The sequence below is a fragment of the Pongo pygmaeus genome, chromosome 5 (assembly GCF_028885625.2).
Source record: "Pongo pygmaeus isolate AG05252 chromosome 5, NHGRI_mPonPyg2-v2.0_pri, whole genome shotgun sequence".
Lineage (NCBI taxonomy): Eukaryota > Metazoa > Chordata > Mammalia > Primates > Hominidae > Pongo > Pongo pygmaeus.
The window spans coordinates 79,512,304-79,573,753 of record NC_072378.2 but is presented as its reverse complement, the minus strand read 5'-3'; the positions used below and the strand labels follow the sequence as shown (position 1 = coordinate 79,573,753).

Sequence of the window (61,450 nt, the reverse complement as noted above, 5' to 3'; positions counted from 1 at the left end):
GGCAGGACATAGCTGAACAAAAGGCAGCAGACACTTCTGCAGACTTAAACGTCCCCGTCTGACAGCTCTGAAGAGAGCAGTGGTTCTCCCAGCATGGCGACTGAGCTCTGAGAACTGACAGACTGCCTCCTCAAGAGGGTCCCTGACCCCCGTGTAGCTAACTGGGAGACACCTCTCAGCAGGGGCTGACAGACACCTCATACAGGTGGGTGCCCCTCTGGGCCGAAGCTTCCAGAGGAAGGACCAGGCAGCAATATTTGCTGTTCTGCAGCCTCTGCTGGTGAAACTCAGGCAAACAGGGTCTGGAGTCCAGCAAACTCCAACAGACCTACAGTTGAGGGACCTGACTGTTAGAAGGAAAACTAACAAACAGAAAGGAATAGCATCAACATCAATAAAAAGGACATCCACACCAAAACCCCATCAGTAGGTCACCAACATTAAAGACCAAAGGTAGATAAAACCACCTTTTTTTAATGGGGATAAACCAGAGCAGAAAAGCTGAAAATTCTAAAAAACAGAGTGCCTCTTCTCCCTCAAAGGATTGAAGCTCCTTGCCAGCAACAGAACAAAGCTTGATGGAGAATGACTCTGACGAGTTGACAGAAAGTAGGCTTCAGAAGGTCAGTAATAACAAACTTCTCCAAACTAAAGGAGCATGTTCTAACCCAATGCAAGGAAGCTAAAAACCTTGAAAAAAGGTTAGATAAATGGCTAACTAGAATAAACAGTGTAGAGAAGACCTTAAATGACCTGATGGAGCTGAAAACCATGGCATGAGAACTTCATGACACATGCACAAGCTTCAATAGCTGATTCAATCAAGTGGAAGAAAGGATATCAGCGATTGAAAATCAAATTAATGAAATAAAGCAAGAAGACAAGTTTAGAGAAAATAGAGTGAAAAGAAATGAACAAAGCCTCCAAGAAATATGGGACTATGTGAAAAGACCAAATCTACATTTGATTGGTGTACCTGAAAGTGACAGGGAGAATGGAACCAAGTTGGAAAACACTCTGCAGGATATTATCCAGGAGAACTTCCCCAACCTAGCAAGGCCAGGCCAACATTCAAATTCAGGAAATACAGAGAACACCACAAAGATACTCCTCAAGAAGAGCAACCCCAAGACACATAATTGTAAGATTCACCAAGGTTGAAATGAAGGAAAAAATGTTAAGGGGAGCCAGAGAGAAAGGTCAGGTTACCCACAAAGGGAAGCCCATCAGACTAACAGCAGATCTCTCGGCAGAAACCTTACAAGCCAGAAGAGAGTGGGGGCCAATATTCAGCATTCTTGAAGAAAAGAATTTTCAACCCAGAATTTCACATCCAGCCAAACTAAGCTTCATAAGTGAAGGAGAAATAAAATCCTTTACAGACAAACATGCTGAGAGATTCTGTCACCACCAGGCCTGCCTTACAAGAGCTCCTGAAGCAAGCACTAAACATGGAAAGAAACAACCAGTACCAGCCATGGCAAAAACATGCCAGATTGTAAAGACCATTGATGCTATGAAGAAACTGCATCAATTAATGGGCAAAATAACCAGCTAACATCATAATGACAGGATCAAATTCACACATAACAATATTAACCTTAAATGTAAATGGGCTAAATGCCCCAGTTAAAAGACACAGACTGGCAAATTGGATAGAGTCATCAATGTGCTGTATTCAGGAGACCCATCTTACATGCAGAGACACACAGAGGCTCAAAATAAAGAGATGGAGGAAGATCTACCAAGCAAATGGAAAACAAAAAAAGGCAGGGGTTGCAATCCTAGTGTCTGATAAAACAGACTTTAAACCAACAAAGATCAAAAGAGACAAAGAAGGCCATTACATAATGGTAAAGGGATCAATTCAACAAGAAGAGCTAACTATCCTAAATATATATGCACCCAATACAGGAGCACCTAGATTCATAAAGCAAGTCCTTAGAAACCTACAAAGAGACTTAAGACTCCCACACAATAATAATGGGAGACTTTAACACCCCACTGTCAACATTACACATATCCACAAGAGAGAAAGTTAACAAGGATATCCAGGAATTGAACTCAGCTCTGCACCAAGCGTACCTAATAGACATCGACAGAACTCTCCACCCCAAACCAACAGAATATACATTCTTCTCAGCACCACATCACACTTACTCCAAAACTGACCACATAGTTGGAAGTAAAGCACTCCTGAGCAAACGTAAAAGAACAGAAATCATAACAAACTGTCTCTCACACCACAGTGCAATCAAACTAGAACTCAGGATTAAGAAACTCACTCAAAACCGCTCAACTACATGGAAACTGAACAACCTGCTCCTCAATGACTAGTAGGTACGTAACGAAATGAAGGTAGAAATAAACCAATGAGATAAAAGATACAACATACCAGAATCTCTGGAACACATTGAAAGCAGTGTGTACAGTGAAATTTATAGCACTAAATGCCCATAAGAGAAAGCACGAAAGAACTAAAATCAACACCTTAACAACATAATTAAAAGAATTAGAGAAGCAAGAGCAAACAAATTCAAAAGCTAGCAGAAGGCAAGAAATAACTAAGATCAGAGCAGAAATGAAGATAGAGACACAAAAAACCCTTCAAAGGCTGGGCTCGGTGGCTCATGCCTGTAATCCCAGAACTTTGGGAGGCTGAGGTAGGCTGATCACAAGGTCAGGAGATCAAGACCATCCTGGCTAATACGTGAAACCCCACCTCTATTAAAATACAAAAATAAGCCGGGCGTGGTGGCGGGCGCCTGTAGTCCCAGCTACTCGGCAGGCTGAGGCAGGAGAATGGCGTAAACCCGGGAGGCAGAGCTTGCAGTAAGCCGAGATGGCACCACTGCACTGCAGTCTGGACAACAGAGTGAGACTCCGTCTCTAAAAAAAAATTAAAAAAAATAAAAACAAAAAAACCCTTCAAAAAATCAATGAATCCAGGAGCTGGTTTTTTGAAAAGATCAACAAAATTGATAGACTGCTAGCAAGACTAATAAAGAAGAAAAGAGAGAAGAATCAAATAGACGCAATAAAAAATGACAAAGGGGATATCACCACCGATCCCACAGAAATACAAACTACCATCAGAGAATACTATAAACACCTCTATGCAAATAAACTAGAAAATCTAGAAGAAATGGATAAATTCCTCAACACATACACTCTCCCAAGACTAAACCAGGAAGAAGTTGAATCTCTGAATAGATCAATAACAGGCTCTGAAATTGAAGCAATAATTAATAGCTTACCAACAAAAAAAGTCTAGGACCAGATGGATTCAAAGCCGAATTCTAACAGAGGTACAAGGAGGAGCTGGTACCATTCATTCTGAAACTACTCCAATCAATAGAAAAAGAGGGAATCCTCTCTAACTCATTTTATGAGGCTAACATCATCCTGATACAAAAGCCTGGCAGAGACACAACAAAGAAAGAGAATTTTAGACCAATATCCCTGATGAACGCTAATGCAAAAATCCTCAATATAATTACTGGCAATCTAAATCCAGCAGCACCTCAAAAAGCTTATCCACCACGATCAAGTCAGCTTCATCTCTGGTATGCAAGGCTGGTTCAACATATGCAAATCAATAAACATAATCCATCACATAAACAGAACCAATGACAAAAACCACATGATTATCTCAATAGATGCAGAAAAGGCCTTTGACAAAATTCAACAGCCCTGCATGCTAAAAACTCTCAATAAACTAGGTATTGATGGAACGTATCTCAAAATAATAAGAGCTATTCATTCATGTCAAACCCACAGCCAATATCATACTGAATGGACAAAAACTGGAAGCATTCCCTTTGAAAACTGGCACAAGACAGGGATGCCCTCTTTCATTCAACATAGTGTTGGAAGTTCTGGCCAGGGCAATCAGGCAGGAGAAAGAAATAGAGGGTATTCAATTAGCAAATGAGGAAGTCAAATTGTCCCTGTTTGCAGATGACATGATTGTATATCTAGAAAACCCCATCGTCTCGGCGCAAAATCTCCTTAAGCTGATAAGCAACTTCAGCAAAGTCTGAAGATACAAAATCAATGTGGAAAAACCACAAGCATTCCTATACAACATTAACAGACAGAGAGCCAAATCATGAGTGAACTCCCATTCACAATTGCTTCAAAGAGAATAAAATACCTAGGAATCCAACTTACAAGGGACGTGAAGGACCTCTTCAAGAGAACTACAAACCACTGCTCAACAAAATAAAAAAGGATATAAACAAATGGAAGAACATTCCATGCTCACGGATAGGAGGAATCAATATCATGAAAACAGCCATACTGCCCAAGGTAATTTATAGATTCAATGCCATCCCCATCGCTATCAATGACTTCCTTCACAGAATTGGAAAAAACTACTTTAAAGTTCATATGGAACCAAAAAAGAGCCCACATTCCCAAGACAATCCTAAGCAAAAAGAACAAAACTGGAGGCATCACGCTACCTGACTTCAAATTACACTACAAGGCTACAGTAACCAAAACAGCATGGTACTGGTACCAAAACAGACATATGGACTAATGGAACAGAACAGAGCCCTAAGAAATAACACCACACATCTACATCCATCTGATCTTTAACAAACCTGACAAAAACAAGAAATGGGGAAAGGATTCCCTATTTAATAAATGGTGCTGGGGAAACTGGCTAGCCATATGTAGAAAGCTGAAACTGGATCCCTTCCTTACACCTTATACAAAGATTAATTCAAGATGGATTTAAGACTTAAATGTCAGACTTAAAACCATAAAAACCCTAGAAGAAAACTTAGGCAATACCATTCAGGACATAGGCATGGGCAAGGACTTCGTGACTAAAACACTAAAAGCAATGGCAACAAAAGCCAAAATAGAAAAATGGGATCTAATTAAACTAAAGAGCTTCTGCACAGCAAAAGAAACTACCATCAGAGTAAACGGGCAATCTACAGAATGGGAGAAAATTTTTGCAATCTACCCATCTGACAAAGGGCTAATATCCAGAATCTACAAAGAACTCAAACAAATTTACGAGAAAAAAACAAACAGCCCCATCAAAAAATGGGCAAAGGGTATGAACAGACACTTCTCAAAAGAAGACATTTATGCAGCCAACAGACACATGAAAAAATGTTCATCATCACTGGCCATCAGAGAAATGCAAATCAAAACCACAATGAGATACCATCTCACACCAGTTAGAATGGAGATCATTAAAAAGTCAGAAAACAACAGATACTGGAGAGGATGTGGAGAAATAGGAACGCTTTTACACTGTTGGTAGGAGTGTAAATTAGTTCAACCACTGTGGAAGACCATCTGGCGATTCCTCAAGGATCTAGAACTAGAAATACCATTTGATCCAGCAATCCCATTACTGGGTATATACCCAAAAGATTATAAATCATGCTACTATAAAGACACATACACATGTATGTTTACTGTGGCACTATTCACAATAGCAAAGACTTGGAACCAACCCAAATGTCCATCAGTGATAGACTGCATTAAGAAAATGTGGCACATATACACCATGGAGTATTATGCAGCCATAAAAAGGGTGAGTTCATGTCCTTTGCAGAGACATGGATGAAGCTGGAAACCATCATTTTGAGCAAACTATCACAAGGACAGAAAACCAAACACCACATTTTCTCACTCATAGGTAAGAACTGAACAATGAGATCACTTGGACACAGGGTGGGGATCATCACACAGTGGGGCGTGTCGGGGATTGGGGGGCTGGGGGAGGGATAGCATTAGGAGAAATACCTGATGTAAATGACGAGTTGATGGATGTGCAAACCAACATGGCACTTGTATACCTACGTATCAAACCTGCACGTTGTGCACATGTACCATAGAACTTAAAGTATAATATTAAAAAATAATAATAAAAATGAAAAAAAACAAAAACAAAACCCTTACCTGCCAGCCATCAGGGAGGTCAGGACTTAAGTGTGTGCCATCGGGGCCCCCCTGCTTGGTGCCTGCAAATAAACACCCTCCTTCTCCTACTAGGAAAAAAAAAAAAGTTAATTTTAGAACATGTGCATAACTTTTGTGCCACATAACTTAAAAATTTTGACAAAATGGAGAAGTTTCTATAAAACAGCAAAAACATCTCAAAATGAAATCAAAAGCTTGGTTTTTATATAGCTATTGAAGAAATTGAATCCATAATATCAGTAAAAATATTTCCAAAAGAAAAAAAAAAAAGCCTAAATAGTTCTACAGGTAAATCTTACCAACCTTGCAAAGAAGAGATGATTCTCATTTTACAAAACTCTCCTACAGAATACTTTTTGTAGAAATATTACTCAAATCATTCTATAAAACTAGTCTGAAAATCAGTATGTAAAAGAAAAATTACAGGCCAGTGTCATTCACAGAGACGCAAAAATTCCGAATATATTAGAAAAATGAATCCAGGAGTTTAGCAATTGCAAAAATATACTTACAAATTCTTCCTGTCCATGTAGGCACACTCCTTTACAATATGACTGTCACTTCTCCCATTAAGAGGTGAAGTCTGTCTGTCCAAGCTTTGAATCTGATATTGACTATCTGACTTGCTTTGGCCAATGAGACATTAGCAAATAAAAGGTTAGTAGATGTTTGGAATGTACTTGCACATTATGCTTGCCCTATCTTTATGCTACAAACCCTTCTGCCACCATAGGAACAACGAGTCAGGGTTAACCTCCTGGAGAGAAGGCTGTGGTAGACATGGAGATTTGTTGCCCAATTTCCCTTCAAAGAAGGTCTGGTTGTCCAGCTGTAGGAAATGTGGTCAGCAGTCTTCAGCTGTCAGTTCCTCAGGGTCCACCTCAGCAGCAGAGATCACACCCTTGTGAATGAGGTGTGTGTATAAAGACTGGCCATTTCAGCCTGACAATGGACATCGCACATGGGCAATGTTCACTCCAGAGCTCCCTACAAAATGTGCCAAGTCTTCGTGAAGCCTGCATCACAGTTCAACTTCTCCCTCTGCAACAATCCTTTCTCCTTTTCTTTAACAGGTATTGGTTCCTAATAAATATCTTGCACCTCAAATTCCATCCTAGAATCTGCTTCCAGAGAACCCTGTCTATACCAAGACCCTGATGATCCCAGTCATCTCAGTTATTCCTGCTGAAGTTCCACTCATGAGTGAGGCCATCCTGGATCAGCAGTCCAGCTGCACCAGCTCCAACATAAAAAACAACCAACTCAGATAATCCTGAAAAATAACAAATACCTGTTGTTTTAAAATACTAAGTTTTGAAGTGGTTCTTTACATAGTAAGAGCAAGCTGGTACATCAGCATATTAAAAAGATAATACAAAAGTTGGACTTACTCCAGAATTCACAAGAGTTGACATTAGAACAATCTATGCCATTCACTACCTTAACAATTTAAAAGAGGGAAGAATATATTATCCCAATAGATGAATTAAACTACGTGATAAAAATAATAACCTTCTATTACTTAGAAAAAACCTTTCAGTAAAATAGAAAGACACTTTCTTAACATGAATAAGGGTGTATTCCAAAAACCTCAAGCAAGAATCAATTGAATAGTGAAACACTAAAATCATCTCCTTTAAAATCAACAACTAGCACTATCACTATTTTCATTCAATATTAAAATATATTAGTGCATTCAAAAAAAGAAAGAAGAAAAAGGAACATGATTTAGTAATAAACAAGTAGAACCCCCCCTATGTCTGATGTGATGATCCTACATGTGATGACTATTTATATAGAAAACCCTGGAACCTTTAGGTTAATTAGGAAAATAAAAATCTTAGCAAGGTGGCTGGCTGTAAGTTCAATACACAAAAACCAATTACACTCCCTGATGACGTTAATTGCAAAAGTTAAATTATATTAAAAAACCAATTATGGTGCTATAAAAGAACAGAAAATTAAGAAAGGTAATTTTTAAAAGATACTATTTACAACAGCAACAGAGCTTTTGTAATAAAGCCAACAAAAGATGTGAAAGACCTGTATGAAAAAAAGTATAAAGTTTATTGAAAGATAAGAGAAGACCTAAATAAATTGAGAACTATATCATGTTCATTGATAGGCTCATATCATAAAATGGCAATTATCTCTAAATGACCTAAATGTTCTATGAAACTATAAATACAATCTCAGTATGATTTTTAAAATTATTTTATTTATTGTATTTTTTGTATTTGCCTCCTAGAGGCAGGAGCTCACTCTGTCACCCAGGCTGGAGTGCTGTGGCATAATCATAGCTCATTGCAGCCTCAAACTCCTTGACTCAACTGATCCTCCTGCCTCAGACTCCCAAGAAGGTAGGACTACAGATATGCTGCCCCACCACACCCAGCTAGTTATTTTCATTTTTTGCAAATAATGGATCTGATTATGTAGCCCATGTTGGTCTCAAACTCCTGGCCTCAAGGAATCTCCCTGCCTCAGCCTCTCAAATTGTTGGGATTACCAGCATGAGCCACCACCATGCCTGGCCTCAAGATGATTATTTTGTGTATGGAATTTAATGAACTGATAAAATTGATATGAATGCTCAAGGGGCCAAAAATAGCCGATACTCTCCTAAAAGTATATTCAACACATTAACTGATTCTGACTATAGGTAATTGTAATACAAAGAACACTTATAAAGAAATAAAAAAAGGTAATCCAAAAATAAATATGACATGAAACATATGAATACCAGAGAGTAAGGACCTGGCTTTTCAGTGATAGAAAGAAAGAAAAAAAAAAAAAAAAAGAATGGTCAATAAACATATGGCAAAATGCCCACCCTCATTACTAAACAAAAAATTAGACACTGCAAAAATACTATTTCATACCTATGAGATAGCAAAAACCTTTAAATTCTGACAATATTAAGTATAAAAGATGTTGTATGTAGACCAATGAGTTCTTAATACTGACAGTGGGAATATAAATTGGCATGAATTTTAGTTTTTCAAATTAGTGGGAAATTATGGAATCCAAACATTAATGAAGATGAGAACCCAGAGAGGTAAGCACAACTGAGCATTTGTCTTTAGAAGAAACATCTGTGAAACTGAGGTATAGGTTTGGCAACCTGGTAGAGTATGACAAACGACTCAAAATCCAGGAACTTCCTAAGGAGGAAAGACACACCTGACATTTGCTTTAAGCTGGAACCAGAAGGGCTGACCTCCCTGGACAAATGTTCTCTAGAAATAAACCAAGTGGATTTTAACCTGATTTTGTATCACCTGGTTCTGAGAACCTCAAGCTTTGAACTTGGAATATTCTAGCCCTAGGTAAGCCTCTGGGATCTGGTAGAAGCAAGCAAAAATCTTCTCTGCATTTGGAAATCCATCTTTGGAAGACTCCATTATAGGAAACCTCATATGCTTGCTTTTTTTCCCCCAAGTACCATGACTAGTACAAAGACAAAGATAATATTCCACACACAAAATAATCATAACATGATTATTTTGTGTGTGGAATTTAATGAACTGATAAAATTGATATGAAAACTCAAAGGGCAAAAAATAGCCAATGCTTTCCTAAAAATGTATTTTCAAAACATTAACTGATTCTGACTATAGGTTACTAATTTTAAAACAAACAAGACATTTTCATCAAGAACCCATTGAAGCAATAGACAAAATGATGCTTTTCCCCATAAGAGAATTTCTAACTCTAAACATGACAAGTATTAAAAAAAAATTGTTTATATGCACATTAAATTTCAAGATAATTTTTAAAAGAAAAAAATAAACAGTATTCTCAATGAACATATGTTGACAAATGCCTGACTTCCAGGTTGAATTTTTACCATGTTTTCTCTATGAGTGTGGTTTGCAGAATTCCTGTTTAAGCTTACTACTTACCTATTACACTACATTAACTTAAAACCAATAACCCTGAAAACTAATAACCACAGTTACAAATTTGGGAATGAAGAGAATGAGAAGAAATGCCACAAGTGGGAGAAAATATGTGCAAAAGACATCTGATAAAGGACTGTTATTCAAAATATACAAAACTCTTAAACCTTAATAAGAAAATGAACCAATTTAAAAATGGGCAAAAGAAGATATACAGATGCAAATGAGCATATAAAAATGAGATGCTCGACATCATGTCATTAGGGAAATGCAAATTAAAATGAGATACCCCTACCAACCCATTAGAATGCCCCATATCCAAAACACAGATATCAAATGCTGGAAAGGATATGGAGCCACAGGAACTCTGAAACGTTGCTGGTGAAAATGCAAAACACTACAACCACTTTGGAAGACAGTTTGGTGCTTTCTTACACAACTAAACACTCTTACATAGAATTTAGCAGTCAAATTCCTTGGTCCCAAAGGAGTATTTAGCCAAAAGAGCTAAAAAATTAGGTCCAGACAAAAACTTGCACATAGCAACTTTATTCACAATTCCCCAAATTTGGAAGCAACCACGGTATCTTTCAGCAGATAAAGAGATAAACTATGGAACATCCAGACAATAGAATATTAACTAGTGATAAAAAGAAATAGGCTAGCAAGCCATAAAAAGACATGTTACTAAGTGAAAGAAGCCAATCTGAAGAGGCTATAGACTGTATGATTCCACTTACATGACAGTCACATTCTGGAAAAGTAAAACTACAGAGATAGTAAAAAGATCAGTGGTTCCCAGGCATTAGGGTAGAGGGAAGGATGAAGGGACAAAGAACAGAGGACTTTCAAGACAATGAAACTATTCTGTATCATGTTACAATGGTAGATAAATGTCATTATATATTTGTCAAAACCTAAAGAAAATACAATACCAAGAGTGAACCCCAATATAAACTATGGACTTTGGGTGATAATATGTTAAGGTAGGTTTACAGACTGTGATAAATGTACCACTGTGGTGTGGAATGTTGATATGGTGGATGCTGATAGCAAGGGAAGTTATACATGTGTGGGCGTGGGGTGGGGAGAGGATACATGGGAACTCTGTACATTCTGGTCAATTTTGCTGTGAACTTAAAACTGCTATAAAAAATAAAATCTCTTAAAATCTTTAAAAATTGAGAAAAGGATGCTATGTGAGGATACTTTAAGCTATCAGATTCAGTCAAGAGACTCTGGGGCCACATTTACAATTATCCGTTACCTAGCAAGTCATAGAGTGAGGGCATGCCCTATACAGCTTACAACACAGAATCCAGCATGATATTCTAAATATCAAAAACAACAGACGTCATGAAGAATATCTGAAAGAGCCAAGTTCAGTCCTAAAATTATAGACTGTTATCGGTGCCAGAAATAATTAGGAAGTCTATTTTGGAATTCAAACCCTTCAGGATTTGTTTTTCAAAGTTCATTTACTAAGGTCTAGTCTCACATCTTCCCTAATCTACTTTTAACTAATTAAGAATTCTGCTGTCATGCCAACAATACATTTGCTTAAAGAAAACCACCTTACAACTTTGAAATGTTAGTGTCATTTTATGCCACAAAACTTTATTTACAAAGTTTTTTAGAATATATTTGCTATCCACCCACTATTCCAAGAGTGAAATGATGTCAAGTAGATTACACAAGAGCATAAAACAGAGAAAACGAGTCTACAATATATACAGTGCCACAAGTGGTTGCTATTTTTACAGTTTTCTTTTAAAGATAATCTACTGAATTTTTTTTGTTGATAACACTTCAGAGTGATGTTGTCTTCAAATGTAGATTTCCACAGGGATTCAAGAGTATAACAGTCCAATATATTTTATAGGTGGTATTTGACATTATGAGTAACTGCAAATCATTTTTTTTCCCTTTTTTTTTCAAAAGTCTTGGATGATGAATTATGACTTTCACCACCACTATAGTGTTCATATAAAGTCTGAAATTAAAAAACACAAATCTGTTTTGTAATTTTTTAGTTCAATGTACTGTCACATTAGTAGATGTATTTTGATGTATTCTAAATATAATACATTTATTTCTCTCTTGTTCTTACAGTTGGGAAATTATTTTATAAACTATTAGAGATAATAAAGAATTTTAAACACCAAGCTTGGCCTTAAGCATTACCTATCATGAGATATAACTCAATCTTTCTATGAAAGAAATACAACAGAGCTACTAATAAACATACATATGAGCCTTCAAGGCCTTCTTTATCTCTTTACTTTTTCTTAAATAAAGCCAGTCTTAGGTAAATTCCTATACAAAATATATTTATTAGGAAACTTTATATTCTCAGATGATAATAAGCTAATAAATAGAAGACATTACAAATTATATAAATATAATAATTAGATATATATTAAAATCCATGTATTTGAAAATGATTTAAGACTCAGCTAACATCTAACTTATGAAGATGGCAGACATCTTTGCCCTCAAGGAACATACAACTTCAGTTATAAAAATAATCCACCTCAACTACAGCTATAAGAGGCTTTGAACAATATATTAGTATAAATTTAAAACATGGAGATACAAAATACAGAGCAATTACAAAACAAATTTGGTCCACTTTTAATTACTAAATCCATTGATTTAGCCATTAGCATTTGAGAAAATTTAAGAAAACAAGTACCTCATATCATATAAATGCAAATATAGTGAATGTACAGTAAATTCCTTCAGAAATGTATTCAAGTTCTTGGCAACTTAGATGGACTTTATATATATCCAGAGAGCTACGAGTATTGATAGTTTAGGTTCCCATAATTTTATGATAATGTTGTAACTGAAATATATAATTAGTAACTGCTTGTTGGCTAAACAAGTTGGTCAATAAGCATTCACAGGGTTCTAGAAACAACTAGGTGTTTGAAAAATCATGGTATAGATATAAATGGACATTGGGAAGCTAAAAAGCTTGAGACTTATGCTTTGAGAATTGTGTTGACTGCTGTGTACAGCTTCAAAAAAGCCATTACATGTAATGTCTCTAAGGAAAAAACTGGCTAAAAGGAATGAATTCAAAAGCTGTGTTAATAATGGTGCTGAATTAAAAGACACATTATATTCCTATATTAAATGTATTCCAGTTGAGACCTGACAGCAATCTTTTGAATGCACCTTATGTGATGATCTACTTTGAACTGTACTGTATGCAGAAGAAGAATATAAATCAAGTAAATCCATATTTGTCAAAATGCACATGTTAAGTATCTCAATGTAGAAACATGTTTCATAACTGATCTGATGACTGGACCAACTTTTCTTCAGACTACCTGTTTCCTTAAATGTCGAATTCACTATATAAAACAGTAAAAACTAATGTAAAGAATAGACATACTTACTTTAGCAGCTTTCAAAATGGAGTTAGGAGAATTCAGACCAACAAGTTGGCCCAGAACATATTTCATTTCTTCAGTGGTTCCCTTGGCCATTTGGTTACCTATAAAATAAATCAATAATACACTAGCACCAATAAGAAAAATATAAGTCCATTGTAAATACACATTTTGTTTAAAAGCACAAGTGATATTCTTGTAATTTATCACTGATTATAACCCGTTATCTGGAATAAGTAAAAATAAATACCAGAAGCAAAGAAAAAAAAGTTTATTTACTTAACTATTTATAATAATGGAACTTCCTTAAGGAAAAAGGCAGGCTGACAAACGGTAGCCAATTTAGATTCTGTCTTTGTTATATTAATAAGTAACAGACTGTTTATACTACCAATCTAGCAATAAACAAATTTTTAAAGAAGTAGTACCTGGATGAGTTTGAATTTGAACATATGGATGAGCCAGGAGCTCAGGAATGGATATCCTCTGTTTTGGGTCCCTTTTTAAACAACACTATTAAAACAAAGATATTTTAAAAGAAAAACAAAGCAGGTTTTCATATATGATACTGATAAAGTATTTTTCCAGATTACATTATATTATAAAAGTTGCTTTTTAGATATCCCACTCAAGTATGACGACAAGATTATTTCTCCCAAGGCACTTCTGCAAAATCCCCAAGTATTTACAAGCTTTAAAACATCTTCAAAGTAAAAAAACTAATTCAGTTAGCAATTCTTTTGAATAGAACAGTTATATCTAAGCCAGTTACATAATTCCAATTATTTCAACTATTTCTTTTAAGTAAATAATTAGTTACATGAAATTAATATTACCTTTAACACATCTTGAAGATCTTTCTCTGGAATATCGGGAAATTCAATTTCATGATTAGGATCAATTATGGCATGCAATTTAGAAATCTGATTAATTATCTGCTGAAATGGTGTTTTCCCGTAAGTCATATAGTACAAAATACATCCTAAGGACCAAACATCACTTTTGGGGCTTATCTAAGAAAAAAACAAACAAACACACAAAAAAGTTGCCGTTATTTTCATATAAAATGAAAAAACATATATATTAAATATACATATTTAAAATCATAATTAAATCTCAATGAATGTGTACTACATTATGTTAACATGACAAAACATCGTTTTCTAGTTTTCATTTCAGTTGGTTATTCCATCAGAAGATATGAGCTTTACTTTAAATCTTTCTATAACCTCATAGTTAAAATATTGCAATTAAGACAAAATATTAAATTCTTCCCAACTTGTAAAAATATAAAACTAAAAAATGTAAGTTTTAAGTTTACTTGTTTTCCCAGAATTACTGGATTATAATAAATTTTTATATAAGTACAAAGTATGTATACAGTTTCAAAGGTTGCTTAAATTATGCAACCCTTCAGACAAGACCATTGGAAATAATAAATAAGCAATACAACTTTAAACCCAAGTGCATATACTATAGAACTATGCTGAGCTTGTGTCCAAAATCCTCAAGTATTTACAAGCTCTAAAACATCTTCAAAGTAAAAAACTAATTCAGTTAGCAATTCTTTTAAATAGAATAGTTATATCTAAGCCAATTACACAATTCCAATCATTTCAGCTATTTCAAGTAAATAATTAGTTATATGAAATTAATATTACCTTTAACATATCTTGAAGATGTGTTACTAACCGGTAATGCTATGTGTCTGTTTCCTCACCTCTGATATAGAAATTATAAAACTACATTGTCATGGGCATTAAATGATAAACCATAAATATGGTTAATCATAGAGAAAAGTTTCTGGTTATCATAAGTACTCAAGTTGTAAAGCAAATGAAGATAGAATTGATAAATGAAGTCAGGAACTGCTTATTTAAGAAGAACAAAACCACAGAAAGTCTAATAAAAACACAAGAAATTTAAGTTTTAGAAGAGTGGAGGCTAAACAAATATAAAAAGAATTTTATGAAAACATGGGGCAAAATTGTATGCCAGTTATTTGAAAAACACTTAAAAACCAGATTTTCTAAGGAGGAAAATATAATTTAGTAAATAAAAACACATTTATCAAGCAATGATTCTGAGCTGGATAAATGTACTAAATACTTTATTTATTCTTTCCCATTTAATCCTCAATTTATTTTACAATAGGCACTGTCTATAGGCACAATTTAGAGACAGGGAAACTACGCAAGTCACTTGGCCAAAGACAGTTGTCAATGAAGAGGCAGATCTATGGCTTGAATGAATCCAGGTCCCTGGGACAATGTGTGCTTGCACCCACTTGGTTACACTGATGTAGAGAAAGAAGGGTTAGCCTGGGAGCCCAAGGCATCACAGTAGGCAAAAGGAGCCCCGGACAAAGGGCACCCATGAGGCTAACACAAACTCATCGAGGTAGTGAGATAAAGTCAGTGGAAAAGTAGCCAGTGACGGGCCAGAAAACAATTACATTCTCCAGCTGTACTTGGAAATGTAGAATTCACAAACTAATAAGTGGTGAAAAATAATAAGAATTGGAAACGAAAAAAACCAGCAATGTCTCTGTAATGGCCTAAAAAGTTTTAGAACTTAAAGAAATTGTTATCTGGTAAGTTTATTCAGAAAATAGTGCATTCCCTACTGTTGCCAGATAATTGTGATGTAAATAATCTTTTCAGTACCTTTGATTTAGATTTCCCATTCTCTCTGGAGGAAGACATATCTTTGATTGCTTCTGGTGGCATATAATTAACTGTGCCAACCTATATGCCAAGTCAGAGAAAACACAAATCAATGAAAATATTTCATTCTGCTTTAGATTCTTAAAAATACAAATGCCAGATCCTTGGAAACCTGGGTAATTATAAATTTCAATGATATCCTTGCAAATTTCAAATAACTGCTGACAACGTTAAGATATATATATCAAATTTCTTCACAACTGCAGCAAAATGAGTTGTGTTCATAATCAGCAAAGTGACTCCTTTCAGAATGCTGTGCTTTTTCTATGAGTATACTGGGCAACTAGTAAAGTCTGCCCTAAAAACTCTCCAGGCTAAAATCCTATTAATGGCCATAAACTTTGAGGCCATTGAGGGACTTACCATTCGTTTCTTGTTGTAACACACTCAACTTTAAAAAAATATATTTTTTAAATAAGCCAACCAATATATAAACAAAAATACCATCTAGCTTTGTCTCACAGTAGTCCTCTGAGTTTCTACAGTAGGATATGCCAACCTTACAGTGAACTCATTTTCTTCTAAAATAAAAGGTTTGCTTTAAACACAGAATATATCTACTTTAGGGCCTTGACATGGAAGATACTGTCAAGCTGATTTACAACTCATTGATCTGCCATACTTTTGATACAAAGAGACATGACTGTCAAAAAGGGCATGTTGTCCATCATTCCTCCTAACAAAGTCTATTTTACTCCTGGGATTAAGGTGGACTCACATCAAAAATCTGTAAACATGGAACATATCATCTTGGCTCCAAGCAAGAATATCTTTTAGATATACTTTGGTGCCATTGCTTTAGTTTTTATAGAACAACTTCATTAAGTTTGCTGTTGCAATATCTATTATAAAAATGTTGCTTATAATACTTATGGCATTTACAATATGAAGGCCCACTTAAGAATTTTTTTTCCGATTTCAGTGACAGGAAAAGGTCTGCTTCTCTAGAAGAATAAAAATAATCTTACCTCATAGACAATGAAAAACATATAACTGCAACTCCCTCTTTGCTACAAGGAAACTCTGAGCCAAATTTTCAGGTCAATTTTTGATCATGACCAAGTGATTTCCAAGGAAGGTATTACTGTTTCTCTACTTCAGTTATAGGAAAACCATTCACAATTGCTGGAGATATTACTATTTGATCTTGACTTTCTATTCTAAATTATAATGATCATGGTTTATATTTTTAAATCTATTCTTATTAAAAGACTTCAAATCCCTTGAAGAATGAGGTGATTAAAAATATAACACCCATTTGCAATATAATACTTCACAGGTAAAAGAATTGAACTCTACTGTGAGAGAACCAACATTAAAGTCTTACCTGAGAATCTTTAACAATACTTGTTGTATCTGGTTGCATTTGGTTTGCAATCCCAAAATCAATTAGCTTTAGCATTCCATCAACTATCAGAAAGTTAGCTGGTTTAAGATCACTGTGAACAATGCCTTTAAAATAAAAATCCACTGTAATATTAAACAATGCAAAACATTCTAAGGACCAAGTCTACAGGTCAAGCTGTATTTATTCCTTCAATTAGTGAATCCAATTCAATAATTTTTTTTTATATATTCTGCAAACATTTACATAGCACTTGTTATGTGCCAGGCACTGTTCTAAGTTCATTGTTTATACAGTACTGCATTATTTAATCTTCACAACAATGCTGAAGTATTATCATCATCCCCACTATAAGGCAAGGAAGCTAAGGCAATGAGAGTTTAAGTAACTTGTACAAGGTCACACAGCCTAAGTGACAGTTAGAGTTGAAGCCAGACAGTCTGGCTTCAGAATCTATCCTCTTAACCACTGTGATTCACTGCCCACTAGAGAGCATCATAAATTATACTGCCAGACAGTAAGACCCTAATGCTCCTGACATCTCCACCCCTATAGCCCTGATCTTGATCACTGGTGAATTATCTTTTAACTTATATATAGAGAGAGATATAAGGAGGAGATAAATTACAATTAACTAGGATAACAGTTATTAAGAACAAAAAAGTATATAGGATAAGGTAAAGGCAAAGAAAAACCCTAAAAAGAACCAAGGACAAGTAAAAACCAACCCAGAAGGTAGGCCTAACAGTAAAAAACAAACAAACAAAAAAACCAACTTCTCACACAGGGCATACAATACAAAATGATTAGGAGAATGAGTAAAGTAAACATCTCATATTTTTAGGATGCCTGAACCCCAAAGTCTTAGATCTGCTATAATCCAAGTATTTGGAGATAAGGATGACAGACTACGTTAATACTGAGAAAAATACATTTTGTATTACAGATGTGGGAACTTGAGTTCATGTCCTATATCCTTTGGGTTAACAGTGTTTTAAGAAATGGTTTTATTCCTTTATCTTTAAATAAACTTCTAATTATTTAGTTCATCTCGTTAAAGATACCAATAACCAATGCCTTAAAATTATAGGTATATTTCTCTAAGATGACACTATTAACAAATATTTTAACCTTACAAATATAAAAAAACTGTTAAATACCATGTTGATGGATTGTGTGAACCGCCTCTAACATATTTTTCCAGTAACTCTTGCGTTCCCATGGATCAATGGATTTTTTCTTTTTAAGCCAACTATTAAGATCAATATTTCCACACTCCATTACCATGTAGATGTACTGGTCCGTGATTTCACTGCAATTAAAGAAATAAAAGCAACAAAACAATAAATGGCTAGGTTATATTAAAGTTTACTAAATATTTACCTGAAGAATTATGGCAAAAAGTTTTCTTTTTAAATTTAAAAAGAATTCTTACTAATCATAAAGTCGGATGATCTTATCACTGTGTTGCTGTAGTTTATTCAAATAAGCTATTTCGTTCCGGTAACTATCAAGAGTTTGGTTATCTGCTTCTTCTAAGTTCACATATTTTATAGCATATATCTGTTTCTTTTCATTCAACACCTGAAATACCTACAGAGTAGAACAAAGAGAAGCTTAGAATATACTATTTATACACTATCACACAATGATTCTAAATTTATTAGAATTTTAGGTTGAGAAAATTCTAAAGGAAATACTGACATGAACAATTAAGTTTCTGGGCCTATTTTGAGTGTAGAAGGAAGAAAAATAATTCTGATAGCAGAGTAACAGTCCATTCCCAACGACCTATGATGATGGGCATTCAATAATTTAAAGGTATAAATCTAAAGTTTCTATATCAACAAGTAAGAAAAGTTTAAACTTCATATATATAACAATCTGTTGGATGCCCTAAACAGGGAAACTGCATAAAGAAAAAGACATTCCAAAATGTTAAGGACAATCCTGGTGCAGTAGTTGGCTCCTTTAATCCCAACTACTCAGAAGGCTGAGGTGGGACAATTGCTTGAGCCCAGGAGTTTGAGTCCAGCCTCGGCAAAATAGTAAGACACTGTCTCAAGGAAAAATAAAAAAGTTAAGGATGACTAACGGCTATGATACAGAGTCAATTCAATTCACAGATGTTGTTTTCTCTATTATGCCTAGATTTAGCAATTTTTGCATGAATGAGTTTATTATTGCCCCCACTGTCTCTGTTCTGGCAAAACTCTTGCAATCTGGTTTAGGTAAGCCTTATTTCAATTTCATAGAGATAGTGTCAGAGTTATGATTTGTTAGTTTTATGGGAAGTTACCAGTGTCTTCACCATTCTCATTACCCCATGACTGTTCTAGATACTCTCAATAGCCTCCTTAAAAGTTGGTCACTGCCTAAACTCTGAAACAGGCAAAGCATAAATGGTATTAGTTTCATAAAGCATGTTACTTTCTTTGAGGCGTTTGATTTTTTTCAACTCTATCATAATTAACTTAAATGATAATTTAATTGAATTCAGAAAATATGGGCCAGCCATTGCTTTATCACTTGGCCCTTGACTTAAGTAAGCTTACACCTTCATTATACTTCAAGGAAAAAAATGTTAAAATGCCATTAAGACTACTCCACATTCTCTGAAAACACACAACTAAATAAATACCTCTATTAAGTCTCAATACCTTGATACTACTAAAATATAGCCAAATAACAAATAAATAATAAATATTAACCAAGTAATTTCTATGAAAGCAATTAAATTAGGTAATTCAAATAGATTGATAAAAGGAAATGTACAATGAAACCAATATTTATTGAAGAGTTGATACACATGGTAATGCACATACCTTATTTTTACTAAGTTAATAAGACGGCCTTATGCAAATCTAATTATTGTTAGTGGGATTAGGAAATTACAGTAAAACTTAAAATGAGTCCAACAATGTTTGTTTAATGTGTCATCCTTAACAACTTATAATAGCAAAAGAGCTGAGGACAGACAGTTTACTCAATTCAACTAATAAATTCAACCCCTATCTGTTCTAGGTACTGTTCTGGATGCAGGGGCTAATATCACTGAGCAAATCAGAAAAACATCCCTATCTTCATGGAGCTCACATTCAAGTGCAGGGGGAAACAAACAACAAACCAAATAAGTAAATTACAGAACATGTTAGAAGGTAAGATACAGAGAGAAACAAACCGGGGGGGAATGGAGAACACTGGTGATTGAAAGGTGGGAGTTGAAGTTTTACAGTGTGGGCAAGGAAGGCCTAACTCAGAAGACACATGAGGATATCTAAAGGAAAATAGGATGTCATGTTAAAATAAGCCAGGAGGAATTGAAATAAGCTAAATACAGAAAGACAAATACCTCATGTTCTCACTTGTATGTGAAATCTAAAAATTAAACTCATAGAGCAGAGCTCATACCACCTTTGACAATGGTGGTTACCAAAGGCTGGAGGTTGAGGGAAATGGGGAGATGTTGGTGAAGGGATACAAAGCCTCAAATAGGAGAAACAAGTTTGATTTTTTTTAGATGATTAGCATAGCATGCTGAAAATAATAATTGGATATTATACATTTCAATATTGCAGAGAGTCAATTGCTAATGTTCTCATTACACACAAAAAATTGAGGCAATAGATGTTAATTAGCTTAATCATTTCATATTGTATTAAAAAAGCTAATACCACCTTGTACCCCATAAAAATATACAACTATAATTTGTCAATATACAATTTAAAAAAATAGACCAGGAGGGCAAGGACTGAGTAAATGAATTCCTTTAGGAGGCTATTAAAGTAATTTAGGTGAAAATACAAAAGTTGCCTTAACCAAAATAATAATGCTGGAGATGTGAGAAATAGATTCTGGAGATACTCTGAAGTAAAACTAACAAGATTTGCTGATTGGCTAGATGTGTGTATGAGAGTAATAGGCACCAATTTTTTGGTCAATCAATTGGAAGAACAAAGCTGCCATTTACTCAAATGGGAAAAGCTATGGAGCAAGAGTTGTGTTTGGACATATTGTTTTAAATGCCTAGTAGACACTAAGAAGCAACGTTGAATATACAAGTCTGGAATTCAAAGGAGAGGTATGAGCTGGAAATACAAGTTTGGGAATTGTCAGCATATACATGGTATTTGAAACCACAAGACTGAAAGAGAACACCAACGAATGAGTTTAAGAAAAAGATGAAAGAGGGTTGAGGACTAAGCCCAGAGCACTGCTTCACTGAGATTAGGAACATGAGGAAGACAATGGGTATGGACAGTTTGAGAAGAGAAAAACACAAACCAAGTGTGGAAAAAAGGTTCACTGAGAAAAAAAAAATCAGTTGTCCCAAATGCTAAGTAATCCAAAATCTAAGCTAAGAATTAGATTTGGCAAAAAAATGGAGGTCATTAGTGGTCTTTATTACAGTTATTCTGGTGAGTGATGAAGGCAAAAATCTAATGGAAGTAGATTTAATTGAATGACAATTAAAGTTGGTAAATTTAGATAATGTTTAAGATGCCTTCTATCCAGAGATGTAAAACAATATAAATTTAGAACTCAGGTAAATTTAGAAAATAATCTAATTCCAGAAATTCATTTGTTACTGAATTCTGTTTCTGAAATGAATAACTCAAAAGAAAACAAAATCCATTAGTAAAAATCCTTGCTGAATGATTCTAAACATATTAGCAATTTACATCACATTCTGACTCAGAAATTTCTGATTCTTTTGTGATAATACATAGTGGTCATTCGCTACCCCATGTCAATGTTTTTTCTATTAAAGAAGAAGTTTAGAAGCACAGGACATTGAAAGGAAAGGCAGGAGACTGGGAATAAGAGATCTAAAGAGGATATGTCATGTGTGAGGGGCAGTGGGAAGAGAAAGGCAGGTGTTAAGATGGCTTTTTGGCTCAAGGGCAACATTGCCCCTAGAAGTTAAGGAAAAGCAGCCCTCACAGGTAAAAAGACAAAAAAATAGAAAGTTTAAAATATTTTTATTTATTTCTTAAATATTTTAAGATACTTACCTTGCTTGAACCTCCACTTCCTATCTGCTTTAATATGGAATAAATTCTTCCTTTAACCGAAATGCATTCATTTGCTGAAGAGGATGCTAAAACCTAAATAAACAAAATATATAAATAAAAGTTAATCAATATGCCTAAGAAACTAGCTTACATTTGGTACAGTCAACTGCTCCCCATTTTGAAATTATCTTAAATCTTAATTAGAAATGTTACCATATCTTTAAAAGGACTTGCTCTACTTAATCAAAGAAAAAAAACCTTAGAAAATAATGTAGACAAACTTTCAAGGTCTCCCCCTTTAACTGGTTTTGACTTAAAAAGAAAATTTAAGGAGAAAAAAACCACTTAATATGCAATCTGCAAACTTATAAGCTTAAAAATATATATAAAAATAAAATATAAAATTATATTTTTCATTTTTCTTTTCTATTCTTTTTCCTTATACCTCTTTACTTACATATGTACATATACACACACATAATTATATCTTCATTCTTTTTTTTTTTTTTTTTTTTGACACAGGGTCTCACTCTGCCTCCCAGACTGGACTGCAGTGGCATGATCTCGGCTCACCGCACCCTCTGCCTCCCAGGCTCAAGCGATTCTTCTCCTCAGCCTCCCGAGTAGCTGGGATTACAGGCATGCCACTACCATCCGGCTATATCTGTATTCTTCTTTCTCATTTAGCGTTATATTATAAAGGAAGCAATGTGCTAAGGTGCTAAGAGCTCCAAAGTCAATGAGACAAACGCAAATTTCAGCAATGTCCCTGATATGGTTTGGATCTGTCAAATTTCATGTGAAATTGTAATTCCCAATGTTAGAGGCAGGGCCTGGTGAGAGGTGACTGAATCATGGGGGTAGATTTCCCCTTCAGTGCTTCTCTGAGAGTTCTCAAGAGATCTGGTCATTTAAAAGTATGTGGCATCTGCCCCCAACTCTCTCTCTCCCTCCCGCTCCAGCCATGTGACATTTGCTCGCTTTCACCTTCTGCCATGATTGAAAGTTTCCTGAGGCCTCCCCAGAAGCCAAGCAGATTGCAAGCATCATGCCTACTGTACAGCCTGTGGAACCATTAGCCAATTCAACCTCTTTTCTTTACAGCAGTGTGAGAACTCATTAATACAGCCCCCAACTTTGTCCTGAGTGATGTTCAACAAGTCACTTAATTTTTCAGAACCTCAGTGTCTTCCCCAGCAAACTTTCAGTTGATGTACTAAACAACCAGCCCCATCATTCCCTCCCTTATATTGGAGGATCTCTCTGTGTACCTATAAATGCTTTGAACAGATGGAGTGCTGAGAGGACTTATTCTGAGCTGATAAAGAAGGTGTAGGAGCTCCTGATTAGCTGATTAACCAAGTTAAACAAGGTCTGAATAAACCTCAATTTAACTAAGGCCTGCTTTAGGTTCCAAATGGTAGAATCTCTCATGTAATCTCCTATTTAAATAAAAAGATAAGTATTCTAATTTTTTCACCTCTAGGATTGAGATACATTGTCTATATATATTTCCTGTAACAAAGTATTGGGCTTCTAAACATGTATGTGTTGTAATTTCATCAAGGTTTCCCCACTCCTTCCTTTTGTGCCTCCTCTCTCTTCTTCCTTTCATATTTAAAACTGTGAACATTGCCAAGGGAAGAAGGCAGATCAATGTCCTTTCTCCATGGCTGCTGACAGTTTTTAGAATAAAATAATTCTTATTTCTGATTCAATACTAATGTGAACTCTGGTTTCCTCCACAGGACTTCCCACAGCCCCCTTAGTATGCCCTCCTCACTGTGGTTAGAGTTTCCAAAATGCAAATTGGATCATTTCACTTCCCTGCTTCAACCTCTTCCAAAGCTTCCCACCCTCTCAGGGTAAAACTTAAGGGCCCAGCAAGCCTTGGGCCTCACTCCTTCCCCTTCCTGAGCTCTAGCCACACTGTGGCCTCATTTCAGTTCTCTTCTGACACTGGCCTCTTCTAGAAGGCTCCACCAAGCCCCTTCACTTGTCATCTGCAACTCGTCTTCTGGATTGCAACTCAAACAGGGCCTGATACCAGTAATAGCTAAATAAATGTGTTTTGAATCAATGCATGAATAAACTTGATCATTTTTCTTTTTCCTTTGTAATTTATTATATTGTTTCAATCCTCTTTCCAGTTAGTATCTATTACCTCTTTCCAGTTAGTATCTATCACCTCTTTCCAGTTAGTATCTACTGTCAGCTCATTGTTTTGTCCATTATTCTTTCAAATTGTGCAAATTATACATAACGCAAAATTTACCACTTTAACCATTTTTAGGTACAATTCAGTGGCATTCAGTACATTCAGTATGTGATGATGAAAAAGTTCTGTTGATGGACAGTGGTGCAAATACCACTGAAACTCTATACCCATTAAACAGTAACTCCCCATTCCTCCTTCTCCCTTCCCTGACAACAACTGTTCTTATTCTGTCAACTAATTTTTTTATCAGCTGATTTTTATAGTTAATTACTCATGGGTTTTTTATTGTTTTATTTAAATAACAACTGCTGCTAACATTTCTGATTTACTAAGTGTCATGCTCTGTATTAGGAGTTACATATATATTAACTAATTTAATCTTCACAACCATCGTAGGAGGTAATTAGCTTTATTAATTTTATAGATGATAAAATGGGCACAGAAAATTTAGGTAACTTGCAAAAGATCACACAGACGGTAAGTAATGAGGCCAAGATTCATGCCCAGTGTCTCCAAGGCCCATGTTTTCTACCAGTATTAAGCTGCCTCTAGGACAGTTACTAGAAACCAACTTTTGCCTCATCAGCAAAAAATCTTTCCTCTTAGTTATTAGTATAACACATTCTAGCAGTACCTCATATTGCTATTCTGATATTTTTGAAAATTTACATTTCCAAATGAATTGCATACTAACTAACAAAATGAAGCTGCTCACTAGCAGCTGACAAAATACAACAAAAAGTAACGTTGGCCAGGCGCAGTGGCTCATGCCTGTAATCCCAGAACTTTGGGAGGCTGAGGCGGGCGGATGGCTTGAGGCCAGGAGTTTGAGACCAGCCCAAGCAACATGGTGAAACCCTGTCTCTAGTAAAAATACAAAAATTAGCCAGGTGTGGTGGTACGTGCCTGTAATCTCAGCTACTCGGGAGGCTAAGGCACGAGAATCGCTTGAACCTGGGAAGCAGAGGTTGTAGTGAGCCGAGATCGCGCCACTGCACTCCAGCTTGGGCAATAGAGCGAGACTCTGTCTCAATAAATAAATAAATGAATAAATAAATAAATAAATAAATAAATATAAAAAATAAAAGGTAACCTTGATTCATAAGAGAAATTTTATCCAGCTATTCAAACTGGATCCTTTGGCCTAGTTATTAAGAGTAGCTTCATAAGCTTCTTCAATAACGAACCTCTCAAAGCCACAAGGCACACTCTTATTAGGATATCAGAAAAGTTTTGTCTAGTGGAAATAAGAATGGCCAAGTTCTTAAGACTTTTTTGATAACTAGATGCTATAAAAATAAAAGCTGTAAAACTGACTGTATCTTAACATATACCATCACATATAAAGCTTATCGAACCTGTAAATTTTGAAGTGGAGTAGCAAGTATTTGCTGCTGTTGCTGCTGGAAACAGGCAGGTTGGCCATAAGGTGTTGACAACTGACAAGCAGGTGGAAAGTCATTCTTTACAACTGGAGTTCTAAAACTAGGAAATATATTTTTTTTTTATTTAAAACATTACAATTTAACAAATAAGATTCTGATTCAGTTTCATGTATTTTAGGCTGATATAAACTTAAAAGTGTTACATCAAACAGGACCCAAGCTAGTTTTCATGATATAGCTGACATTTATTCCAGATATGCCACCACCGGATATTTGATTTTGGGGAATTCTTTCTGAAAGTAAGTATTTGTACGCAGACATGAAATCTTAGTTTGTAAGATAAAAAAGATGGCATTTAAAATACAAAGTGGTTAGGGTTATTTTATACGAATTTAGCAAACATCAGCTTGTGGCCGGTCATAGACTTTGAGTGTTTTTTTAAACAATAATGTTCTATAATGGCTTGCTAGAAATATCAGAAAGCCAATTACATCACAGGAGTTTGGCCTTTGAGCTTAAATCTGTCCAGTACACATTTGTGCTTTGTTTGCCTTTTTGCTATTAATATATCCTCAACACCTAGAACAATGCTTGGCACAAAAGAGGTCCACAAATATTTGTTAACAATAATTAACCTAGTATCACAAGAAATATCTATTATCGCTATTTTAGTTAGCAATCATTCTTTAAAATATTCTACATATAATAAAATGAGGCAATATACAGTAAAACTATATTAAGTAGGTAAGAGGCTGGGTTATAAAATCTTTAAGACCAGGTCTAATTAAGATCAAGGATTACATTATGAAAACGAAACGTAAAAGACAACATGGATTTAAGCTATCCCCTAAGACATTAAAGATATAGCCACTGGTTGATGGTTATAATATATCACATCCCTTTATTTCCTTTCTCTGAAATGTCATTCATTTTCTTTTGTAGTATCCCTTATGTTCCCTATCAGCACACTCATCATCGAACTTCTTCACTCTTCCATCATTCCTATTCACTCAAGTACTACACATTTGAATACCCCCAGAACTACATGAACTGTAACAACCAATATCTTTCAGAAGCTATCACTTTCCAATTAACACCACTTATGTGAAAAAATTCATCTACTCTTTATCTGCTCTAAGAATGCTAACCTTTAAAATCTCTCTCTCAATAGAGAGATATCTGTATGGCAATACATGATTATCAAGACGTTTTACATCCTTAGAATATTTACAGGTTGTAGGTACAGATTACGATATGACAGAAACTACATTCAAAACAATCCTTGAAAATATGCATTATTGCAACCACTTCCCCCTTTCCATTTTATAGATGAAAACACTGATGCTGAGAAAATAATATGAAGATGGAAAGTAAAGAGCAGGATTTAATCCCAGATTTATTTGGCCCAGAAGCCCATGTTAATTCTATCATGCCACCCTGCCAATCAAGCAAGGGGCCAAAGTAATTACCAGCTCATGTAATCATCCAAGGTATTGCTGCTTGGTGTCTTACAAATAGATTTTGGGTCAAACCATTTAGATGCTGATATTGGTGGTGACTGTTTTGAAACTGAAAAGACAGGTTGCTCAAAAGTGGTATGTTTCTGCTAAAACAAAATAAAGAACACCATGATTTAGTTTTTAAATTAGTTGCCTGTTCACTAGTTTTTACAAATATTATAACTTTTAAAATAAAATAATAACATACGATATACAAAAGCATACTAAAAGAGATAGGCATATATATATACATTTTAGACTTTCAATAATTTTTTTAGTGTAGTTATTTTACTCCAAATTATTAAGCCTAGTACATTCTGCTCAAACTGATGGCAAGTACAGGGAAGGCACACAAAATTGTCTAAAACAGAATTTAACACTCTCTTCCATCAGAGCTATTGTAACAAGTATTAAATTCTTATCATCTAAAATAGTACCCTGTGTTTCTGAAAATCAGCCTTTCTTTAATCAATAAAACTCTATTCCCTTCTCCTCAAATGTAGACAAATACTAATTACTTAGCAAAATGTGGAATGACAAATGCCTATCTTGTGTCCTCCATAAGAAGAGACAGAACCTGTAGAAATTCATTTTCCAAAAGCATTGTTGAAAAAAAAAAAAAAAAAAAAAAGAACCTGTAGGATTCATCCTGTACAAACCCCAAACAATGATGAAGGAACATCCGCTGCAGCAGAGATCAGCAAATTACAGCCTACAGGCTCAGGCTGAATGTGGCCTGCTGCCTGCCTATTTTTGTAAACAAAGTTTTATTAGAACATGGCTATGCCAATTTGTTTACATATTGCCTATGGCTTTTATTTTCATGCTCTAATGGCAGAGGTGAAAAGCTGCAACAGAGCCCATCTAGCCTGGAAAGCCTGCTAACCCTTTATATAAAGTTTGCTAACCCCTGCTGTAGCACATCTCAATTAAATAGAGAACCAAGTTTTGCTTGAATACTTTTGGTAACTAAGCACTCACTAGTCTACAGAGGTTCACTTCAATTTCGGGACAGCTTTAGTTATTAGAAAATATTTGCAGATAATTGGGATTATATTGGTTTATCTATTATAATTTCAACACACTGGTCCTCATTACGCACTTGAGAATTACAATGACTAAATCTATCCTACTTTCTACATTTCAGTCTTGGCCAAGAAATTTTTTTCCAGGATAAATTTTCCCTCTTATTTAAGACTTCGTGTGTCTGTGCTCACGTGCAAGCACGCACATATCTTAAAATTAGTGGTAAAGATATTACTGAGGAACTGCTGTAATAAGATCAATGAACAAGGAAAATGAAAAAGATCATGATCATAGAGTGGAATGTTAGCATTTGCGATTTTGGAGGTCAGAATTGAGGATATAAGGAGTAGATGGCTAAAGTAAAATTAAGGAAATGGTCATGAGATACGAAGAAGTTAGAAAAATGAAGGCCAGCTGTAGGACTGGTAATATACAGGGGTGTAGAAGCCAACAAAAACAATGACAGTTGTTGGGATCTGGTTGATCCAGAGCCTTATATCTTCAAGGAATGATGGGGAGTTACCAGGATATTCAGAGATGAGAGTAAGTCAGAAGTATCAAAAGAGCAGGTCTTTTGCAAGAAAGAGGAAGAAATGGTCTGGACACAGAACAGAGAGCACACAGCCACATGGTAAGTGAGATGTGAGACAAAAACAATCCTCCCTTGAAGGGACTGCTGGACAAGCAGTATCCACAAGAACTGCCTAGATTCTATACTTTTTCTTTCTATGTGTACTATTCAATGGTTTTTAGTTGCGCAATGGTTCACAGCTGTGCAACCATCACCACTATCCAATTTTAGAATATTTTCCTCTTCTAAAAAGAAAACTCATACCCATTAGCAATCACTCCCCACTCCCCACTGCTCTCAGCCCCTGGCAACCACTAATCTACTTTCCACCTCTATGGATTTGCCTATTCTGACCATTTTATCTAAATGGGATCATAAAATATATGGGCTTTTGTGGTGAGCTTCTTTCACTTAGCATGTTGTAAATGTTCACTTATGTTGTAACATGTACTAGTACTCCATTACTGTTTATTGTTGATTAACATTCCATTGTATGGATGTACCACATTTTCTTTATCCATTCATCGGTTGGATATTTTGTTATTTCCACTTTTTGGCAATTATGAAAATGCTGCTATGAATATTTATGTACAAATATTTGTGTGGATGTATGTTTTCAATTCTCTTAACTACAAACCTAGGAGTAGAATTATTGGATCATATAAAGCTACGTTTAACCTTCTGAAGAACTCCCAGACTGTTATCCAAAGTAACTGCACCATTTTACATTCCCACTAGCAGCATATGAAGGTTCTAAAATTCTCCACATCCTCGCCAACACTTGTTATTGTCTCTTTAATTACAGCCATCCTAGTGGGTGTGAAGTAGTGTCTAATTATGGTTTTGCTTTGCATTTCTTTAATGATCCATATGGTTTTCAGTTCCCTTACAATCCTATTAGTGTACAATTTTCAAATAGAAAAAAAAGAGGAGATGCTTGTTTGATACAATCTATGACTCAACCTGTCAGGATCCTTATCATCTAGCATTTGTTATTTACATCTGCTACTTAAGAGATCTTACTATGACAATATTTACCTTTCTCACTTTTATTTTCTCATGAGTATATAAGGAGTTTTCCAGAGACTGTATGACATGTAATAATGAAATACACTGAATGCAAAAGCAGACATAAGAATCTAGTCTTCTGTTAAGCCAACCGTTAGATTTGTAAAAACTCTAAAACAGTGCTACTCTTCTCACTGTAGTTATTTTCAGAAAATACATATTTTTCATAATAGTACATTTATATTCACATGAGTTTATCAGTTATTTTATTTCATTTTTTTTTTTTTTTTTGAGACAGAGTCTCGCTCTGTCTCCCAGGCTGGAGTGCAGTGGCATGATATCTGCTCACTGCAAGCTCCGCCTCCCGGGTTCACACCATTCTCCTGCCTCAGCCTCCTGAGTAGCTGGGACTACAGGCGCCTGCCACCACGCCCGGCTAATTTTTTGTATTTTTAGTAGAGACGCGGTTTCACCGTGTTAGCCAGTATGGTCTCGATCTCCTGACCTCATGATCCGTGCGCCTCGGCCTCCCAAAGTGCTGGGATTACAGGCGTGAGCCACCGTGCCCAGCCCTCAGTTATTTTTAATAAATTAATAAACATTTTTAAAGTTTCTTGGCTTTACTTCCTGATATAGTAAATAGAGATAAATACAATCAACATAAACAAAAGCTCTTTAGGGGCATTGATAATTAAGAGTATAAAAGACCAAATGTTTGAGAACCACTGAATTAATAAAGCCTTTACTGTATTTACTACAAGTCACTGAAAAGAAATGGCAAGGAAACTATGGCCATGAACTGCAGCTATAGCTCTTTAGTATCCTGCTTGATCATTCCTTCCGAAAAGCCACCAGGAATGATGACTCAGTATGTTACAAATTCATGTACATTGTCTAGGCTATATATTTCTATTTTTATCAATGAGTATGACCACAGGAAACTGTTAAGTGCTTGGGACAGCACCACGCTAGTTCAGAGATCAGCATACAGTTTTCTGTAAAGGACCAGATAGTAAACATTTTAAACTTTGCAGGCCAAGTGGTCTCTAATACAACTAATCAACTGTGCTCTTATAATGCAAAAGCAGCCATACACATTAAATGAATGAGCGTGTCGGTGTTCCAGTAAGTCTTTATTTACACAATCAGGCTAAGAACTAGATTTGGCCCATAGCACCAGTCTATCGGCAATCTAGAAACACTGTCGAAGACAGGAAATAATTTAGCCTGACTTACTGAACATATGACTGCTACTGATCACCATTTTACAAATGATTTAAAAAACCTTTAAATAAACGATTCTACTAAATATCATACACATTTGATAAAAGAAAACATTTAATATGATCATCAACCTTCAGAAATGCATTATGAACAAAAAAGCAATGTTGTACTTTAGTGGAAAAGTTACCTCTGTATTAACTTTTCGGGCTAACTCTGGAATCTGCCAGTGATTTGAAGATGCAGCAGGATTCTGGTTAATACACTCTGACTTTCTCTTAGATTGCCACTGTTTCTGGTTACTCTCTGGAACCTCTGGTTCTTGATACTCTTTAGTTTCTGAAATTGTATTTGTTGTCATTAAAAAGCAAGAATATTTGATCATAATAAACTAAGCCTAAACAACAGAACATATTACAAACTATATGAGTATTTAGTTCTTAAAAACAATCAAGGAGGGAGAGAAACTAAAAGCTTTAAGCCAACTACTTAACAATTTGCTTTTAGCAAGTCAATTTCACAAAGTTGCACTATAGTCATCTTCCTACATTGTTACTAAGAACTTTGTCAGAGACCTTGCCACATTTAAATGCTTCCTTAGCGATAAATAGGTAAAAATTTAAAAACATATAGATGTTATAAAGCCTTACTAATAGAGAAGCTAATTCATCACTTTTCATAGACCGAGTATCCAACCCTCAAAATGCAATTTAGAACAATTTTTTTCCTTTTTGCTTTCAGCCTGGAAGCATACTTTGAAACTCTTAGTTTCTCCCTTTCCCACCAGGCATGTCCATGAACAGTGTTCACTTATCTAATTATGTACTTGCTTAGAAATTTCAGGGGCCAGTTTTGAAACAAACCAAGCAGAGATGGAGTTGCAGACTCCTCTTGCATAGGGGGAGTTTCAAACAATTAGCCTAGCACTACCCAGCTGAAGTCAAGATGACACAAACCATACCTCCAGATGGGCGATTACTCAATATAACTATCACAACAAGACATTCAGACCTGCACCACTCCTGCATCTCTTCCACACCTTTTCCTTTTTAAACCCCTTCACTCAGCCCAAAAAGTTGAAATGGTCTTTTGAGGGCATGAGCCTGGCCAGTCCCCAGCTGCTAGCATTTGATTAATAAAACTGCTTTCCTTCCACCACATCTCACTTCTCATGTTTTTGGCCTCTGTGTTGTGAACAGCTGGACTTGAGTCAGTTACAAATGTGGTGCCCTGTGTGAGGAACTGTGTGTTTTGAGGGGCTCAGCCTGTACGCCTGGTTTCCAACAAGTGGAGCAATTGGCTGTGGGAGCAGGCCAAGGCTCACCCACTCAGGCTACCAGGCCAAGGCAAGGGCCACTTGCAAACGCCAGCTGCTCATGGCTAGCTGACCCTGCAGCTGGGACCTTAAGGAATTCCCAGCAGCTAGGGAGACCACCCTTGTCTCAAGGATTTTTCCTTCCCTTCCCTTTGTGGCATCAGCTGCTGTAACAGTCAAGTTAGTGAAAGGGAAGTGGCATCTGGGAAGTCAACAGAATTCAACGGTTGGATAAATTAACCAGAGTGTACTGGGAAATCCTCCATCTTAAGCCATCTGCGCTTTCTAGTTATCTGGACCTAGTATAGGTCATCTGTGGTGCCATTTGGGTCTCTTCACCATCTGGACCCGATGCAGGTCACTCTGCAGTGCTGTCTGGGTTTGAGACAAGATCTCAGGACTTTTCTCCAGTCTCCCCTTTTTGGGGATGGGTTTGGAATGCTCCATCTGCATTGGATCCGCCTGTATTTGTGTCTCCGTTTAGCGTTATCCCTCTCCGAGGGTGCTTTGAAACCGTCTCCGTCCCGCCCAGCAAGACTAGAAAGCAGCAAGATAGGCTGCTCCTCTCCCCGCTAGGGAAGAAATGGTTTCCAACAACCTGGCCTCTGATTTTTGTCATCCTCTTTTGGACTCCAGAATATCTCTTGTATCTGCGTCAAGCTTTGTTAGGGGAGAAAGCATGTGAGCTCTTTCCTGGACTATCTGGGACTCCAGCTGGTTACATATTACGGCCGGTTTTTCTGCACATTTTAAAACTATGGGCAAATTACAGTAAGAAAAATTCAGAGCTCAAATGGTTAACCTGCAACTACAAAATTAAAGTCTTCTAAAGCTAGCTATTTTCTCTTTTCTTTTCTGTCTGCTTTGAATGTGCTGTTATTAAGCTAGTTGAGTTGAGATAAAACTCACTGTTTAAACATCACTTGGAGATTTTTTTTTATTTTTCTTATACAGTTCAGCCAGTTATGGTTATAACAGAATCATTAGTAACTCATTTGAAACTGAAGAAAAAAGGGAAAAAAAAGGATAAAAGAGGTTTTTGAAACAAAACTGCCATAGAGACTTCTTTACCCAAATTTTGGTTGACAGCTTTCCTTAGATTACCTATCAGGGCAAACAAGGTTTAGCCATGTGAACAGGTTCCAATTTCATCAGAAAAATAATTAGGATCAGCTGTCTTTTATAAAGTGGTGAGTTTGTATTGTTATCTTATGGCTAGATTCTGAGGTAAAAGCTATTGGATCTTTGTGCCTGTATGTATACATGTTTAGACATGTTTATATCTACATACATGTATATGTTGAATCTAGCATGCTACCAAATTGGCTTATAAGTAAATGAGTACTCAAATTAAGTAAGTCCTAATGCTTTTCAAGTTCATATGAATCTTTGGTAAATAAAAGTGATTTTAAAATTATTAATAAAAATAAAATGTCTTCAGAATTATCAGCATACATTTTTGTCTGAGTTTATTGACCAAATGGTTTTATATTTGTCTATGTCTATATATAAGATGTCAGGGTTTGACATGAAGGTTATAAGACTATAAACATAGTCAAAAACAGACTAATCTTTGTGTGATTTTTTTTGACAAATAAGACTAATTTAATTTAGATTGGTGGTTCAATGAAAACAGCTCAATCTTCTGAGTTATCGCAAAATATATTTAACTCTAAGGTTCTTACTTAGGTTGTTTACCTGTTACTCAGACTTTAAAAATGGTTAACAGGGAAACAACTTTAAATAATGACTAGCTTTGTATAACATCTCAGTTTTCAGAAGTAATCTAGAAAAACTGTTAAAAATGGAAAAAGCTCAGGGCATGTAAATGAGATAAATGCCTGTAGTGGACTTTCAAATTATTTTGAATTAAATAATTGATGCTTATGAGATGTCTAGGTCATTTCCAATTCAGAAAAAATTATCTTATGGGAAAGCGTGTTTCAGAAATTACAGGATAGTCTTTTGAAAGTAAGAGCCTGGGCATTCTCCAACTGCTAACATTTGGTTAATAAAATTGCTTTCCTTTCATCACACCTCATTTCTTGTCTTTTTTGCCTCTGAGTAGCAAGCAGCTGGACTTAAGTCAGTTACAAGACCTCTAGTTTAACATAAAAATTTCACCTTATGCCAGTTTGTAATGTATTCTCTCAAAGGTCTATAAACAAAAATGCCTCAACAATATATTTAACATTCTACAAATATACAATTCCATTCCTTTCATTATAATGGATACAAAAGTCCTAAACAAAATATTAGCAATTGATAGACAAAGATAAAAAATTATATCCAAATTGGGCTTATTCCTAAACGCAAAGTTTGCTTAACATTTGAAAGTCAATGTAATTTGCCGTAATAACAGAATAGAGAAGGAAAATACGTAATTAACTAAACAGATGCAGAAAAAACAACTGATAAAATTCAACACCCAGTCACACAAAAAAAACTATTATTAGTAGCCTCGGTATAAAACAGAACTCACTCAATTTGACAAAAAGTAGGGACAAAACTCTACAGGAATGATCATACTAAGGATAAAATATTGACAGCTTTCCCTTAAAATAAGGAATGAGACAAGAATGGCACCTATCATCCCTTTCTATTCACTGTTATACTGGAGGTCATACCAATTATAACAAGGCATAGAAAAGAAAGTTAAAAGGATTCAAAAGGAAAAAAGCTATACTTTTTTTTTTTTTTTTTTGAGACGGAGTCTCACTCTATTGCCCAGGCTGCTGGAGTGTTAATGGCAGGATCTCAGCTCACTGCAACTTCCGCCTCCCAGGTTCAAGAGATTCTCCTGCCTCAGCTTCCCGATTAGCTGGGATTACAGGCACCTGCCACCACACCCGGCTAATTTTTTTTTTTTTTTGTATTTTTAGCAGAGATGGGGTTTCACCACACTGGCCAGGCTGGTTTCGAACTCCTGACCTCAGGCAATCTGCCCGCCTTGGCCTCCCAAAGTACTGGGATTACAGGTGTGAGCCACCATGCCCGGCCAGCTATACTATTTTCAAATGTAACTGTGTACCTGTAAAAATCCAAAAAATGAATGGAAAACTATTAGAATTACTCAGTAAATTTGGCAATGCATGAATAAGTAGAAATCAATTATATTTTTTACAAACTAACAACACAGTTTTTTTTTTTTTTTGAGACAAGGTCTTCTTCTGTCACCGAGGCTGGAGTGCAAAGGCATGATCATGTGATCATGGCTCATTGCAGTCTCGACCTCCTGGGCTCAAGTGATCCTTTCACCTCAGCCTCCTGCGTAGCTGGGACCACAGGTACATACCACCACACCCAGCTAACTTTTCTGTAGAGACAAGGTTTCCCTATGTTGCTCAGGCTAGAAAAGGTTTTTAAAGAGATACCATTCATTATCACAGCATCAAAAAATATCAACAATATCTGATCAGCATTAAAAAAATATTCAAGAATACACCTAGCAAAAGATACACAAGATCTCTACACAGAAAATAATTATCTCATTACTTTAAATGAATGAAAAGATATGCTAGGTTATTGAGCTATAAAACTTAATTGTAAAGATGTCAATTTCTCCCAAATTTCTTTATAGGTTCAGTTGAATATCAATCACAATCCCATGTTTTAAAAGTGGTAACCAAAAGATAGATTCTAGTGTTTATATGGAAATCCAAAGGCCAGGAATAGCCAAAATAGTCTTGAAGAACAAAGTTGAAAAATTTACACTGACAGATATCAAGACTTAGTGCAGCTACTAAGAGAGCATTAGGCCTGGTGTGATAGCTCACGCTTGTAATCCCAGCACTTTGGGAAGCTGAGGTGGGCAGACTGCTTGAGCTCAGGAGTTTGAGACCAGCCTGGGCAACATAGCAAGACCCATCTCTACAAAAAAATTAAAAATTAGCCGGGCATGGTGGCACATGCCTATAAGTCCCAGCTACTTAGGAGGCTGAGGTAGAAGGATCACTTGCGCCCAGGAGGCGGAGGTTGCAATGAGCTGTGATCACACCACTGCACTGCAATCTGGGTGACAGAGCAAGACCCTGTCTCAAAAAAAGAAAAAGACAAAAATGAATATGGAACAGAAAAGAATCCAAAGCCAGACACCATACATAGAATCACCTAATTTACAACAGGTCAGTGAGGTAAAGGAGGATCTTTTCAATAAATGGTGCCAGGTCACCTGGATATCCATTATGGGAAAAATAATGAACCCTGACACTTGATCTTACACATATGTAAACATTAAACTCAGGAAAGATATAAATCAGAAGGTGAAAGGTAAAATGATAAATCTAAAAAATATGGAAATATCTTGCCTGACGGCAGGATATAAATCTTTCCTTACTGGAGACAACACTTGCTTTTTGGCCCAGAAAGCACTAGCAGGCACCAGCGGAATCTGGAAATAGATTTTACTAGTTTTCCACATTTTCCTGCTTTTAAAGATTGGAACTGTTCTCTCCTTTGCCTTGCCAATATTTAAGATTTATGGCTCTTTGTTAAAATACCATTTAAGCAAATCCACTGCTTGGAGAGAAAGAAATATTTCTGAACTGAACCCGCCCAGGTGATGGGTAGAGTACATGTTAACAAACTTCTGCTTGTTTTTCTATTGTTAATCGTTCTTGTATTTTCAGGAGAGTGTCTCAACTAAGAAACTAAAAAGGGAAAGAAAAATAATTATGCGTTTTCCCTTACAAACACATATTCCAACAAATGATTTATATCTAGATCATATAAATACCTCTTAAAAATCAATGAGAAAAAGAAAAACCAATAGAAATATTAGCAAGACTGCAACCTGGGTGACAGAGTTGCAGTATGTTACAAGAGAGTATCCATATGGCCAATAAATATATGAAATGATGTTCAAAAGCAGACATTAAGGAAACGCAAAATGCAAATTAAAACCACAATGAGATAGATACCACTAGATAGCATCAGAATGCCTAAAATTAAAAGCCAATACAATGATTGCAAAGAACAGGAGCCAGAGCAACATAATTGCTGGTCTAAGGTTAGCACAACCACTTTTCAGACTGTTTGGCACCATCTTCCAAAGCTGAACACATGCATATCCTGTAACCCAACAATCCCACTCTTGGAATACACTCAATAGAAATTTGTACATATGTGAATCAAAAGACACCAAAATATTCATAGCAGCATTATTCATTAGACAAAAAACTGTTATCCATGTACATGTGAATAAACAAATTATACTATATTTACACTAATTAAATAGTATACGGCAATAAAAATCAAGACTATACATCATAAAAACATGGATGAGTTCCATAAACAATAGTGAGTAAGCAAATACAAGAATACACACTGTATTATTTCATTCTGTGGTGTTAGAAATCAGAATAATGATTATATCTGGAAGGAGAGAGGTATTTAGAAAGAGGATCAAGGAGGTTATTGAGGTGTTAGTAATGTTCTATTTTTTGATCTGGCTATTGGTTACAAGTATGCATTCACTTGTGTTATTTCATTGTGCAGCACTCTTGTGATTTGGGCAGTTTTCTGACTATATGCTTTATTATATTAATAAAGTATTACTGGTATAGTGTAGACAACAAGCATTCATTTAAAACATTAAATTAGGTATTGAGAGTACTATTAACAAGCATATTTGATAAAGATGATTTTCTCAATCATACCAGTTACGATAGATGCCAAGAAAATATGAAATGTAAACATTTTCCACCAAACGCTAGGAATAAGAATCTGTTCCCAACCAAAATAATGTTTTTTTGTGTGTGTCCCTGCTTGCCTGGGACTGAGGCATTCTTGGGATATTGGACTTTTAGCAAAGTCCCTGGCAAAGGCAAGCCTCACTTTGTCCCAAAGTTCCTCCTCAGTCCTATTAAAACAAATAAAAAATTAATACATCCAATCTGGCAACCTCTATCTGGACAATGATCATCCTATTAATGATCTGTTTAAATATCTTTAATGGTACCCTGCATTCTAAAAATAAATACAAAATCTAATGGCATTCAAAGTCCGCCTAGTCTTATTTCCTATTTGCACACTACCCATGTTACAGTCTGCAGCATAACTAGACAGTCTCTTGTTCCTGAAACATTTTATTCGTTGTCTGTGTTATCCTCTTCATCTGAAATACTCTATTATTTCCCCCCATTTAAATCCTAATTTGTTTCTTCAAACTTCACCATCATCACAAAATATTTCCTTATTTCTCCTAAACCAAATTAGTTCCTTAATTTCTCCCTCTTCTGAATTCTCATAGCATTTCATTTATGTGGCTCTCATGACAATCTCCACATTCTATTCAGCATTGCATTTATATATCTCTGTGTATCTCCCACACTGAACTGCAACCTCCTTGGGACACTGTTTTATCCACTTATATATCCCTAGAACATGTATCACAGTACCCATGCAGTAGAAAACCAAACGCTTGATAAAAGATGAGAGTTGTCATAAAAAACAGCTTCTGTATCCCTTCCAGAAAGTATTTGTCAAGCCAACTGAGAAAAATAACTCAGTTCCATTGCATTTTCCCTCCACTCTTTCTTTTATGCACCTTTTAAGTAAATAAATTTCCTTTGCTGAGGGATTCAATACTTTTCATATACCCTATATAACTGAACTGAAATTCAAGATAAAAGAACATAGACACAATTTCACATCATAATTCTTAGGTGGCTAGTCTGCTTTCTCAAGCTATCAAATGGTTTTCTTAACTAAACATACAAGTCTACCGATTTTTTCACTCTTACCTTCTAATTTAGCTAGAAGACTTGATTCAGTTTTATTCTTCAGGGTTATTGAATCAGTAATAATAAGTTCAGAACTCTTTTCATCTGACACCAGAGGTTCCTTGAAATGGCTATTCTGAACGGACTACATGAAAAAGAAAATCAAATAAAGTCCCATAAATAGTAGTACTACTAATCTATCTTACTGTTCAATATACTAAAGTCTTATCTATACATAGATCGCTCATAAAATTTTCTATTATAATTTCATGTAGACTCACAAACCCCCAGCAAAAGTTAACTGCCTGAATTATTAATTAGAGAAATGGGAAGAGTCAAAACCATAAATCTGGCCAATTTGCTTTCAGTGGATGTATTAATCAATTGCTAAAATATATTTCACTTAAAGACAGAAAGGGTTAGAAAGTTTGAATTCAACATAGAGTATGCCTCATGACAAGAAAAAAGATTTAAGTATTTTGTTACTGTGATCGCTATTTTATCACCAAAAATAACAGTCAAAACTAATAACTGCATAACTTAAGACAGTAGTTACTCTAAATCCAGAGAGCAATCTTTTTGACACAATTATGCACTGTTCTCTAGGACAGCCAGGATTAGAAAAAATTAGTACTTAAAGCATAGATCATGAAAGAGGGAGGCATTACAAAGAACATAAAATTGAAAAGACCCACATCATGATGCCAGGGGTTTAACTCAATTATAATAGTACAACCACTAAAAATCACAGTGTACCAGAAACCAAAATTATTTCCTTTAAGTCCACACAAAGTTGCTCTGCCATGTCAGGAGGTCAGGATTGATTATTTATGTCCTCACCTCCGCCCGAACTCAATTTACTCTCTCACTTTTTTTTAAGATGTCTTACCAGAATCATACGATTAAACATAACAAAAAACAAAACTTGGGGGCAACAGCTCCCCCAGTCACGTATTCCCAAACCCAGGCCAACTATCTGCTTAAACACATACATAATAAATATTACTTCATGATTCTTAAGAGATTGTTGATCCTTACTCTACCACCTTAATCTTGGAGAAACACAGTCTAGGACTTCTGCACCAACTTCCCACTGGTAGTCCCACAGCTCTTGGGGTATGTGGAACGCTGTTGGAGATACATGAACTATTTATAAACCCTTTCCCCAGAAAAAGCTCCATGAATCCTGATCCTCCCAGATCAGGAACCCTTGCTTTATATAATGATATAGAATTAAAATACCTTTAAATTTCTCAATTCACAGGAATCATTTCCACTTGGTTTAGATCCGGGCACCAAATCTCGGCATTCTGATCTAGAGGTTTGTCTTTTACCCATGAAACAAAATAATTTTAACATTAAATTTGAAAAAAAAAATTTTTCAATGTATTTTTTCATCTCAAGTTGGATTTTTAATAATATACACACTTTTTATTGAAAAAAATCTCTTAAAAAGAAATTTTTTAAAGTGACATAATTCCAATACAAAAGTGACTTAGCTAACAAAATTACGTGCTGGGCAATGACAAAAGTGACACAGATAGGTGATCGCCTACTTCTTCATTATCTAATCAGTAACAATTGGAGTTAGGGTTAGACTGTGGGAAAGACAAAGTACACAGATGAAACTACATTTCCAATTACAAATAGCTAAAAGATAAGAACCAGGGTATAGCACTTCTGTGCACCTCCACAGTACCTAGCATTGTCTATTGATAACAGGAACCAAGAAAATGGCTGGAGCTTTTCTGTTTTTGTTTTTAATTTTTTGGAGCGGGAGAAAATCTCCTTTATTCTTGAGCTAGGTATTTGAAATAGAGATGAACAAGATGAAATCACAGTGATAAGACTTTAAAGCTTAACCTTGACAACCAAAATGTTCTTTTAATCTCAATATTTAGTCAAGTCTAAATATAATAGAAATGTAATTATAAAAGATACTAACTAAAAACAATCATTGTATTTCTAAAGTTTATTTGCAAAATGATTCTCTGCACTGTAAGGAGCCTTTTCCAATATAAATATTATAAATGTTGGTCAGAATTAAGAATAGGCCAAAATAACTCTCCTTTAGCTGAGCTAGATGCTACATTCCCATTTCTTAACAGGGAATAAGCAGACAAATTGAGGGAAGGAGAACACACTGGATGTGATGAACAGTATTTCATCTATACCTAACCTGTCCCACTTCTTGAAGCACTAGACTCAAGCAAAAGAATAATCATCTTTCCCACTGACAGCGATTCTCCCCTTGAACTATCTGGAGCAAATATTTGTTCTCAGACCTCCTTCTACCCGTTATGGAGACTCTCAAACAAAACAGGAAGAGATTCTTAGCAGACAGCCTACCTTTAAGTGAGAAATCCTCAAATATCAGTCTTTTAAGCTTAATGTTGACTTAATATTTTTTCCTTTTAAAGCTCCTTTAATGAATATTTTTAATGAGTGAAAAAGCAAAACAAAGTTATTTTCTCCACTCATTCCTTTGTTCCTGACAACATTTAGAGACTCACTATCTTCTAAAACTGAACAAAAATTTAATCTTAATTACTATTACTCAGTAAAAGACTTTAAGACCATTCTGCCATCAGTCTTCACATATGGACAACAAATTTTAAAAATTAAAACTCAACATACCTTTTTATAAAACAAGGTACAACTGAATCATCTGTCTTCACATCACAATCTGGGCTACTTAGAAGGTTAACTGGGACTCTTCCAAATGGGCATGACTAAAAATATTTGAAAGATTAAACAACCAACTAGGAAATAAAGACTATCACCACCTTAATCAAGCAGATTGAAAGGAACTTACCTGTTTAGTTTTGTTAGTTTGTCTCAATGAATTCCGATAACCTATTTCTGCATCTTGTGGTGGCATGTTCTCTCTAAACAGAAAGAAAATACCAATTTTTCAAAGAACAATATTAATATGTATTTCTATTCTACTGCTAAACATTATCACACACATGAAAACATATATGTAGATACATGTAATTACATTAAAAAACACAGATGTACTTACATAGAAGATGAACATTTAAAAACTGTTTCCATTTCCTTACCCATATAAAAACCTGGCTTTAGTAGTCTGTCCTCTGGAATCACAACTGTTGTTCCTATTCTGTAAATGCCCAAGTGAACTGGAAAATGATTCTTGGGCAGTTAATACCGTAGATGCTGTAAAAATTTTGAAACTATGATTAAATTTATAAGAAATAAGATAAGTACAAAAAAGTGATCTTACAAATAAGAATATTTTAAAAGTCAATTCATAGGAAATACTTGTCCCCAAGTAAGATATGCAGACATGAAGATGATACCAAGATAATTATCTAACTACTTCTTCAAATTCTCTTAAATTATATAACTATTTCCCCAGGGTAAAAGCACATTCTCTATTTCCAAAAGCAAAAAAAAAAAAAATTCCCTTGCTTAGAGTTGTTTTTCATGTGTTAACGAAAGTTTAGTTAGCAAAAAAGACAAATTTGCACAGGGTTGTAGAGATTTTTTTACTTCTCAAAGTCTTACCTCCTTTACAATTTAATCTTAGACTTTAACCATTCTACATAAATAATATTTTTCTATAAAATATTGTCCCGAATCTTTATTTGAAGTACTACCTACCACAGGAAAGTATTAGTATACATTAATAGTTACCTGATAAATTCTTCTTTTCCTCCTCTGAAAGCAGCTGCTTTTTTTGGAGGTTTAAATTCCGTAGGGCAATTTCCAGCATTTCTAGTGGTACTGCTCCACGTTCTACAGCTTTTTGAAGAAGTTGTTTACTTTTTTTGACATTACCTAACAAAGCAAAAGATAATTGTCATTTTTAGGCAGTAATCTTTACCCACCACCCAGACCACCCAGATACGTATTCATCAGGACCTAGAAAAAAAAATCAAAAAGACTTAAGCAAAACTATTTATTCCAAGGCTCATGTACTTTATTTCATAGGCAAGTAAGCAATCTCTCACTTTTTATGCAGATAACCAACTCTCTTCTGATAACAATGCATACCAAATAGTTTCCTTGCAATATGTAGCTGAGGTAATTTTGCATTAGTTTATCACCACTGTCCACTTTCAGAAGTAACAGAAGTGTAACAAAGCAGTTACCAAGAGGGGCCAGCAAAGGCCAATCACAACAGTTAGAAACAGGAGGGCGTTCTAGATGTTACAAAAGTGCCAAGAGCATCAGTCTCTTACAACATGCTATAATAAGTATCATTCATAAAGACATTTAGGTAAGGGAAGGATGACATCTTTTGTTAAAGAGCATCTTCCATCAAAAGGATTTTCAGGGAAAAACATAATAAATACAGATTAATCTTTAGCTGTCACACTCAGCTATACCAGCCTGAAAAAGAATACAGAATAACTGAAGAACTATCATAATTACCTTTCTGAGTATGGACAGATTACCAAAAAAATTGGTAAACTTACCCCTAGCATTTGACTTATAAATATTAAATGTATACATCACATATCTTACAGAATATTATCAACATTTATGGGAGCCATTGAGCTATGCTATGCACTTGGCACTTAGGGTATAAAAATGCTTAAGAGATGATCTCTAGCTTCTGGTAGTTTATAAATTTTTAAAAATATCTTTGATAGTGGTTATGTCTACATTTACTAAGTAGTGGTAGAATTTCATGTATTGTGTATTTAAGCACAAGAAAAGAGAGAAAGGCTTAGATTAGAATTAAGAAGCTTAATTAATCAGAGAGCTTAGTATTGAGATCAGAGATTTCTTTAAGAATCTGGTAAAAACTGAAATGTTCTCCATCCCTATAAAAATACACACACACCAGACTCTGCATAGGATTTCACGGATGTTGCATTATTTCCTGACAGCCAAGCCATCAACTGTGCTCAAAATAATCATAATTTGACCACACTGCATTACTGTGCAAGGCATTTGACCACACTGCATCACTGTGCATTACTACCACATTGCAGATAAAGTGGTACAGATAAAGTTTGTCTTTTTTACAGATAACTCGATTTGAGAGTTTCAGTATTTATGTGTTCTAAACATGTAAAATTTATGGTTGTTATTGGGAGGCCACAATACCTCAAGAAATTTTCAAGTAGAATGGAGAGAAAGAAGCCTTGCCAAATTTTCTCTAACAAGCAAGGAGGAATCCATTTTCCTAAAGGAGAAAGGGATAATAGTTCTAAAAAGTAACCTGATAGAGCAAAGGACATATTGGAGAAGACAATTACTAGGACTCAGAAATCATCTGAATGGGTAAAAATTCAGGGTTCTCAAATTATTTCTGAGTCATATAATTATTTTCTCCAGGCTCAATCCTGGGGAATACTCTCCAGTGACCAATCCCTGCTACGGAAACCATCATGGGGATTCTTCCAATAGTGTTAATATGTTTATCACTGGCATTAAATTGGATCACAGTTATAGCAGAAACAAGGCAGTGGGAGAATGGAAACACCTGGCCAAAGGGCAGACTGAGGGTGTATCCAAAGGCCCTGGAAAATGAGAAAAGACTAAGGAATGGCCAGGTTAAAAATGTCTTAGGAAGAGACTGTCTTGGTCCTACCCAAAAAAATCCAGACTATGAAGAACCAAGTGAGCAAGAAATAGTTTCTACAGCAGTTTACTTTTTTTATTTTAAAGAACTATCAATTAATGCTATACACACACACACACACACACACACACACACATATATATATATAGTTTACTTGACCACCAAGTTACATAGCTACACTTTAATGTACATTTTGGTGCTATGAAACCATAGCATAAGAAAAGTTTAAGTAAGCTCTAGATATTTAAGCTCTAGCTTAAATATCTGATATCCTTCTTCCTACAAATACTCAGTGAAGCAGCTACTTTCCTTTAGATGTTTCCTGAATCTACCCAGTAGCACGTACACAATGTTCATGCTCATTTCCCTGGATTACTCTTTATACATGGAAAAGCTAGTATAACAGATATTCTCTGCATTTACGTTTAGGTGGCATTTTCCCCCCCATATTCTCATCTGATCAACTTTAATGCCTTTTGCCTCAAATTTCCACTTCATATATATGATTTAATATTAGGAAGTAAGTTGTAATAAGTTATCCTTTACTTAAAATTTGAATTTGACATTTTCAGATTACCTTGTGACAGTTCAAATTGTGCAAAAGAGATATGAACAAAAGCAAATTTCTTGCAGTTTGCTCTGGCCATTTGAAAGTAGTCACGTGCATCATCTGGCTCTTGAATACTGTAATAAAAGACCTGAGTCAAAATTTAAAAAAAGAACATAGCTACTTAAATTTGATAATGCTTCATTCAATTTTCCAAAAAACATGGGATATTGCTTTTTTCTGTGGATAAAAGTAAATACTAATAATTTATTTTAAAAAAATCTTTTTAGGCAGTTAAAATAAGTAAACTGTTGTGCAAATGTGCATAGAAAAGAGTTTACATTAGTCTCTTGTTAACTATAAGCAAAAGTATTTGGTAAAAAAATTAATATTTTCTCACAATACTGCCATGTTTTTTATTTTCTCTCTTTGCAATGTAGTTACATATTACGTACCATAGTTGAACACAGTTAAAATGCTAATACTTACGCTTTTAATTCAGCAAATCTCACTTGAATTCTAGCAAAACTCTCATTTTGGCCATATTTATCTGGGGGAAGCGCTTCAATTGCTTGACTGTAACGACCAATCAATTTATTTAAAAGAGCATCACTTAGCGGAACACTGTTTTTCTCCAGTTTGAGCAACAAACTCAACCAGTCCTCTGGGTTGTTTGCCATCATCATAATTTGGTTAACAGTTCCCGAGTTATCTAAATAAGGGGAACAAAATATATCACTAGAAAAGACATAAAACAAATGCCAAATTGCATTTTTCCTTCAAAATATAGTCAAACATTTGTACTGTCAGTATCAATGTACATAAAGTCCTTATAATACTTTTTAAAATTGTAAAAGTTCATATAAATATAAGTAATTTATTTATCGTATATTTATCTTTTATGAAGGTATACTTTATCCAAAAGCTATATATTTTGAAGGAAAGAAAAAATTTGAAAATAAGTGAGTTTTTTTGTAAGTAGCCTTTAAAAATTGTATGTAGTTTAAGAAAATTTTATGCTGTTGCAGGATAACTATAATTTTAGCATCCTATCTATCCATAGAAAACTAAATCTCTCCCACTACCACCTGTACTAATTAACTTAGAAAATTCTCCCATCAATGATTGATTCATTAAACTTACTGCTCCAGTCCTAACATAACCTTCTTTACAACCTTACCCATTCAACATTATCTCTGTATACCTCATACTTACTTGTAAAACCAAACCAGCTTTACAAAAAATAAACAAATGATATAATCATTTTCTTCTCTCCAAGTAACCTAAATTTCTCCTAGAGGCCCTGATAATTTCTTGGTCCAACAAACTCATAGTTACCATGGTCTAGACCTTTGGAATTTATAGGACCTCTCGTGACTGTCAGGTTTCTCTCTGTGGAACCCCAACCAACAGAAACAGCAAGAATAACCTTCAGACAAAATGTTCACACTGAAATGTACTTTCTACTTTCTTCAGTGTTAGTTTTTTAAAAAGATAACTTGAATGTCAGTCTTCTGTTCAGGATATTTTGGTTATTACTAAGCAATATTAAATTCAGATTTCCAGAGAAGCTATCATTCCTTCTATTAACTTCAGTCACTTTCAACAAAGCCTACATCTTTACTTTTATAAATAAAATTTGTTTCTACTTTCTACTAAAATATAGTGCATGCATAACTTTGCTTTGTCGTTTTAAATTTAATTTGGCCTGACCTTAATTTTCTATTTTTACCTCCTATTGCTTTCCTAAGAAATTAGTCTGTGAAATGTCTAAAAAACACACATTGCCATCTGTGGCTTTGCAGATGCATTCCTCATGCCTGAGTACCCTATTCTTTCTAATCAACAAATAAAACATTTGTGTTTTATCATGCTAGTATTCCTATGATGCCCAGCATGCATTACAATGTAGCATAGTGAATATATAAATTCTCATCTAGAAAGAAACTATGGTTTTAAGCATCTTTGAATCTTCCTCAGTACTTAAAATACTCAACTGCTTTGATGTACAACCTTTGTTAGCGACATAATTAAGCACAATTATACTCCATTAAGATTTTGCTTAACACTAAAACTATCATTTTCTAGGTTTTTTCAAAGTGAACAGTCAGCCACCATGATTAGATCACAGGTTCTTCCATTTACTTTCAATTCCTCATCTATTTAAAGGTAAGTATACATGTAACAAAATTATCCAAAGGTCACCATTCAAATGACCAACCATTTGAAATACAGTAAAGAATCAGGCTTCTGAGCTAATACTTTTAGAAGAGCTAAAGTATTAAACTCTGGGCATTTTCACCCATTAATCATTGTTCAATAAATGTTTAAGTGCCTACCTACCATGTGCCAGACACCATTCAAAGTTCTGTGGATATAACAGATAAAAACCCTGCCCTCATGTAGCCTGCATTCTAGTGGAGGAGAAAGACAATAAACACATGAGTAAATTATAAATAAAGTGATTAGTACTATTTCTTTACGTTAGAGGATACCCAACAAACAGTTACTAACTTAAAAGAAAAGAAAAACTCACCTGTAGTATCAGCAGAAATTTTATTCAAGCTTAGTTCATCAGTAAGGTCTTCATTTTTAAACTTATTTTTAATGTCTCTCACTTTGTTCATTATGGAATCAATTGTCAATTCTCTGCCACTTAAATCCTCAGACTCCATTTCTAAGAAAAAAACTGAACTAGTCATAATTCCTACTTTAACTAGCATCAAAGAAAAAAATGCACTAGCTTTTTAGAACCCAGACGACTAAAGCATTCGTTTTGTGAACACATCTAAATGCAGCTATTACCAGGCTAGTATTAATGGAGGTAAGTGCACAACAACAAGGTACACATCTTTGTAATTTATTCAGCAAGGTTTCATAGGCCAAGTATACTCTTCCCCCAATATAACATCAATGACGTCACACTCTAGAAATCTGCAAATTTAGTGTCACTTAAAAAAAATACGATGGAGTGTTTGCTTGGATTCTGGTAGCGACATGCACATAAAGATTGCTTGGATTCTGGTAGTGACATAAAGAATTCGTTTGGCAATGGGAATAACAATTCCTTTATTCGCCTGCTCTGAGTAAATCTTCCAGTGCAAGTGCTTTCAAAGCAGAATATGAACATGATGGAGCTTTACTGATAATTAGGAAATCCGCAGGTTTATTTTTGTGCATATCTAGCAGAATCATGATTTGCTACCTTAATCTAACACTAAGAAACTACTGTACTGGTACTGAGCACTTGCTTATCTGCATGGTGGTGGTGTTTGTTCAATAAAGTGTCTGCAGTCTTATTGTTAATCGTATCTTTGTGACTCTCAAACACCAACTCAGTGTCACTGATAACAATGCCACCCCGTCTTCAGGTTTAACAATGAAAAAAAGTCATAAAGTTGCAGCAAGGTATCACTCCACCTCTTAAGTCAGGTTTGAAAGGTAACTGTCAGATCACGGCCACCCCCTTCTTTCCCAGTTCTAACCCGCAAAACAAGAGAGGCTGTCCTTTGGAAAACGATCTTGTGCGCAGGTACCCCACCACCCCTTCTTTCCAGCGTGGGCCACACCCACTTCTTACTTCCTCAACAAAACCTCCCGCATCACCCCCACCGGCCAGACCCGCTGAGGCAGCGAGACATCCCCTCCCCCTCCAGCTCTTTTAGCCGCGTCGCATACCCGGCTCCGAGCTGCCCCCACCTCGCCCCACCCCTCACCGACCAGCGCTGACAATGAGCCCCTACACCGGCTGCGGCTGTTCCTCAGTGCGCCGGTGCGCCGGTGAGACAGAACTTACCTTCAGAAAGCTGCGCTGGGGAAATGAAAAGATGGAACCCAAACTCCTTTCCGCAAACACGTTTGAATTTCCCCGTCGCTATCACTACGGTCTCCTATTGGTCAATGCTAGCCACGTAGAAGCGTCAGTTGTGATTGGTTCGTGTGCGACGGGGGCCGCCCCTCCTCCTGCGCCAGGCGAGGCCCGCCCCGGAAGAGCCCGCGGCCCTGACCCCACCCGTGCGGCGACTTGGTTGGTAGGGTGCTGGCACTTCGCAGGCGTTCTCCGGACGCCGGTGGGCGGGCTTTCCTGGTCTTTCCAGTTTAACCAGGCCGAATTTTTGCCTGGGAGGTAGCCACTCCCGAGCAAACCTACCCAGTGAGAGGAATATAGGGGCGGGGACGGCTGCTCCTAGCATCAGGACCTAAAAGATGCACCTTGGGCCGGCCCTTTACTGAACCCACCGCCACCCTTCTCCTTCGTTTCCCGCGGTCCTCACAGCCTGGCTTAGAGAGGATGTGGCAAGAAAGGATCTTTCACTGAGCTACGTTCAGCCCTGCCGCCAGCTCAAGAATTTCAGTGCTTTTTATCCTTGAGCTTCCGCTTATGCCCTTCCATTATCCTTAAATTACTCCTCGCTCTGTCTTCAAGCCAAGACCCTCCCCCTTGTCAAAATTCTGCGCAGAACTCAAGCGCCCATCATGATTGCTCTGTCTGAAGTCGCCTTATCGGCCCCCCTCCCTCGAAGCCTGCCCCACTTAAGGGCTCAGGTGTCCTCAGGGGTAAAAACATCTCCCTAGTAATCTTCGCGGGTGCGAGGCTCTGCCGCTAAGTGGCTTTGTGGTCCAGGGCAACGGTTACTCCTCGTCTGCAAAACTAAAAGGGATGTGTCTGTTGTGCCAGCATTATGACATATATTCTGTGGTAGGACGGGTTGGTTTTGTGTTTGTATAGGAAACTAACTGCAGCTGTCACTTGTTAACTCCAAAGCTGTCCTTAGAACCCTCACATTCCCAGCTCTGGATAGCCACCCAGCTAGCATGAGAGCCCTTCTCAATCACTTAATGCATCTTTCTGTGTCAGCTAGCTAGTATTTCTGCTTCAGCAGAGCAAAATGACTTGCTGTACCATGGTTGGCTAATCACTTACCGTTGCACCATTGCATCTAATGCTTTTGCCTGGAAAGAGTTTATTATTCCTCCAATTCTCGTTGATCTGTTTGCGGCCTGATCTCAAAGCTTGCATTTTCCTGAAAATACTGTTGCTGGATGACCTCACCCTAACACTTCTTTCTGTACTCTCGTTTGGTGGTCTCTTCAGTCTTCTATCTTTAAATACCATCTATATGTTGATGGCTCCCAAATGTGTATCACTAGCTGAGCTCTCCTCAACTCCATACTCAGATATCCACTGCCTACTTATTAACATCTTCACTTACATGTCTCATACGCATCTTGAACTCAACATGTCCAAAACCAAGCCCCTGATCTTCCTACCCAAACCTGTTTTTTTTACAAAATCTATAAAAGACAAATTCATTGTCTTAAATTTTTTAGCCCCAAAACCTTTGTGTCATCCCTGATCCCTTATGTAATTCATAAGCAGATTGAGTCAGGGCTGGCACAAGAGATTCCTGGACTCCTACCAGTTCTCCCCACCTCCACTGCCACCACTTTAGACCAAGGCACCTGCATCACTTACCTGATGTTACCTGCAGTAGCCTCCTGGCTGGTCTCCCTGCTTCTGCCCTTGCCTCACCTCAATTTATTCTCTGACATAGCAAAGTCATCTTAAATCAGATTATGTCACTACTTTGCTCAAAACCCTTCAGTGCTCCCTTTCTAGCTCGGAATAAAATCAAAAGTCCTTATGATGGTCTGTGACTATTGAGCACTTGAGTATGTCTAGTTCAACTGGGAACTGAATTTTTAAATCAATTAACCTTAACTGATTAATTAAATTTAGATTTAAATTTGAAAACTGATATCTAATGGGATTATTTTTAAACTTTTTAAAGTAATTTTTTTTGCTTTCTTTTTTCTAAACTTGCATTAGTCATGAATTTATTGGAAGACTTTTAAGTATACTTGGAACAACGTTAAGTATATGAACCTACTTTTTCAACTGTAAATTTTGTGAGATCCAAATGCAGATGAAGTATTTCCAATGAAAGTGTCTGAGTATGAAATGTGATGTACTGTTAAGTATAAAATATACTCTGGATTTTGAAGACTGAATAAGAAAAAGTAATAAACATTGATAATTTTAAAAATATCAATTACAGGTTAAAATGATTTTTGCTATATTGAGTTAAATAAAATATATTATTAAAATTAATACCACCCCATCACAGAGGAGACTAAGAAGACATGACAACTAAATGCACTGTGATATCATAAACTGGATCCTGAAACAGGAGGATGACATTAATGGAAAAATTAGTAAAATTCAAATAAAGTCTGAGGTTTAGTTAATGATAATGCACTAATGTTGGTTTCTTGGTTTTGAAAAATGCATCACAGTAATGCGAGATCTTAACAACAGAAAAACAATGAACAGTACACAGCAATTCACTGTACTATTTAATACATTTGGAATTTTTTTGTAAATTAAAAATTATTCAAAAATAAAAACTTTATGAAAATTTAATTTCACCTGTTTCTTTTTATACTTTAATATGGCTAGTAGGAAATTGAAAATTACATATATGGCTTGCATTGTGTTTCCACTGGACAGCGGTGATCTGTAAAATCCTACAGTTCTACCTATTTGACCTATTTATTTATCTTGTTTATTTTCTGACTCTCCAAACTTTACCCCCACTAGAATGTAAACTCCATAATACAGGAACTTTTGTCTACTTTGTTCATTACAGCATCCTTAGTGCTTAGAACAGTGCCTGGTACATTTGTAGGCACTTAATAAATGTTAGCTAAATACTAACATTTACAACCATTAGAGTATTTAAGAATCCTATTTTATTTAACACATTTGTATACTTCTTGCATCACAATTTCTCATTTGGCTTTAAATCAGCTGCATCTGACAGTGAATAAACTTGTTCATTTTCAGAGTCAAGCCTTTCACAAAGCAATAAAATTAGCCATAAGATTATGACTTATTTTAAGATGGTAAGTTTCACATTTTTGTCACATAAACAAAAGTTTCGAACATTTAACTTTGTCATTATCATCATGAAACTTTTTTGCTAATCTTTGATTTTTCTGTCAGCACAGCTGCCTTTTTTATTCCATTATTTATTTACTTATTTATTTAAATCCCCTCCAAGGAATTTTTTATTCAATTATTGAGGTCATTGTTACACAAGCTCAGTAAGGCCCAAACTTTGATTTTAGAAACTAATTATTATACATGAATTTATTTTGTGCGTATGCAAAAGTTAAATTTCTGATCAATAATGAATCCAGTTCTTACAGCATGCAATCAGTTGTGTGCTGCTTTATGGTGGTTTATTCTGGATAAAACATTACTAGTGTATGCTGATTTTAGTGCATTTAGGAGTGATGTGAGCCCATAAGAATGTTGAGACCTGTATGAATACTGTCAGGAAAGCTAACTGTCACAGAATGGACCAAGCCGTACCCAAAAGAAAAGAAAATAATGCCAAGGAGAGGTAACAACATACCTCATGGATCACAAAGAAAAACAGCAATGACAGCTTAGATTATGTTCTTCAAAGGAAAACAGCAGTGACAAGTTAGGACCGCTACTTGCACATCAGGTATTATTTAATCATGCAGGCAACAAACTATACTAACAAATAGCAGAAGAAAAGTAGGATTCTCAGTTCCTATTTTTCTTTTTTCTCCAATATGAAGAATAGCAGTCAGACTGACAATCTTAAAAATAAATGCAGGACAGGCTATATAAGAAAGACATTTAAATTCCATCCAAATTCTCTGACGCAAATGAAGTGTGCGTGTGTGTGTATGTGTGTATGTGTGTGTGTGTGAGAGAGAGATAGGCTCTGGCTTTGTCACCCAGGCTGGAGTGCAGTGGTGTGATCTTGGTTCACTGCAACCTCTACCTCCTGAACTCAAGCCATCCTTCCACCTGAGACTCCCAAGTAACTGGTACTACAGGTGCATGCCACCACACCCGACTAATTGTTGTATTTTTTGTAGAGACAGGGTTTTGCCATGTTGCCCAGGCTGGTCTCAAACTCCTGAGCTCAAGCAATGCACCTGCCTCGGCCTCCCAAAGTGCAGGGAAGCATTGTGATGGTCTGTGATTACCATCACACCTGGCTATAAGTTTTCTTTTTAAATGTGTCCAGGTTGGGTGCAGTGGCTCATGCCTGTAATCCCAGCACTTTGGGAGGCTGAGGCAGGGCAGATCACCTGAGGTCAGGAGTTCGAGACCAGCCTGGCCAACATGGAGAAACCCTGTCTCTACTAAAAATACAAAATTAGCCAGGCGTGCTGGTGCATGCCTGTAATCCCAGCTACACGGAAGGCTGAGGCAGGAGAATCGCTTGAAACCGGGAGGCGGAGGTTGCGGTGAGCCAAGATCTCGCCATTGCACTCCAGCCTGGGCAATAAGGGCGAAACTCTGTCTCAAAAGAAAAAAAAAGTATAGAGAGATATATATATCTCTCCATACATTTTCAGTCTCTGCTATATAGAAAGAGCCTCACATAGTTGGTTAATATACCAAAATATCCTGAAGAAAATAAGCAGGATATTGAAAAAAAAGTGCAAATATAATCCCAGAAACATTGCTGGCAATCTCTGAAAAGTCATAATAAATAGAAGCAATGATAGAAAGCCAGAAATGGATGGACAAGTGTTACCTTTTTGGAAAAGGTAGAATTTGGAAGCTATTAATGTCTATAATCTCAATGTAGATTTTAGACCCATTCTGGGATCAATTACCGAACTGTTTGGAAGCAAAGATCTCTAGAAGCCAATGTGAATGCATTAAGAGCAGGCTATATAGAATATACTAAGTTCTGATTTTGATTATTTCTATATTTAGAAAAGGGAAGGCCATAAGTACAGACTATCTTAACTTTGGCAAATAAAATGATAAAGCCTCTCTTATTGCTTTTGTGGAAGAAAGGAGCAAGTAATTCCCATACGGTTAATGTGAAGTATTTCTGCATCTCTGGATCATTTTTCTCCAAGATCACTTGTTAATGGTTTGAGGAGAACTTCAGGTTGATCCCTAGTAGAAGGTCTCAGAACTCTGTCTGTGGTTTTATTCTAAACTACGTATCTTATCTAAGTCACAAACATATAAAAATAATGCTTTTCATATGAATTTTAAAAAGACAAAATTAGAAGATATTTTAAAAGGACAAAGTTGATAATATGCAATGTATAGAGATAAATGTAAGTCCGTACATTTAGATTTCTAAAAATTATAAAATTATCAAATACACAGAGTCTAGCCAAGATGAAGAAACATGGTTCAGATTTATTCTCTGCAAACAACAGTAACAACAAAAACTATACAAAATAAATGAAATAATGGTTTTCAAGCATCAGACATCAGGCAATACAGTACAGTGATCCTTAAGAATCGAGAAACAAACAAATGAGTCATAATGTTGCCTCCAGATTACTTACTGGTGAGAGTTTCCAAGCTTCAGTGTACAAAGGGAGAACCCAGGCATTGCCTGGTATTCTAAAGTTAAGAAGATGGAGTTCATAGTCTGGAATGGCCAAGGCAGGTGAAGTTCACAGGACAGCGTACCAGAGAAAAAGAGCAGAACAGAGAGAGAATTCTGGAAATCTGCAGAGAGTGTCCTTGAGTCTCCAGCTCTGTACTGGTAAGTGCAAGTGTATGTGGAAACTATCGCAAGACCAGAGGAAGATAACAACCAGGGGAAAGAATAAAAGGGAGTAATGTCAAGAGCTCATAAAGGACAAGAAATAGTTTTTGTTCACAAAGCAACAAGTAGAAGACTCATGATATTGCCTTAGAACTGGGGCAAAATTAGCCCTACTGCATGCAATGGCCCAATCTATAAAAGCTTAAGAGCAAACCTTAAAAGGATCAGTATTTATGGAAATATAAGAAAATCCAACTGGGTCAAATTTACAATGTCTAGCATCTAATTAAAAAATTACTAGGCATTTGAAGCGGGAAAATGTAAATCTAAATGAGGAAGTGGGGGTGGAAATCAGTCAATTAAAACAGATGCAGAAGTGGCACAGATTACCCACTTAATAGACAAACAGTAATTATAACTGTATTCCATATAGTAGAGGAAAGCATATTCCAGAAAGTAGAGGAAAGTGTATTCCAGAAAGTGACTGTATTCCAGAAAGTAGAGGAAAGTGTAAACATGTTAAAAAGAAATATGGAATATATGAGAAGACCAAAAACAAATGTATAGAGATGAAAAATGCAATACCTGCAATAAAAATTATGTTGGATAGGATTAATAGCAGATTACAGTCTGGAAAACAAAATATCCTAAAATTGAAAACATATCAATAATAAACTATGCAAAATAAGGCACAGAGAAGCAAAGAAACAAAAATACAAAGAACTTCAGTGAGTTGTGGAAAAACAACGTGGCATAATGTACATGTGATTGGAGTTTTCAAAACAAAGAAGGGAGAATTGAAGAATATATTTGAAGAAAAAATGGCCAAAATTTGTTTAAATATGTTGAAAACCATAAACAAACAAATTGAAGAAGTTCAACAGATTCTAAACACAATAAACTTCGTGAAAACAACACCTGTGCACATTATTACATTGGACAAAACTAATGATAAAGAGAAAATATTAAAAGCAACCAGAGGAAAAATACATATTACATATAAATGAACAATCATAAGAACAGTAGACTTCTGGCCAGAAACAATGTAAGCTGGGCAACAATGGAGTGACATCTTTAACACTTTTCCCATTTAGGAAAAAAAACTACAGTTGCCTGCCAGCACTCATTTAATTTTACATAAACATGCTTTTTGAGGCTGAAGCAAATCTGACTGATTTTCAATGTAAAAATAAAATCTAAAAACTGCTCTTGGAGTTATTTCTAAACGTAACTAACATCAGAATTGTCTGAATCATCAGTATTGTCAGTTTTGAAAAAATTGGATTCATCAAATCAATCTTCATCCAACAACTGTTTGAGAATGATGTTAACATCACACGTAGAAATGCTGTGTTTTCTAGGATTTGACATTTTCAGCAATTGAGAATTACTATGTTTTGTAAGTGGAAATACAAAACACCACTACTAAAAACAGAATATTGTAATACTGTTATTATTTTATTTATTTTTTATTTTTTTGACACAGGGTCTTGCTCTGTTGCCCAAGCTGGAGTGCAGTGGTGCGATCTCGGCTCACTGCAACATCTGCCTCCCAGGTTCAAACAATTCTCCTGCCTCAGCCTCCCTAGTTGGGATTACAGGTGTGCGCCACAACGCCTGGCTAATTTTGTATTTTTAGGCTGTTCTCGAACTCCTGACCTCAAGTGATCTGCCTGCCTTAGCCTCCCAAAGTATTAGGATTACAGGTGTGAGCCACCTCACCTGGCCCAGAATGTTGTAAGTAGAATGATGTCTTTTGTTTCCAAAGTCAATGTACTAGAACGATGCAAAAATAATAAAAGTGAGATATTTTGGGGCAAATTTACCTCAGGGTAAACACAGCAGCTACAGGCATGTATTCTTGGGGCAAACATGTAAAGGGTTAAAATGCTGAAAGAAAAAGAAAATATAATTCTATAAACCTAGAATTGTTATTTCCAGCAAAAATATTGTTCATTATGAAGGGAAAATAAAGATTTTTTTTCAGACATACAAAAGCCGAAATAATTCATCACCAGTAGAATGGCACCACAAAAATTATTAAAGGAAGCCTTCAGGCAGAAAAATTCTGAATCTACATAAAAGAATAAAGAATACTGGAAATGGTAAATATGTGGATATGTAAAAAGATATTTTTCTTATTTTTGAAATCTCTGTAGGAGATAACTAAAGCAAAAGATAATAACAATGTACTGTCAGGTTTATAACATATAGAGAAGTAAAACACGACAACACTCACACCAGTGCTGGGAGGAGGAAAATGAAAGAATATTATTTAAGGTTTCTTTCTACTCTACATAAATTGGTATATTACTTGTGATAAGTTAAAGGTGAACTCTGTAAACCTCCATTGTCTATCATGGTAACTAGCCACGTGTAGCTCTTGAGCCCTTGAAATGTAATTGGTCCAAAATGAATGTGCTGTAAGTATAGAATACACACCAGATTTCAAAGACATAGTGTAAAAAGAATAAAATTTACCATTAATATTTATATACTGTTGCAAATTATTAATATTGATTATTATTAATTGAAGTTACAATAATTTGGGTATATTACTTTTAATTTCACCAGCTTCTTTTAAATTTTAAAAAGTGTGGCTATTAGAAAACATATAAATTACATATGTTGCTCACATTATATATCTATTGGACAGTGTTACCAGAAACCGTAAAGTAGCCACTAAAATCAAACAAACACAAGTAAAAACCAACAAACAAACAAAAAAAACACAGCTACTAAGTGAACAAAAGACAGAAAATGGAAAATATTCATTTAATACTAATGAAGCAGAGAAAGAGGAAAAGAGTAAACAAGAACAGATAGGAAAATGGAAAAAAGATAGCAAAATGGTAGATTTAAATCCAACTATATTAGTAATCACATTAATGTACATGATCAAAACTCCCGGAAAATGGTAGAGATTTTCAGATGTATAAAAAAGCAAGCTTCAACTATCCACTGTCTTCACCAAAACCCTTTTTAAATATGAAGGCACAAATAGGATAGAAATAAAATAAGGAAAAAGATATACCGTGCTATCATTACTAAAACACTAAAATCAGAAACACCTATCATGGCACAGGTCTCTGAAAACAGACTTAAGAGTGTTTGGTTATCTGGATAAATGGCCTTTGATCTCTGATCTCGGGTACATTTTGAAAGTATTCTCAGACATGGATCTAGAGTGGAAACTCATCAGAAGTGAGTATGTCTGCTGGAAGTCTAGATAAAATGCTTTAAAGTTTAATCCTAGATTTTATATCACAATTCTTTAGAGAGCTGTGAAAATAGACATTATTTCTCTATGATTAACCATCAGAGAGAAATAGTTTTTGACACATTTCATGGAACGAGCTATCAAGACAGGTCCCCAGATAGTTCAGAGTAGCTAATAAACAAAACATATCTGCCAAAAACTACAGAGTGAAGAAATGAGATCTCATTGAAATAATTTGCCTAATCATTAGAATAAGTCCTCTAACTGCACAGCACTGTCACCATTTCTACATTCTTCATGCCCCCAGGTCACAGATCTGGATAAGAGGACCAAAAGTAAAACAAGACAGAGAAACAGAAAATAAAAATGTAAATTAAAATGCTCTCCCATGATGTACTCTCTTAAAAGGTAAGTTGATATCCCTTATTATTAGCCCAGTTTTGCATTGCTGTAAAGGAATACCTGAGGCTGGGTAATTTATAAAGAAAAGAGGTTTAATTGGCTCACGGTTCTACAGGCTGTATGAGAAGCATGGTGCCAACATCTGTTCAGCTTCTGGTGAAGGCCTCAGGAAGCTTACAATCATGGTGGAAAATAATGAGAAGCCAGAATGGCACATGGAAGGAGCAGAAGAAAGACAGAGAACAGACAGGTCCCAGACTCTTTTACACAACTAGATCTCATGTGAACTGAGTAGGAATTCTCTCATCACCAAGGATATGGCACTAAGCCATTTATGAGATATCTGCCCCCATGATCTAATACCTCCCACTAGGTCTCCCTTCCAACATTAGGTATCACATTTCAACATGAGATCTGGAGGAGACAAACATCCAAACTATATCATTCTGCTCCTGGTCCCCCAAGTCTCTTGTCCTTCTTATGTTAGAAAATACAATTTTCCTCTTCTCAGTAGTCCCCAAAAGTCTTAACTTATTTCAGCAATTCCAGCATTAACTCAATCAAAAGTGCAGCATCCAGTCTCACCTGAGATTCAAAGACAAGCTCCTTCCACCTACGAGCCTGTAAAATCAAAACAAGTTATTTACTTTCAAGACAAAATAGAGGTACAGACATTGTATAAACATTCTCATTCTAAATGAGAGAAATCAGCCAAAAGAAAGAAGCAACTGGCCCCACACGAGTCTAAAATGCCACAGGAAACACACTGCATCTTAAAGCTCCATAATAATCTCCTTTGACTCCATGTCTCACATCCAGGGCACATTGGTGCAAGGAATGGGCTCCCAAGGCTTTGGGCAGCTCTGACCCTGTGGCTTTGCAGAGTGCGGCCACCCACAACTACTCTGATGGAGCTGAGTACCTGCAGCTTTTCCAGGCTTTGGATACAAGCTGCCAGTGGCTCTACCATTCTGAGGTCTGGTGTATGGCAGCCCCCTTCCCACAGTTCCACTAGGCAGTTCCCTGGTAGGGACTCTGTGTGGGGGTTCCACCCCCACATTTCCCCTTAGCATTACCCTAGCAGAGTTTCTCTGTGGGGACTCTGCCCCTGTGGCAGGCTTCTGTCTGGGCACCCAGGCTTTCTGATACATCTCCTGGAGTCTAGGTGGTAGCTGTCAAGCCTTCTTCACTCCTGCATTCTGCATACCTGTAGAGTTAAGACCATGTGGAAACTGCAAAGGCTTACAGCTTGTGCCCTACAGAGTAGTGGGATGAGCTATACCTGGGTTCCTTTGAGCTGAGGCTGAAGCCAGCATGGCTGGGATGCGAGGAGCAGTATCCTGAAGCTGAGCAGGGCAGTGGTGCCCTGGCCCTGGCCCCTGAAACATTTTTTCCTTCTAGGCCTCTGTGTTAGTCCATTCTTGCATTGCTATAAAGAAATACCTGAGACTGGGTAATTTATAAGAGCAGAGGTTTAATTGGCTCACAGTTCAGCAGGCTGTACAGGAAACGCAGTGCCAGCATCTGCTACTGGGGAGGCCTCAGGAAGTTTTTACTCATGGTGGAAGGTGAAGCAGGGGCAGACACCTCACAGGGAAAAAGCAGGAGCAAGAGAGAGAGTGTAGGGAGGGAGGTGCATATACTTTTAAATGACAAGAACTTGCAAGAACTCACTATGGCAAAGATAGCAACAAGCATGAGGGATCCACCACAATGACCCAAACACCTCCCACCAGGCCCAACCTCCAGCACTGGGGATTACAATTCAACATGAGATTTGCGCAGGGATAAAATATCCAAACTATATCAGCCTCTGAACCTGTGATGAAAGGGACTGTTCTGAAGATTTCTGAAATGACTTTGAAGGCTTTTTCCTTTTGTATTGGATAGTAGCACTTGGCTCCTCTTTAGTCATGCTAATCTCCTAGCAAGTGGTTGCTCCACAGCTTGCTTGGATTCCTTACCTGAAAATGCTTTTTCTTTCTCTGCCACATGACCAGGCTGCAAATTTTCCAAACTTTTATGCTCTGCTTCCCTTTTATTTATTTTTTATTTTTATTTTATTTTATTTTATTTTTGAGACAGGGTCTTGCTCCATCATCTAGGCTGGAGTGTAGTGGTGCAATCTCGGCTCTCTGCAGCCACTTCCTCATGGGCTCAAGCAATCCTGCTGCCTCAGCCTCCCAAATAGATGGGACCACAGGTGCACCACCATGCCCAGCTATTTTTTTGTATTTTTGTAGAGATGGGGTTTCACTGTGTTGCCCAGGCTGCTCTCGAACCCCTGAGCTCAAGCAATCTGCCCTCCTCAGCTTCCCAAAGTTCTGGGATTACAGGTGTGAGCCACCATGCCTGGCCTCTGCTTCCCTTTTAACTGTAATTTCCAGCTTTAAGTCACTTGTTTTTTCGCTCCTGTATTTGCTTGTATTTGCTCCTGATCATAAATTGCTAGAAGCAGCCCAGTGACTTCTTTAATATTTTGCTGCTTTGAAATTTCTTCTGCCAGATAGTCCATTAAGTTCAAACTTCCACAGATCCCTAGGACATGAACACAATGCAGCCAAGTTCATTGCTAGGGCATAACATGGGTGACCTTTACTCCAGTTTCCAAAAACTTCCTCATTCCCATCTGAGACCTCCTCAGCCTGGTTTTCACTATCCCTATCTCTACTAACATTTTGGTCACAATCATTTAACCAGTCTCTAAGAATTCAAAATTTTCCATCATCTTTGTGTCTTCTTCTGAGCCTTGCAAACTCTTCCAACCTCTCTGCTTGTTGTCCAGTCCCAAAGCCACTTCCACATTTTCAGGTATTTTTATAGTAACACTCCGCTCCTGGTACCAA

General features: G+C 36.1%; 1 protein-coding gene across 3 annotated transcripts; it reads right to left on the bottom strand.

Moving 5' to 3' along the window:
- Nucleotides 1-10,384: 10,384 nt before the first annotated feature.
- Nucleotides 10,385-50,047, bottom strand: TTK (TTK protein kinase). Of its 3 annotated transcripts, none has more exons than XM_054490932.2 (22): nucleotides 49,207-50,047; nucleotides 47,947-48,087; nucleotides 45,900-46,122; nucleotides 45,441-45,547; nucleotides 42,964-43,107; nucleotides 42,369-42,483; nucleotides 42,119-42,191; nucleotides 41,941-42,035; nucleotides 40,546-40,630; nucleotides 39,325-39,448; nucleotides 31,457-31,605; nucleotides 27,411-27,547; nucleotides 25,915-26,041; nucleotides 22,339-22,431; nucleotides 18,759-18,916; nucleotides 18,484-18,635; nucleotides 17,306-17,430; nucleotides 15,919-15,999; nucleotides 14,089-14,265; nucleotides 13,681-13,765; nucleotides 13,259-13,356; nucleotides 10,385-11,844 (listed from the first exon to the last, which is right to left on the bottom strand). In XM_054490932.2, the coding sequence occupies exons 2-22, from the start codon at nucleotides 48,083-48,085 to the stop codon at nucleotides 11,764-11,766; spliced, it is 2,568 nt and encodes an 855-aa protein (XP_054346907.1). In that variant the 5' UTR covers nucleotides 48,086-48,087; nucleotides 49,207-50,047; the 3' UTR covers nucleotides 10,385-11,763. The 3 variants fall into 3 exon arrangements, with proteins under 3 accessions (XP_054346907.1, XP_054346909.1, XP_054346906.1); XM_054490934.2 differs by having other exon boundaries at nucleotides 27,411-27,544; nucleotides 49,207-50,040; XM_054490931.2 differs by having other exon boundaries at nucleotides 49,131-49,208.
- Nucleotides 50,048-61,450: the final 11,403 nt, after the last annotated feature.

What these genes read in the sequence shown, in the direction of transcription:
- TTK (XM_054490932.2), bottom strand. Translation starts at nt 48,085, where the DNA reads ATGGAGTCTGAGGATTTAAGTGGCAGAGAATTGACAATTGATTCCATA. An exon ending in AGATTTGCTGAATTAAAAGC is followed by an intron (nt 45,548 to 45,899) that starts GTAAGTATTAGC and finishes CTTTTATTACAG; the next exon opens with TATTCAAGAGCCAGATGATG. An exon ending in ATGGGAAATCTAAATCAAAG is followed by an intron (nt 14,266 to 15,918) that starts GTACTGAAAAGA and finishes TTTTTTTCTTAG; the next exon opens with ATAAGCCCCAAAAGTGATGT.